The sequence below is a fragment of the Ciconia boyciana genome, chromosome 3 (genome assembly GCF_034638445.1).
Source record: "Ciconia boyciana chromosome 3, ASM3463844v1, whole genome shotgun sequence".
NCBI lineage: Eukaryota > Metazoa > Chordata > Aves > Ciconiiformes > Ciconiidae > Ciconia > Ciconia boyciana.
Window position 1 is genome coordinate 9912120 of NC_132936.1, and position 72089 is coordinate 9984208.

Genomic DNA, 72089 nt, shown 5'->3' on the forward strand with positions numbered 1-72089 from the left:
ATGAGTTCTTACTATTCCTCTACCTTCTCACAAAGGGAAGCTGTACATATTGCTAGTCTGATCCTGGAGACCTTATGAAGTGGGAGAGGTATTGCAAGTGTGGAGCTGAATGAGGCATGATGAAGCCACCCTTCTTTTGCCAGCACCAGCCTGCTATATCATATGTAATGATTTTCTTTAGATATGTTGCTCAGGTATGAAATATGAGCATCTTCTAAACCTGAGGAAAGGGTGAGGAGGCCTTTTCTGGCACAAGACCATTTGAAGAACATTTGACAATGGTGGTACAGACTGTTACTAGGATGACTTATCCATGATAAGGAAAGAGGCTGATTGCATGATGATATTTCTGGGAAGATTTACAATTTATTCACTCAATGGGTGAATAATGTGAAAACTGTCACTGGTAGTGACCTCTCAACCTCAAAGCAGGGTTTTTTCATCTAAAATTCCTCAACTGAAGAATTTCAGTACTGAGAAATTAAGACCACATGTCTTTGTACAGGTACAGTTTGAAATTAAGACACCTAAACAGAGGTATAGACACATATGCATGGCTCATACTATAGTCGATGGACAGCCAGTCAGTGGAGCCTAGTGAGTGACCCCAGTCAGTAAGCCAGTAGGTGCACGTTGAAGCTGCCTAAACGTCGGCACCTGGTGCCATATGAGATGCCCTTAAGTGTTCATAACACCATCACTGGGCTGGCAGATATGACAGAGACTTCCAGGAAGTAGGTGGAGGCCAGGTAAGATACTCCTTAGTGCCTAAAATAAATCCACACCCTATGTTTAGGATATTGAATCCCAGTCTTAACCCATATGGTCTGAGGAGACTGGACAATAATTCAGCTTACTAGACATATAGTGTATGATTCAAATGCTGGGAGCAATGTATTTAAGCACAATTTAGTTGTGTTTTGTTTCCTACTTGGCCACAAGTCACCACTCCTGAGGCCATGAATTTAAAGTAGGTCCTGTGTGTTGTATCTGCAAACCTTGGGCAGACGTTTTACAGGTACTAGTCTTCAAATGGTGTTTGTGCCCATGTGCAGGAAACTGAATTGCACCCCTAGTCACTTGTCAGCAGAATCTCGCCCTAAAAAACAATGACTGTATTGACTATGTCTCTATTGATTATGTGACAGCTTAGACACATAGCTCACCTGCGTGAGCATTCCTTTAGACCTCTGTATTTGATGTCTTCATTATGAATTGAATCCACTCCTCTGGTCTGGCTTCCTGCATATCAACTATTCCTTTTTACTATTTTTTGCAGATGAACTCCTTTTTACAGCAGTGACACAATTGCAGTATATGCACTACCTTCTCTGCAGAGAACTGCATTCACAGAAGGATCTTAGCTCTAAATCAGCAGTATATATATATATTTGTGATTTTAGCCTTAAATTCAGTCTGAGACACCAAGCACATCTCAGCTATAGCTGGTGTTCAACAGCTGATTCTACGTAACACAGTTTACATAAAAACCATGCTGCAGATGAGCCTCTACCAGCTTGTGGAGGATGGCACACACACACACGCACACAGAACAAACCCACATTCTGCTGACATTCAGGCAATTCAGTTTTGAGACCAGGTCTTCATGTAACTTTCCTTAAATTATAACATGCTGCTTAGTGAGTTAGATGCAGCTTTAGACCATTAGGGTGACCCTGTCTGGCAAGACCAGGACTTCTAGGGCATGCCTTACATCACTGTATGGTCTCAGCAGCCTTTATCTGATGGTATTTCCAAGGACCGTCCAGCAGACTTGAGAGCTGGGTTCCTTCCAGGAGAGTTTCCCTTGCAAATCCAGGGTTGGGCATGAGCAGGGAGGTAGAGTTTACATATTCCTGAGCCCCTTTAGCACTGGGTTAGCTTTACTATTATTTCATCAGTCCTTTCAGGATTCCTTTCTCTACCCTTTCTGCCTTTTTCAGTTCCATCAGCACTCAAAATAACAGGATGCTAAATGGGTGCCTTGGGTCTGAGCTGGTTTCTTTTTCTTCCTCCTCTCCTGTTTATCTCTCTAATATTGACACTAATCTAGTGGAAGGGTTTGCCTCATTTACACAAAAAAATTATCAGATTGTGAATTAGGTAGAAGAGTAGGGATATTGTTCAGAAAATTACCTTCTATTTCAGCAGCTCTGTTGACTCCCACATTTACTGTGTATTAAAATTCATGCTGTCTGGAAAGGCAATTTTCTTTTCTAGTCTTGAGACTCTTCCTGCTAATAACAAACATATTCAGATGTACACTGAAAAGCAAACCAAACATTCAACTTTCTCCAGGTTGCTTGTTTGGAAAGAGTGCCTTCCCAAAATTTGCTGAGGAGAAAAATAATTTTATTCTTCCCAAATTTGAAGCAGCTGTTCTACTTTTTTGCAGGGTTTCTGGTGTTGAAGATTTTCTTGTAGGTATATTCCTCTGAATACTTGTATTTATTCTAGGTTCAAAAAAGAAGGAAAAAGAAACAAACAAAATCCCCTAGTTGTCTGCTTAGACAAACTGAGCTGGTTTTGCACAGTACCTAGCACCATAAGAATATCCTGGTGAAAATACAAAGATTGATAAATATGAGCATCCTGTCAAGGGGCTTATGAGTGGTCCAGTCCAGAGCTGAGGGCAGGGGAAGGCTTACGGTGCAAATTCTCTTCCAATGTGATAAAGGCATAGGTGAGATTTGGGGCAGATGGTACCTCAAGGATGCAGCAAACGCCCTCTCCCCAAATCCAGTTGAGTGCATGGCATGCTGGTGCTACCTTGTCATGGTACAGAGACAGATTGCAGCCATGCCTTCACCTGTGTCTGAGTTCATATACTGCATTTTCTTGTGTTACACCACAGCAGGAGAGAAAAACTACATCACTGTAGTTTTTCCAGAGATGCAGATCTTCATACAGGAAATTCAAGAGAATAAGGGAGAAGTAGTATCCATATGTTTTAGCAAGGGATCCATAAGTTGAATCTGCAACAACAAAATCCAGTACCATGTGTGGTATCAAGTAACCCTTTGCTCAAATCTGCTTCAGTTTTAATCCTGTCTGTATGTAACTGTTGCTTACAGGCTTGGCAGAGAGAGGGGAGGAACAAAGAGCAGGACATGGAGAAATAGCAGGGTAGAAGAACTGCACAAAAGGAGAAACAGGGAAGATGTTGCTTGGTGGAATCATAATTCCCCTTTTGTTTTTTTCTTGGATTTGTACAACTAGGAACACCCTTTTACGCAGGACAGAGGTCCTGAGCTTTAAAAATGACATGGAGAGATGCTTCACCTCTACTTATTTGTCTGGCTTTGTGTGTTCCTCAAGAACAACCACAAAAGGAAACGTTGCAAAAAGCATTGTTTATGAGGATTTCTCTGGGGTTCCAAGGTGTCTGATGCTCCCCAAAATGGGGATGTATGATTAATTTTTGTTGCTAAGAAAAGTTATCCTTTTAACTTGCTTTTATCTTCTGGAAAGTCAGCTAAAGGAGAATAAAAATGGAGCTGGTGGGATAAAGCCTCAGTAGAGTAAAATCCATTATATCTAAAAGGAGACATGGAAAGATCAAAGAGGGAGCTAAATGTGTCCTGAAGTACTTCAAAAGGTGGCTCACTTAGGGAGTATTGATCATCTCAGGACAGAAGTGGAAAATTGGCCAGCTTTTACTGAAAGAATTGAAGAAGCTGTTGTAGACGTGGAAAAACAGCAAGTCTTTTTAGTCTATACGTAGGTTTATGTGCTGATAAATGTTACTGTTATTTGCAGCTATTTAAATTAGTGTATGAGTTAGACATTACTATACCACTGGTGTTTTCAATTGCAATCCATTTTACTCAGTGTTGAAGATTTTAGTTCTGCTACTGTTCCTAAATACAGAGAGTCCCTTTGTTTTCTAATAATGTAAAGTACAGTTTGCTGCATTTCATTTATGCCACAATTTGTAACCAGTTTAAAGAGAACAGCTTTCTGCTCTTGAACATGAAGGACATAACAAGGACTGTAAGAGGTAACCAGCATAACATTGTTTGTAAAACATTGCAGAGTTTTTATATATATGTATATCTAAAGATTCATACAGAAACATATACAAATAACTAAGTATATGTTGTATATTATACATTTAATATTATATATAATATATGATATAATGTAATTATATATAATGTACTGTAATAGCATTTGCCTTGAATTAAAAGAGAAGTAAAAATAAAAGAAAAAGAAAGAAAAAGAAAAAAAAAAGAAAAAGAAAAAAAAAACAAAAAGGAAAAAAGTAAATAAATATACATAAGAAGCATTTCCAGGAAAACAAAACAAAACCAAACCAAACCACTCCTTTCCACCTGAACTGAAACACAATTACAACTTGTCTCCTACTACCCTGAATGGCTCTCCTCAGTATTACTCCCCGCTTGCAATGATGGTGGATCGACAACAGCTTTCCAGGAGGCCAGCTGAAGGAAGAGCACTCAGGCTTTCTGTGTCCTCACCCCTCCTGCCAACACAGCGAGGAAAGGTGGCCCAGCCTGGAGGAGGCAGAGGGCTCAGGTACTCAGCTCTGACAGTCTGCCTGACCAGTGCTTGTCAAATTTACTTTCTGCCTGCAGAAAGTGAAGCTGACAAAAACCTTCCAGGTGAGGAGCTTGGAGACCTGTCAGCTTGATTTTTCCCAGTGGAAAAATGGAATATTTGTTCACAAAATAAATAAAAAAAATATCAATTTTGCAAGAAGGGCATGTTCTATCATAAAATCCTTCTGGCTAAACGTTTCCAACTAGCTTCACTGACAATTTGTATCTATCTGCTGTGGAGGCAGCATAAAAGGAGTGCAAAATATGCACTCTCTGATGGTATAATGAGAGTCTGTGGCTGGGAATTTAAGGCATTGTTCAAGTACCGCTAGTATTTGCCACCTTTATAATCGCCTGTGTTTATTCTGCCCCTTATTTTTAAATTTACCACACTCCAGCATGTATGAATACACCCCTCTATCTCCAACTTAAAGGTGTGACTGGCTGTGGAAACAGTATAATTTGGACAACCAAAATCAATTTAAGCAGGATCAGGAGGCCAGAAGAGGGGCCACTGCCAAGGGGATGCTGAGAAGGACCACCAAAGACCTTGCAGAAGCTAAACCTCTGCAGATGGAAACATGAAGCCCTATCACAAGAGTGTCTAAGAAAAAAGACTGATAGTCTAAGAAAAGAGTGTGCACAAGAGTTTCTATGCAAAGTGTCTGGTTAATGCATAAAATAAATAAGGTGGCCTGTTTAAGGTTCTGTGCTGTACAACTCCGAACAGATGAGCTACTGCAATCATAAGAATAGGCTGAAGGACTTCAGTGAGTGGAATATTGCTACTGACGTGAGCAGGAGCTTGAGGAGATTCTTAAAAAGATATTCTTTTCACTTTAGAAGACTGATTATTTGAAGTGATGCATTTGGATTATCTGGTTAAGAAAATGTGGGGTTTGTATGTTGAGCATTCCCAAATATTCTCTTTTTCTTTTAATACCTTTTCTTTTACATAAAATCCAGAGCAAATTCACAAATGTCAGAAAACGTACTTCTATTTTGTAGCACTGCAAGTAAAGATAAACTAAGGCCCTTTTTACTGCAAGAAAACATGGAAGAGGATTGTCTTATATGAGTACATGAAATGCTCATGATTTTTAAGGTGCATGTCCTTGATTGCAGAATTAACCCAGCAACATCAATGAAAAAAGAATGAACATAGTGCCAATACAAAAATGGTAGTGGCTTTAGGTATTTAATGTAAGCAAGCAAGAGCACAATCCTGCTCCCAGTGGAGTCAATGGATTTTTACAGGATTAGGTTCTTAATTCCAATGGACCTGCCTGGACAAGAAAGACATGATGCATTTGAGCTGTCTTGATGACATTAGTAGTCATCCCTGTGGAGATGGTGTATAAATATATATTTTTAAATATATATATATACACACGCATATACATACATATACATATGTATATACATATATATGTGTGTGTGTATACTTACACAAAGAATCCCTTTGGTGAAAAAAACTAGGAACTTTATTATTATTTCCTCAAATATTTGTGAAGATACGAATCTAACCTGAAAACTCACAGGCAGCTCCTTGGTTTAGATATTCCATGTATATAGCTTGGATGGTTTAAATGGGAAATTTTTGGTTTATAATATGTGGCTTTTTAAAAAGATTAAAGCTTTCCACAACAGTTTTATTAAGAAAATAACCAGTGGCAAGTGTTGAGCTACTTTTTAATGCTTCCCATAATAATGTCATTAAAGCAATATTTAATTAAAATCCAGTTACTGTATGATGATAAAATATTATTTTCAATACTGAATTTAGATGATTATTTTTCCAAGGTTTTTTTTAGCATGAAGGCAGTTATAGTCAGCATGCTACTCCACTGTGTTTTCAGTGAAAAAAAAATTTTTTTTTTTTCACTTCAGAAGACTGATTTTTTGAAGTGATGCATATGGATTATCTGGTTAAGAAAATGTGGGGTTTATATGTTAAACATTCACAAATATTTTCTTTTGCTTTTAATACTCTTTAAATTTTAAACTAAAATTAGGCAGCAGCAGACCTGAAGATTTGCAGTTGTGGAAAGAAACTTCTTGTATTCAGGGCAATGTGTTTAGCATCTTTCAGGTCTATAAGATGGTAATTCTGCTAGCCATCATTGTTGTTATTTATTATGTTTTATTGTATTTCACACAGCCTCATGAGCCCATTCTAACAGAGTTATGTACTGCTGGAAAACAGCCTACCTTCTGAAAGGCTTGTATTCTAAATAGGACAACAAATGAAATCAACATACAGGGAATATGAGCAGAGGAATAACATACAGAAAACTAAATTTGTAGGCTCAGTGTTACGTTGATCATGTAAGAGAGAAAAATTGAGTGCTGACCTTTATTTTCCAGAATTTTTCTGGATTTTGCATAAAATAGCAATTGTCTAAAATCTGTAAATATCCTGGGGAAGAAATAAAGTTTCTTCATGTTTGCAGGTGAATGTCCTACCAACCAAGGTACGGCACCATTCTCGCTCTCTCCTTCTCTCTCAGGACAAAGGTGTCACCTCCCGTTCTTCACTTTTCTATACAAGCACAGTCTTTAGGTTTTATTTTTCCTTTTTTCAGTCTCAGAGACAAAGGCACATTCCAATACAGGGAATATCCACACCAAAAAGGGGAGGGTGACATCTGGCAGCCAGCACATACCTAGAGGAACATTTGGTCATCTCCTTCCCCTCCGCCTGTGCAGTAAGGTGCATTGTAATTTAATTCAAATGTTGATATCTATGAATATGCTTTTCTTAAATAGCCCCGATGGAATCATACACAATAATCTTCTCTGAATAATATATTCCTACCCCACAAAGCCTGTCAGTCTTTTCTTGAGAAAGGCAGTTCAGCAGATTTACTTTTAGTTACACTTTCTACATTCCCCTTCTCATTAGGATAACAAGGAAACATGCTTTCATGATTCACAGTTTTCCAATGATCTATATGAACTATAGATCTATATTTCAGCTTTAGTTTTCTTCATCCTCAATTAGCCAGTGTGAAATCTACAAAATCACATCTCGTTTGTCAGTCTCTGTCCTGTGCCAGACTTCAACGGCTGGTTTCTGCTGCTCCAGTAGCCATTCACAGCTCTGACTGTGCTGGTGCAGCTAAAGGTGATATGACCTACAAAGGGCACGTTACATACACTCTTCTCATTATATGACTGTCAGGTCTGAAAAACTTTAGCTGCAACTTGTCTATGTATTAAATCACTGCGAGATGCCAATACGAGGTTTGGAAGCTCTGCTGAACTTCCAAGCAGGAGGTCAGCCTGTCTGTGTTCACTGCTTTTTTAAGACTTACTTAAATGCTGTTGCTTCCTCTATCCTCTTTTTTCTTCTCATTAAAAATCATTGAGGAAACAATCTCAGTAGAAAGCTACTAGTGTGATTTGGTATAGCCTGGAAAGAGTGTACCGTATAAGTAAAAAGACTGACCACCACATAAAGGTCACAGAATCACAGAATGGTTGAGGCTGGAAAAGACCTCTTGAGATCTTCCACTCCACACCCCCTCCTGCTCAAGCAGGGTCAACAAGAGCAGGTTGCCCAGCACTGTGTCCAGTCAGGTTTTCCCAACTCCAAGGATGTCTCCAAGGACGGAGACTCCACAACCTCTCTGGGCAACCTGTTCTAGTGCTCGATCACCCTCACAGTAAACAAAAAAAAGTGTTTTCTAGTGTTCTGGTGGGATTTTCTGGTTTTTAATTTGTGCCCATTATCTCTTGTTCTGTCAGTAGGTACTACTGAGAAGGGTCTGCTTCCCTCTACTTCATATCCCCCCCATCAGGTATTGACACACATTGATAAGAACCCCCCTGAGCCTTCTTTTCTCCAGGCTGAACAATCCCAGCTCTCTCAGCCTCTCCTCATATGAAAGATGCCTCAATCTCTTAATCATCTTTGTGGCCCTGTGCTGGACTTGCTCCAGTAATTCTGAGTCTTTCTTGCACTGAGGAGCTCGGAACTGGACACAGTACTCCAGCTGTGGCCTCTTCAATGCTGAGTAGAGGGGAAGAATCACCTCCCTCTACCTGATGGCAACACTCTTCCTAATGCAGCCCAGGAAGCTGTTGGCCTTTTTTTGCTGTGAGGATGCATTGCTGGCTCATGGTCAGCTTGCTGTCCACCAGGACCTCAATCTCCTTCTCTGCAGAGCTGTTTTCCAGCCAGCTGGCTTCCTGTGTACTGGTGCCTGGGGTTATTTCTCCCCAGATGCAATTAACTGCAAAAGGACTAGCAGTTAGCCAACAGTAACTTGGGAATATTCTCAGACTGAACAACTGAGATAATTCAGTTAACATTTTTCTTTGTACACAAGACCAGTAAAACTCCAGCAATTACCAATTCTAGTATTTTCAGTAACAGATCATAAAGGAGATTCTGGAAATTTCCTACTAAGGATACCATTGTAGAATTTAAATTCCAGATTATTACACAGGAAAGGTACCAAATGTCCTGCTGGAAATTAATATAACTCAAATAACAAAAGTGTTTGTTAGTGCTGCATGATGGTTAGGTGGATCATGAATGTAGGAACAGATCTTTCCTACATTTCCATGACATTGATGCACAATAACTGTTCTTTTTTAAGATCTTGATGCAGGGATTTTTCTTTCTGCTTTGCATGCTACTTAACAGTTTTGGTACTGTTATTATTTGTACTTCCGGAAAAGCAGTTGTGTAGCTGAAATGCAAGTAGGAAGAAAAAGCACATGCTTCATTCTCCTCTCACTTACACCAGTATGGTACTACTGATTTCAATTGATTTAGTCCTGAGCAATCACAGTTTAAATAAGAGGTAAAAGAAATGCATAATCTGTCTAGAGTGTGATAATCTGGGATGTGGTGCTTGATGCCCTGAATATAGGCAGAAAAAAGAGCTGCAAATTGTAAACTCATTGGAAAAGGCACTGTATCTTCCTTTAGTTTGTGTAGAGTTTCATTTGCTTCTAATGGGAGATTAGGCTATGTAAGGAATGCAGTAGTGGGCTCTAAATCACCTTTCAAAAGGTCTATTGACTGTTGTCCTTAGAGCAGTCAGTAATTTACTTCCTTTTCTTCAGGTGGCTTGGTAGTTTGGTGCTGCAGCTCTTGATTTGCTCTTCCTTGCAAGAGACAACATGAAGTATAAAGGAGTCTCTGGCAAGCACTTCACTGCTGTTCTAGTCCTCTGTGTCTTATTGTTAGCAGAAGTAGCATGACCTTACATAATGTGACACATGATAGAAGAAGTAATGTGACAAGACATATCAGACAGGCAGTGCTGCACACAAGATATATGACACATCTTGTCCGAAACAAACATTGCTCTTAGCAAAGATAGTACTTTAAAAGACACTTTACTTTTCTCTCTACCCTTCAAACTGTTGATAGGTATGAGGGTCATTACAGAGACTAAACCTCTGTCCTGAATAATACCAGAAGTCCAACAAATTGCTGAAGCTAATGTTTAAAATTAGACGATTAAAATTAGAGATAAAACCAAACATAAATATGTTAAGCTGTGTGGTCAGGAGAAGATGGTGGGATTTTTTTCCCCATTGATTGTCAGATCAATTGTACAACTAATAGCACAAGGCAACAGTTGCTGTCAATTAGAAATAACACAAGTGAGATTTCATTAATTTGGGTCACTGTGGTTGGAAAACCACTTGCAAAACCTGGAGTTCTGTGAATTAGTAAAGAAACACACTGGAAATTGCACCATATATTATTGTACTATACCGTTGTCAACCATAGTTCAAGTTTGTTCAAAATTTGTTATCATATATTTGCAAACATGCTGTAGTCTAATTCTTTTTAGAATAAGCACAATAGATAAATAAAGTACAATAAACAGATTAACTGATGTTACATGAGACCAAGATCCAGTGATTAGCTCTTGCACTACTGCACAGAAATTCCCATGTTTGAGAAGAATGCTAAAATAGAGGAATTATTTAAGATTCTTTTGTATCACTTTACATATGTGTGACCACTTTTTTCTGAAGAGTGACAAGAACTTTCTAATAAGAAATACATGAAAATTCAAAACATGCTTGCCCATAGAAAATAACATATTATTTATTCGTACTTGATGGACAGGTGAGCTGGGGCTCAAGGAGACTAAATAAATTGCAGAAGATGGCACAGGGAATTGGTGATCAAGTCCAGCATGCTTCATCTGCACTGGTCTCCACTTAGATCAGATCACAGGGATGAAACCAAGGACAGATATGTTGGGCAGGCAAGGGGGCTACTGGACTGCTGAACCCTTAATACTGCATTTTGGGCATCTGCTTCGTATGTGTTAGGACTGTAGGCAAATGAGTTGGCTGCCAAATAGGACCTGGCCTGAGGTTAGGTTAACTGAACAGGACATGGAAACTATTGGACGTGATATGAGGAACTGCTGGATGTGACAGATAACAATGAAATAAGCTGACAAAAGTTACAGATGGATCCATGAGGAATAAATGGAGTTCACATGTAGTTAAAGGGAAGTTATGTGAGAAACACCTAGACCTCACATATAATTGGAGGGGACCCTTGGGGACCTTATGGTGAGCAAAACATTGCAAGGGGAACCCTTGGAAGTATCTGAGTTAACATATCAATAATACCATATAAGGCTGTGATTATCTAGGTAAAGGTATCAGAAATACGAAATTTAGATACACCTGTGAGAAAACTGGTGAATAGGAAAAGTAATTAGCTTATCTGTGAGGAGACTAGCACAGAGATAGGGAGGTGCAAAGACAGTAAAAAAGAGGATCAAGAAATAAGAAAAGGTACAACATAGTACGCAAATTGTGTGACAGATGCTGTCTGGGGGTACCTGCAGAGCAGCCCTACACTTGATCACTGCAGCTTAAATCATGACAATAAATCAAACCTGGTTTTCTGGCAATGCCATGCAAATCAAAGATGCTTCTGCCATCAGTATGACTTGGGCGATCCTTACCAAGCTGGGTGCTTTCCCCACCTGTGAGGCAAACACCCAGATGGATAGATCCAGCGTCCTGGTGCCACTACATTATTGCCCACTCCAGGCTGACAGAAGCAGCATCTGCCCACCACCTCCTAACAGTATCACCAGCTGTATCCAGAACTGTGTCTGCATCCCACATCCATTGCAGGTACAGTTGATGCCATGTGAGATCAGCAATGAGTGCAAAGATAGCTGAAGACTGGAATTCAATACACTCTTTTTTTCCCCAAGATTCCTGTTAGTTTTCTTACAGAAGCAGCTTTGGGGGTTTTTTTTGGGTTGGTTTTTTTTTAATAGTATATATGCCCCGCAGCTGACCTTCATAGTAAAAGTTTTATTTCTTCTTCTCAGGTGAAAAGTCCTTTAGTTCATTCCTTTCTTTCAGGTTAGACTCCTTTGTGCCCCATAAACCCTTATATGCTTCCTTTTTGTTTACAGTTTTCCAAAGTATATTTGATTATAAATTTTCTTGTTTAGGCCTCTTTTAATCTACCAAAACACACCTCTGCTCATAAATCAGTCTTTTCTTCTATCATCATTTCCAGTGTGCTTCTCCATATTCCTGTTGTATGACCAGTTTTCACACTGTACAAGAACCCATAAAGTGAGGTTGGTAGTTTCTCATTGCTTCACTGAAAATGGCTTTTTATTGCTCTGGATGAGACATTGGCCTGGATTTGGGAGATATGGATATGAATTCTGGCCATAAATGAAAGCTGTGGCACTAATGTTTTTCTCAAGGGGCTCATTTCTGGCTTGTCTGCTGCTTTGAACAATATCGGGTGGATCAGCTTGCCTCCTGACCTTGTTTTCCCTCCCTTGTTTGGAGAAAAGGATATGAAGCTTTCTTTGAGGCATGTCTTGTGATTTAAGAGGTGAGAATAAGATGAGAACAATTCAGGTAGCATTATGTGTTGCTATATTTATTGCTATTTAATTTTCCCATTATGAGAGCAGACAAGCTTTGGGAAAAAATGGGGGAGGGCTCTTTATGAGTTAATATTTGACAGTTCCTTATCAAATGAGACCTCATCAGAGAGACTTTTGTTGGATGCCAGCACTGTTTAGATAATGTTTCAAAATGCAAACATTTTAGAAGAGGGATTATCCACAGAAATCATTCTAGTTGGATTAAAAGATTTACAAAGGAAGAAAATTGGACAGGAAGAAACACATGAAGCTATTATTTTCTTTTCAAATGTGTTACTATCATCAGTTTGGCAAACTCCTGTGGGTCACATCCTGAGTATAGGACTGTACTCCAAACACCTGTACTATTAGAGAGGACAGAATTTAGTCTTCTGCATGATATACCTTTTTGTGTTTTTTGTTATTTTTCTCCCTGGTTTTAAATGGTGAAAATTCACTAATTTAAGGGAAGATGCTTCTGGTTTACATCAAAAAAATGAGCAGAGAATTGGATTCTTGTCTTACAGTCCTCATATTAGCTCCCTACTTTTGCTCAAGAAAATACGTACTAAGTGAGAGTGCACAATATTTTGTTATCTCTATACCAGAAAAAAAAGATATTCTGGTATGTACAAGACTGTATTGACATTTTTATGAATAACTTGAGCCAGTTTTCCAATTCTAATATTATATGAGATGTTTATTTTTTTTGTGTGTGTGTTCTTTCTTTCCCTTCTTTAGTTTTTAAATACTCTCTTGAAGACGATTTTGCATAGTTTTGTTATGTTTGTTGCTAAAATCAACGGAGTTAAGGTAAAAAAAAAAAAAAGAAGGCAAGAATAGAGTTTTCAACTGGTATAGAAAAGTAATTAAACCTTACTGCCTTAAATCATAGCTCTAGGTCATTTCTCTAAGCTAAACTCTCAATAAACAGCAAGGAAAGAGGAGAGACCCATGTATGCTTCTCTTTTGCATACTCAAGGCATAAGCGTTGTGACTGGACAGTCCTTACCAGAACACAATATTGATTATAGTGCCTGTTTTCACACAAGTTCTGCTCCTCACTGAAGAACTCATTTCCCTGCACGTTAATTCAGATGCAATGACCTCCAGGAACACCCTAACAAGAGATATATTTCCAATGTGAATGCACAATAGCGAGGGTAGCTTTGGACTTGGCTTCGTTTGCTCTTGACATAAATGTCAAACTGAAGCACCATCTCTCTTCTTGAATCTCGGGAACCAGGGGTTATACAGCCTGACAGTTGGCAGCCTGATTCACTGTCTCAGAAGTCGTTGTGGAGTGGTGGCTTTTATTCTTCTTTCTTTTTATACTGTTTCCTTCTTGCATCTTTTTTTCTTAGCTATATGGTATTTTGTCATTTGAAAACTGAATGACACATTAATTTCAAGCACTAATGGGAAACTTTCAACTTGAAATCTAGTCAATTTAAAGGAAGTTAAATGCCGTTTCTGCAATGCATTTACCTTGAGACATCCTGCCAGTGTTATATTTTTGCATTCACATTTTCCTATCTTTAAACCGTATTTCTTTTTCTCTATTGCTGTGTGAAAGACAAAGTCACTTGAGGATGATAGTGACAGAATGACTGACTATACAAAAGGTGCCCACAGAACTGTCTCTATGCCATAAAGAGTAAGTTGAAAATTTTGCACATTTTTTCTTTTGCAAAGGAACTTCACACAACATGCAAATAGACATTTATTTTCTAAGAACACCCACTGTTCTAGAAGAGATTTGTTACAAAATTTAAATCAAACTTTGCTTTTTTAACAAAAAAAATCTGTAAAAACACAGTTGCAACAGAAAATATCTGATCAGCCTTGGTACAAAAAGTCCTTGCCAAGTATATGGATGAGAGAAAGAAAGGCAGAATTCCTAATCTCTTCCAAAGCCTGCCAGTAAAAGGTATTACTTCTTATAACAGTGGTTAAAACATTTTCAGAATGAAGTATGATTTTTATGTTAACAGTATCCCTTTAATTAATTAAGCATAACATATTACCTCTGGCTGGATAGTGCTGGCTGCAGCTGAGAGCAAATGAGTTCCTACCATCTGAGATATATTCACGCTATTTACACAGTTTTAAAGCCATGAGACCTTCTGCTTTTTGCAGTGCAGAGAATTCAGGAGCCATCACCCAAGCACTACCCTAAAGTGCGCTTCACAGATCAATACTTCTGTTTGGGGATTCATTTAACCCAAAGATCACACTGTCGTGGTTTAGCCCCAGCCGGCAACTAAGCACCACACAGCCGCTTGCTCACTCCCCCCTGGTGGGATGGGGGAGAGAATCAGAAGAGTAAAAGTGAGAAAACTCGAGGGTTGAGATAAAGACAGTTTAACAGGGAAAGCAAAAGCTGCGCACACAAGCAAAGCAAAGCAAGGAATTCATTCACTACTTCCCATGGGCAGGCAGGTGTTCAGCCATCTCCAGGAAAGCAGGGCTCCATCACGTGTAATGGTTACTTGGGAAGACAAATGCCATCACTCCAAATGTCCTCCCCTTCTTTCTTCTTCCCCAGCTTTATATACTTAGCATGACATCATGTGGTATGGAATAGCCCTTTGGTCAGTTTGGATCAACTATCCTGGCTGTGTCCCCTCCCAGCTTCTTGTGCACCTGGCAGAGCATGGGAAGCTGAAAAGTCCTTGACTAGTGCAGCAACAACTAAAACATCTCTGTATTATCAACACTGTTTTCAGCACAAATCCAAAATGTAGCCCCATACCAGCCACTATAAAGAAAATTAACTCTATCTCAGCTGAAACCAGGACAGTATCCACCCCTTATTCCATACCATTTACATCATGCTCAGGTCTCACACTATCCAATACATTCTCGTTACCCACCATCACCCTTCCCATCCTTTGATATAATACACAGATATCATTCCCTTAGTCTATGGACCACCCCTACAAAATATTTGTAAAATGTCCATAAATGTCCACAAAATGTCCATAAATGTTCACAAAATGTCCACTGAGTTCATTTAGTCCATGACTTTGGGCTTCATCTCTTATGGTTGTTACTCAGGACAAGAGAGGTGGTGTGTTTCTTGGAGTTATTGGGCACCAAAGCTAGCTCAGGTCAGGTCACTGCTGCACTTGCACTGGTTCTTGTAAGGCTTCTCCTCCATTTGTTCAGGTGGTTCCGGCTGTAGTAATTCCTATAACATGCAACTCAAATCATGGGTTACAACAATTTAAAGGTATATCCATTACACTGTCCACCCCTGGTCCTTTTGGGCCAGGTTATAGGGTTTAACATTGCAATAAACTCCTCCCCTTGCTCCTAGCCTGGCTAGCAACAAGGGGTTCCTGATATAGTAATCCCCACAACATGCAACTCAAATCACAGGATACAACAATTTAAAGGTATTTCCATTACAATCTCCACCCCTGGTCCCTTTGGACCAGACCATCAGGTTTAACATTGCAATGAAGTCCTCCCCTTGACCCTGCTCCAGCTTGGACTTATCCACAGAATGTATTACCTTCAGAAGTAAACTTGCTCCAACATGGCCTCATGCACAGCCACTGATGCTTCGAGGTGTACCTGCTGCAGCATGGACTTTATCCACAGCCACAGATGCTTCGAGGTGCACCTTCTCCAGCGTGGACTTATCCTTGGGCCACAATCCCTTCAGAGGTATACCTGCTGTGGCACAGACATAACCATGGCCACAGACGTTTCAAGATATACCTGCTCTGGCATGGGCTAATCCATGGGCACAGACGCTTTGGGGTGTCCTGCTCCCACGTGGACTCATCCGCAGGTCACAGTCCCTTTGACTTGAGTTCACACCGGAGTTCCAGCCTGTCCAGTACAGCAGCACAGAAACAGCAGCGATGTCCTGGCCATCTGCCAGCCCAGGCACACCACCATTGCTGTTATCAAAATGTTCCCAGGCACAGCACAGTAAGACGATCAGCAGTACAGCAGCACGGCAAGCAGTGAAAGCAAAAAGCAGCCACTAACAAGCCCTAGACTCTAACATACAGTAAGGCAAGCAAGCCTATGGCAAGCACAGAAGCCTGCTGACTAATAGCTAAACAGCAATAACAGCTATAAATCCTATCTGGCACATTCCAATCAAATCTGTCATTATCTCAAACCCTTCAAGCCCCACGTTGGGTGCCAAAAAGGACTGTCATGGTTTAGCCCCAGCTGGGAACTAAGCACCACACAGCTGCTTGCTCACTCCCCCCTGGTGCGATGGGGGAGAGAATAAGAAGAGTAAAAGTGAGAAAACTCGAGGGTTGAGATAAAGACAGTTTAACAGGTAAAGCAAAAGCCACACACACAAGCAAAGCAAAGCAAGGAATTCATTCACTCCTTCTCATGGGCAGGCAGGTGTTCAGCCATCTCCAGGAAAGCAGGGCTCCATCACGCGTAATGGTTACTTGGGAAGACAAACGCCATCACTCCAAATGTCCTCCCCTTCTTTCTTCTTCCTCAGCTTTATATACTTAGCATGACGTCATGTGGTATGGAATAGCCCTTTGGTCAGTTTGGATCAACTATCCTGGCTGTGTCCCCTCCCAGCTTCTTCTGCACCTGGCAGAGCACGGGAAGCTGAAAAGTCCTTGACTAGTGCAGCAACAACTAAAACATCTCTGTATTATCAACACTGTTTTCAGCACAAATCCAAAACGTAGCCCCATACCAGCCACTATAAAGAAAATTAACTCTATCTCAGCTGAAACCAGGACACAAACGCTACTCACAGACATGCAGGTTTTTCTTGTCTGTTCTAACTTGTTTTCCAACGTGGTCATAAAGTTGCCTCTTTGTAAACATGAGGGAATACTGCAGAGGTAGTCAATAGCCATTATATTTAGCATAGGTAATGGAACGAAGGTTACATGTCCCGGGACGTATACAAAGACCTATAATTTATTTTAGTTTTAGTTATTTTTAGGAGACAATGCCTATGGACTCCGAGCTGAGATTTCACTGTATTGGGCAATTTCCAGCAAGTTGAACTTGCCTCCTGAAGTTCTCTGTTCTTTTAAAACTAACCTATGCAAATTAAGAGATATCAATGTAACTCTTTAAATGTAACCTAAACTCTTTTTCTTTTCTCAGATTTTTTTGAATTCATACTGGGGTGAACTGTCCCACAATAAAGCACAGCTCTTTTCTAGGGTTTGTCTACCTATCCAGTATAGATACAGAGATGGTAGGATCATGGATCACTTGCCAGTTTAAGCCCCAAACCATCAGATGATTAAATCTATAAAGAGAAAATAAGTTACCAGAAATAAGTGTATTTGCATAAGTTAGTAGTGACATCAGTCGTAAAGCTAGTGACCTCAAGACATGCTGCAATAAATCAGTAGTTCTCGTAGTTTATCCACTTTTTTGTTTCCATTTCAGACACATCAGGAATTCTCTGTCCTACTTCATTTTCCCCCTGAGAATGAAGAGAGCATGCTGACTTTAACTACAAAGACTCAGATCATACGCAATTTGCTTGTCAACAAGGATGCCCTCCAACTAACAAGTATGCTAACATATTTGGGTGATTCATCCCTCACATGACAATAAACATTTAATGCAGAAAGATGTGAGGAATTTAGGTAGCTTTATTTTCACTAGCTTACCCATAGACCTTTTGTTGCTTTGGCTTTCTTGCTTTTTAAATATATCCAGCCACTACTTACCATATATCAGCAGCTATCTCATTACCAAAGCTTTACTTGCTCAGAGCAATGATACTGTGCTTTTGCTTTATTTTCTAGATTGCTCTGACAATGAGCATAGGCAAGAACAGCTGATTCTTGCTTTCCATATTTTTTTTCAACTGGACTGAGGAAAACATAGCAGACTGAAATCTTTGTCAGGTCAAAATTTGTGTTGATTGATGTGACATTCCTTATGAGCATCTTAAATATAGGCAGAGTGGCTTTCGGCAGAAGAAGAACCTGGAGTAGGTGGCTAAATAAAGGGCCTGACATTAAGGGAAGGCATAAATCTGTCTCACTGGATCACATCAATAGGCAATGCGCTCTGTGTCAGGAGGTGGTGAGAAAATGGAAGAAACGTTACTGAATTTAGAAAGCAACTATCTCCCTAAAGATGGGCACAATGTACACCAGAAGCTATAAAAGTTGTGGGCATTGTCAGCACTTCTAATCTGAGAAAATTATGACTTTTAGTCCACAATTGTCTTTTGTCAATTGCCTTTTGAAATATTTGCTAAAGCTAATAAGACAACTTCCCCCAGACATAGAGAAGGAAAAGTCAAAAATATAAAAAATTAAACATTTGATTGACTGATACAGAATGCTTTTCAGACAATTTCATTTTTCAAGATTTTGGATTTTCATTTGATTTTTCAAAAATCCTAATAAAGAAAAAATAGTGTTTTCTACATAGTTTTACTCTGCTGTCTTTTTTTTTTAACCCATCTCCTTTAGTTTGACCTCTTCTTATTTCTCTTAATTGCCCAACTCTTTGCATCAAAATTTGTCTTCTAACCAGTTGTGAGCAAGCCTTACTTTGGTGAAACGACTCTGTTCATTTCATATTAGATAATCCAAAATCAATGGTGAACCTGGACTTCTTAGGATTCCCAAATGTAGTGTGCAAATCTTACTGAAAAAAACAAAGATGTCCCACGATCTTCTCAGCCTGCTTACAGTGGGAATGTGAGGAAAACAGCTTATGTTTTGGGCTGGGTTACCAACTGGGTCATAGAAGTCTGGAGATCTGAACTAAGGGAAAATGCACTCTGAGCAAAATATTAGAATCTTTAACATTAATTGTATCTGCTCAGAGCACAGGTATTCTTTGGCCAGACCCAACTATATCTTGCTGCCCAGCAATTCTGTGGCTGGTTTTGCTCTTCTTAAATCTCTAACGGCCAGAGGTGTGTGGATATTACACAGCAGCCATCTTCGCTCTGCCTGAGAATGCCAACAAGTCCACCATATTTGTACAGCAGTTGCTTCTGAAAGGGGTGGGAGGGCTGTGTTTAATCAGTTGAAAGATCACTTCTGTTTGCCTAATATCCATCTGTTTTTAACTGTGCTTTGACTTTTTAAAAAATTACTGTTTTGCTCTAACTGGCCTTTCTACCAATCATGGTTTAACTGCCGTCAAATAAGCACCACACAGCCACTCTCTCACTCCCCCTCAGTGGGATGGGAGAGAGAATCGGAAGAGTAAAAGTGAGAAAACTCATGGGTTGAGATAAAGAAAGACAGTTTAATAGGTAAAGCAAAAGCCATGCATGCAAGCAAAGCAAAACAAGGAATTCATTCACTACTTCCCATGGGCAGGCAGGTGTTCAGCCATCTCCAGGAAAGCAGGGCTCCAGAATGCATAATGGTTACTTGGGAAGACAAATTCCATCTCTCCGAACATCCGCCCCTTCCTTCTTCTTCCCCCAGCTTTATATGCTAAGCATGACACCATATGGTATGGAATAGCCCTTTGGTCAGTTGGGGTCAGCCGTCCCGGCTGTGTCCTCTCCCAACTTCTTGGGCACCCCCAGCCTACTCCCTGGTGGGGTGGGGTGAGGAGCAGCAAAGGCCTTGACTGTGTGTGAGCACTGCTCAGCAGTAACTAAAACATCCCTGTATTATCAACACTGTTTCCAGCACAAATCCAAAACATAGTCCCGTACTAGCTACTATGAAGAAAATTAACTCTATCCTAGCCAAAACCAGCACAATGTCTACCTTAGCACGTCATTGGGACCTTTTTTTCTTCACCATATTGACCCACCCCATTACCATTTCATCTTTTTCTATTTTTGCTACAGGGCCTTTCACATAAATATGTTGCTGACATTCTAAATCTGAGTTCCTGTTTCTAGCAAGAGCTTTTTTTCTATTAGTCATTCCTAAAGAAAGCCAATCCACAGTGTTTTACAGCAGGAAATTATATTGTAAGAGTAGTGAGAAAGGCAAAAAGGCAGATGCCTTGTTCATTTCATTTAACATTTTACTTATTGACAGAGATAGGGATTATTCTATACTGTTTGATTTTCTGCAGCGGCCAAAGACCATCCAAATTCCCCTTTGAATGACTTTGTGGTGTTAAGTTGGACCGGCTGCAGGGTTGAGGGTTTTAAAGATGGTTTCTTATTCCCGTCTGTGTATAATGGTGGTTTTATGCCTACATCTGCTTCAGATGATAAATTTTTTTTACCATTTATTTTTATGGACTGAACATTATTAGAGACACGACCTTCTTCCTGAAAGTCTGTCTACCTTTTCCCCAACAAGGCCAAGGTTGGCCTCTGGGGCAATTCAAAGCCATCAGCAATGTTGTATTAGATTCTGTCACGTCATTCACAAGCCATTGTGTCTTCTAATTTGTGTCAGTCTCCTGCAAAACGAGGGAAAAAGCCATGTGAGGGAGATGTGCCAGAGACTGCAGGGCTGCAGAGGAGAGGGAGAGGCAATTCAAAAGTGGGAGCAACCATAAAGCTCCTACTGCTTGCATGAAAGTGGTATGTAGGTGTAGAATACCGTACTATATTACTTAATTTAAAGTGTCTCCTATGCTAAAAATGACCTGGTTGTTATTCTCCTGCAGACACAAGCCCAGCGGTACAGCTTTCAGTGCTGGTGCAGAGTCTGTGTTTGTGATGCTGTGTATGGGACTAGACAGAACAGTCAAATCAATGGAAAGGTTCATGCTGACTTCTGTCTCATACTATTTCCAAATGCAGAATTAAGAAAAACTTGCCTGCTTTACCCCATTTCCAATACTATTAATTATTTTTATGTTATTAATGCTTTTTTATGATCTGTCAATTCTGTAGCCTCTGGAACAATCTTTCATTTATACTCTAAGTTCACTGCTAGAGACTCAGGAGCACTTACAGCAATGAAGATTATGGATTAAGAAATGATATAATTTTAATATTATTTTTATTTTAATCCAAATTATGGAGTATTTCTCAGTTTCAAGTCTCCTTGAAAAAACATAATTAATGTGAAAAATGCCGGTCCAGCTTCAGTCTCCCTAGGATTTCTAATTAAAAAGCTGACTCATGGACTACACTAGTGCATTTACAGTAAGCCAAATCAAGAGTAATTCAATTGGTACTGATTTACATACTTCAAGTTTACAATGGTGTGAGACCAGATCCCTAATGTACTTTGATTTATGTAAGCCATGCCACACACTTATAGATCTCTCTTTCTAAGTCATTTTAGTGATAGGGTATTGCAACAGCATGGCTTTCCTACAAAAGCCATAAATGTTCTTAAATTGACATTGAGGAGTGTTTCTAAAATAAAGAGGGAACAATACACCATTCTGAATTCAGTGGTGTTTTAGTTAAAAGTTAGAAGTGCATCATCAGTGATTATGCTGAGGGAGATGTTGCATGTAGGTGCCTTGGCCTTTTTTAGTGCTAAGGGCTTTCCACCAGCCGCTCTGTTGCCTGTTGCCTGTAGCAGCTCGGCACCCTCTCGCCCAAGCTGCCCTGTCAGTGCTGTCCCAGAGCCTCTGCGGCAGCATTTCCCCCTTGTTCTCCTCCTGTTGTTCTCCTGCCTTTTTCCTCACATCATATTTCTCATGGCCTTGCGCCTGCATACACTGATACTGTTGTTATGGGAAGTGTTTGCCACCAGCGTGACAATCATCCCTTCTTTACCGCCTTTTCCTCCCCTTTGGTTGTAGTTTTTGAGTTACGTTAGGGACCCTAATAACACAGAAGCATAAAGCTTAGCAGCCATTCAGCATGTAGCCCCTGTTGCTAATCAAAATGTGCTTCAGCATCGTAAGCAGGAACAACCAATGGGGGGCTTGAGCAGGTCCTGATGAAAACTATACCGTTACTGTGGCAAAATATTTCTGGGACACCCACTGCACTAGATGGGAGCCCAGGGGAGGATGCTCATCTGGGGACCCCCATTGCTTCTCCTTCTCCTCTCTCACTCTCTCTCTTTCTTTCCTCTTTTGATTTTTTATTTTCTCTAGAAGTAAACTTCAGCCTTAGAGCTGATGAATGACATCAGGTATGGAGCATCCTAATAAATATTCATGAATGTGAACTTGTCTCAACCTAGTTTGTGCAACAGAGGCACTATAAAGCAAAAAACCTGAAAATAATACCCTACCCAGTAAGACCATGCCTATACTAAGCAACACAGAAGTGCCTGGGACTGTTTCCTGGCCTTGAGGCCAGCTGTCAGGAGTGATTAGTGTCCATGTAGCTTCTTCCACCTGATCAGCATGGCTGCTTCTGTTCTTTCTGCTGGGAACAGCCCTGGTGTGAGCTAACAGTGACTCAGACACCCTCTAGTCCATCAGACAGTGATTCAGCTCACCGTACAGTGAACATTGAGGACTCGCTTCAGTCGTACACACATGCACCTGGTGCCAGCTGATCTCCCTATAGAGTCTGAGACATCCTAATGGGGCAGGCAGAGATCACAGAGGGCCTCTGCAAGACACTATCCTGGGCCAGGAAGGACACCTCAAAGCTTCTCAGTTGACACTTGATAACTGTGTGTGAGCAATAGTACTGAGCACTTGTAGCTGGTCAAGAGTAATTTGTTAGGTTTTACTCAGTGTTCTTTAGATCTCCACTGACTGCACCAGAAGCTTAGGAACCTACGCTGTGACTCAGTTACCAACACAGATAGCCAGTGTCAGGCTAGTTTTGTTGTGGGGTATCCAAAAGATCTCTGGAGATGTGACAGGTATCATAAAGGAACCAGAAGAGGTTTGATCCTTCTGGAGAAGTAGGAGAGAAGACACCATCGGGCAGCTAAAATGCCACTAGACTTTTCTTTTTAGGTAACTAAACCTTCAAGTGCATGGGCAAACACCTAAATTGAAGTACCTTAATCTTGATTTGACTCCAGCATTTGGGCACTATGATGATGAGTGACTGCAAAAGCCTTTAAATATAGTGAGTGCTTTCTGGCATTCTGCGTGGTAAGATGCTACTCTGCATGAATAACACTGGTATAAATGGCCTCTATATTCAAATAAAACAAAACAGAGAAGTTATACATTGATTAACAAACTGAAGTTAGATAAAGTCTGGCTGTGATAGACTTCCATCTACTGTAATATTTCATCCTATGTACTAACTTCACACCATAAGCACATGAATAAAGGTATTACAGTCTAAATAAATAAAGCAAGAAAAGCTTTTTAAGAAATCTTTATCTTTTAATAGTTCTTGATAGTTTGTTCCATGAAGCTTTGCTGCTGAATTAAAATAATCTGCCTCATAGTAGAACTCATACCTAGGGATATTATTGCACACCTTAAAAATCTAACCATATAACTAATAGCAGATCAATAATTTCATAATTACTTTTTTTCCCAGAATGCTCTAATAGCTTAACACCAGGAGTAAACTATACACATATGTACCCTGTTTTCACCATGCTTTTTATTTACCAACAGGGACATCAGAGCATTTTTATTGTGTTCTCATATGCAAGGTTGTTGAAAGAGATTGAAAGATGAAGGAAGAGGAGATCATGAGAAATGAGAAGGATTATAAAAGACTTAGAAATAAGCTTCCATTTCATTGAAACAGGTACCTATATTGTTTGGCTTTAAGGAATTTTGAAACCCTTATCTTAAGGATCCTTGTCACTGCAAAATGAACTGATGTTACAATGATTCAATACTGTGCACGAAGTTTCTGAGCTCAAGTGCTCTGCATTCGTTGTCTGTGTCACGCAGGGCTGAGAGATAATAGGTAGCTACTGAGAGACCAGCATCCTCTTGGAGGTGTCCTAGTGAAAGTTTTCTGAACTCTCTTTTTGAGCTTTGAGCAAAGTAAAACATGAAACGGTAAAGAAGAGTGGGAAATGGAGAAGTTGGAAATATAAAGAGTTAGAAGCAATGAATGTGAAACAGAGGAAAGAGAAGCTTGAAGAATTCAGTGGTAATGAGATGAATGGAAGGTATGCAGGTTCTGAAAACCACTGTTTACCCTAGGAAATGCACAGGGTAATTTCACGCTAAGAAGACTGTTATACTGTTAATTTTTTGGAGGGTACGCCTAGCTATGCTTGGTGCACCTCCAGAGATCTGCTCAGAACTATGATACTTTACAGTTCTGCTTCAGCTCCCTATTCTCAAATCAGAGTCACATCAGTAGATTAGTTTCATTCCCATTCCCATTTCATTTCCCTTGGTACCCTCTGGTGAACTCCAGTGATTATGAGGATAAGGGATTATTTACACGCTCTAGATCCAGGCAGAGATCAGGTTTTGCAAACGTTTATTTTATGGTCTGCAAATTCATTGCCTTTTGTGACTTGCATTAACCCAAGCAGTGATTAGCAGTCATGTTATTAACCTATTATAAAACCTATTATATAGATAATATCAGCCTGGATAGTACCTAAAAGCTTCAGACTCATTTAGCATGCTTTTTTTTTTTTTTCTTTTTTTTCCTAGTAATGTATTGAAGGTGTTTACAGGATTTTAAGAATCTCAGTAGATTAATCAATCAAAAAAAGTTTGCTGATTTCACCAAAGGTTTGGTGATTGCTTACTGAAGTTAAGGGATTTCCATTTAGCATTTCTTTCTGATTTGTAAAAATGACCATTTTCTACTGAAAGTTTGATCACATGGGGAGCTACTTTTAATTAGTTAGATAGTTTAGGAAGCAGGTGAATAGGGAAATCTAGCAAGAAACAGAATGACTTCTACTTACAATACACAGTAGAAGACTCTGTCTTGGTATTAATGGATTATGGTCTTGTTTAATCATTTCTGACGGATAGGAAAATTTGCTGAGAAATTATATTATTACAAGGCACAATCCTTTGTGGGAAGTAAAATTTTGAGTCTGAATCACAGTATTTTCTCATGTCCATGACCTATTCTGGAGAACAGCAAGTAAGTTTATGAACCATCTATAACCTGTTCTTAATAACTGGTCATTTTGATGGAGTATGGGAAATATGAACAAGCAGTTCAGAACTGGTCAGAAATGGAATAAAAGATTATATCTCTCTATTTTTCTCTCTCTTTTCTCTCGAATTTCATTACTTGATTTTTTATAGCAGCTTTGTTTGCTTTAAAAAATACAGAAAGAGCTGTGGAGGAAGGACTCTTGAAAATGTCATCCATGTTTTGAAAAGGGGAAACTTTACATTTTCATTTTCAAAATCTCAGCTTTAAAAGGAACATAGTCTGCTGGGTAAGGCAGAAAATGTTAAAAGCAGACAAAAGAAATAACCTTAAACATTACCAAGTTCCAGTTTGCATTTGAACCTGTGCCTCAGGCTTTCATTTTATATTTAATACTGTTTCCTGGGTCTAATTGCTCCAAAGAAGCTGTGATGAAAGCTAAAGAAAGAGACCCTATAACAGTAAAAAATTCTGCTTGTGGCTATATCTACCAGTTAAATAAATCCCTCTCTGTGAAGTTCGTCTGTTGTGAACTCCTTAAGAAACAAGATATTTCACATCCAGAATGTTCTCAGAGGTTACTGGTGGGTACCGTCAGTGAGAGTTTACTGCTCCTGACCAACTTGTCCTTCACTCTGCTTGCATTTTCTCTCTGGGTCTCCATACACATGCACAGAGTGATCTCAGTAGATTGGAGCAAGTGGTGCAATGGAAATATTCTTGCTCCTTTCACAGGTTTCTACACCATCTCTGGAGGCAAAGTAGCCATGCACGGTCCATGAAGCAGTTCTGTTGCTGCTGCAGAACACTTAAAACACATTTTGATACCCAAATTTGATTGAGGACACCTACAGTTTCATATAGTGTGTATGGGGCAAAGAACCCTTATGTCTTCAAGGTGAAGCAGAAATCCTGATTTATATTCCTCATCCTGCAGCTACTTTTCCACTTTTGAGCAAGTTCTGACTTTGCTTATCTCTCCATAAAATTGATTATGACAGGAATTTCTTGTCATCAAGGCATGTTATGTGGCTAATTAACTTATATTTGTAATGTCTTTTTATGGCACTTGTATGAAAAGCCTTACATTGCTGTTGTAATGAGTTCACTCTCTTCCTATCAACTGCGAATGAAGCAATGGCTGTTTTAATACTGAAGCATATTTCTGCTCTTAATTATGGGTTAGATTATTATCATGCTCAGCCCAGCTTGAAGGTACTCTCTTCTTTGCAATATCCATTTCTCAAGTTTGTGCTGTTAGGTTCAGCTAATTTATTTTTGTAATTGGAAAGGAAGTAAGTTTGAGGAGGCATCACTGTGCTTCATCTTGCCCATCAGGACTGAATAGCTTGTGGTCATTTGAATGTGTTAAGTATCCCGGCGTGCAGTCAGGAAAAGCACTGTAAAATGTAAATTGCATTGCAGTGAAAAAGTAACAGCTGTTAGTAAGAGTGACGAACAAGAAGGAAAGGCAGGTGATCCTCAGCTCAAAGGCTGTGCTCAGTGCCATGGGTCTCTCGAACAGGGCACAAATCCATTTCTGACTCCTAGTGTTTACAACATCCTATTACTTTGGTATTATTTGGAAGTTAATTACAGGACTATCAGCTCTTTTGGCTCAACAATATTTCAGTGAAAAGTATTCAGGCATTATGTAACTGGTTGCAAGGGAGATTATAAAAAAGTCAGAGAAGTGTAATAATCAAGGGATTTCTTTGTTAATAAAGAACTTGATGAAAAACAAATTAGTTAACACTACACTGAGTTGAAATCTTGCTGATGGCAAATTTTGAAATTAAATTAAAAAAACAAACTCAGAAGACATTTTAAAGTTTAGCATAACACCAAAATTATGCAGAAAATTTGTAGAAATGTAGATCTCCAACTCACCTTTCTAAGCATGCAGATGACCCTCATTGGTATAGCATCTGAACACTTCTGTTATGCTGTTTGAAAAATCAGAAACCAGAAACCGTTGTGTTTAAAATGGAAAACTCAATGAATTAGTCGTATTGAAATCCACATCTATCCACAGTTGCATTAGATCTTGCTACGACTGTTTAGGAATCACATTAGGGAGAAGCTACAGCCCGTGCTTTATCTGCCTTTTGTCTACTGAGCTTGTGGCTGCATGTGCTTCTGGTATGCCAAGAAAGAGGCTGCTAATTATGCCAGATGCTCAATGTGTGGCATGCCTAGGTAGAGCAGGCCCAGTTAGGCTGGAGTTGCCAGGATCACACCTATAGCACACAATTTTCCAGTGTGAACTGAAATCTAACTAGATTCTGTCAGAGCCTTTCACAAAGCAGTAGCTGGAAACTGGTGCATCATCCTGTATCTTGCTGACTATAATGCATGACTCAGAGGGACAAACTTTTCCTCAACAGCTAGCAAGGAGCTTGTTTCCACATTGGTTTTCTCCAGCATCAAGTATTTGTTCCCTTGCCAACTAATGTATATTTCAACTGACATGGTGTTTGTGGGCTGAATAGAGAAGAGCTCAGTTTGTATTAATGTTTGCATTCCCAAATGGAACATTCACACGATAATGATAATGCAGTATAGGGAAAATTGTTTCGCATTTGCTTTCCTTTATGTACTCTGTTCATGGATTGTGTGAAGATTTACAGTGTATGCATTCAGCATGAAGTCATGCATCAGTGCCAGAGCATTTCCTTGATTCTGCCTATTATACTTTTCAAATGAATAATGTAATGCACATATATTTTGCCTCAGGAAAACAAATGCATCCTCACAAACCCCAATGAGGAAGGGAAGTGTATTTTTATCTTAATAATTCCAACCACAAGTGCTAAAACATCACTGTTTGGATCCCCAAAAGTCATGAGGGTGTCTTAAAGATCATGAGAACAGGCAAAATGATAATACCTTTCAAGTTGCCTTTCTTTATTTTTTTCTTTTTTTTTTTTTTTTACTTTGACTATTGAGAGACACTTGGGATATATTTTTAATTTTTTTTTCAACCATGGAGGCTAGAAACTTGGTTTTTGAAAGAAAAACTTTCCAATACTTATGTACACATTTCAGTCACAAAGTCAGATTTGAATAAATACTTCATTATTTATTTTGACCTTCATATTAAGATCATGATCGTGGCAAGGGGGTTGTCATATTTTTGCAGGCAAAGAAATATGGCACATAATAACCAAGTCAGGGATTTGTAATGAAAAATCTTTTCAGCAGGACATGCAATTCCCTTACAGTCTCTCGGAAATGCCAACTAGAGGTGAGTTCATTTCACCTAATCCAAGTTTGTTGTTTGGGACCTGTAATGGAAGAGATTCATATCAGCTAATTCTATCTGTCTTGTAGGTGTCTAGCCTAAATGAGCTGCTAAGGCTCCTCTTATAGTTAATGGAGAGTGACAGGAACCTCCAGACTGCAATTCATTCCACCTGTCATAGACGCCTGTCCTGGGGAAGAGCAAGTGTTTCTGCAGCCTCCACTGATTTTACAGGAAGCTTGAGACAACTCATTCCCACCTGTATTTTTCAGACAGCTGAGGTTAGGCGTGAGGGATCCCACCACAAAGTCCCTTTCCAAGCACCACTGCCCTCATGGGTGAGCTGGGTTCCCAGTCAGAACCTGAACCAAACCCTGAAGACCACATACCACCCTGGTACTTGGTAGTTAAAATGAATGCAAACTTTTGTGCTTCTATGTGTTTGACAGCTTATGAAACAATTTAGTTTGTAATACATTTGCTTAAATGAAAACCTGATTAATTCCACTGTACTGACTTATTAGAACTAATAGGTTTTGTTACATGTGTTGCAATTTAAGCATAGTTAATTATTCAGAGCCGAGTGAATATCACAAAACATTTGTCATGAATATTTGCACACATTTTAAACAAAATTGTCCTTGGCAGTGTTTGCAACAGTTAAATATTTGATTTTCATGTATATTTGGGTGAGACAATTTTCTTTTCATGAATATCAGCAGAAAAGGAATCTCACATGAAAAGTCACACAAATATTTGTTTAAGTAAATAGTTGTACCTGCAATATACTTGCCAGCATCTTTGAGAATCAGGCAAGTGAATGGTCATGCAGCTGGCGAAGCAGTTTGAAATATATTAATAATAAATTCTGAAGATGTCACTAGGAAGATGGGAATAACAGTCATTGTGTAGCACCACATTCAATTGAAAAATGCCACAATTGCCATTTGGCGATATCTCAAACACATAATAATCCAGAATCTCCACATTCAGGGAAACAGCTCTGGACCTCTTAGACTGACCTGCCACTGGGACTTCCACATTGTGCACTACACAGTACACTGGGGTCCCGCACTGCATTAGCACCAGCTATGAATCTCTCCTGTTGCCTGGAGTGAGGCTTGCAGTGTTTCCACCTGAGACGAAGGGAGTGGGGGGAAGATTGAACATGTCAGAGAGTGACAGCCTCTGGGACCAGTCTTTTATATGGCACAATGCTTGATATTCATCCTGCCAAACTTTGGATTTCCGTGGCATAGGTATTTGCACCTAACCGTGCCTATTCTCTTTAAAGTGAATAGAGAAAATAGGTTCTCATACCCAAACCTGTAGTGGACCTTAGCAAAGAATGAGTTATGTTTTGTAAGTGTCTCTATGCTAGAAGTGTTCATCTACATGATCAAATAACTCAGCTTTCCTCTTTAATCCCAGAACCTGTTCCCTTCTTCATCTAAACCAGTTAAATGTCACTTCACCTTAGCTTGTTGTCTTCCAAGATGACACACAATGTCAATCTGGGGATAGTAAGCCCCAGAGACAATTTCATATAGTAATATGAGATTGCGGTGGACCCAGCTCCCAAGTCCAATAGGACAGGCATCACAGCCCCAAATCACCTTCCAGAGTGCAGAGCACATACCGTTATCCTCCTGAAATTAAAACACCATTCCCTATGACACAGCCACTGTGTCATTTCCGTCACTTTGAACTGGAAAAAAAAATCACACAAATAATCACAATGTTCTAGGGTCAAGTGCTCTGATGTGTGGAAGCAGACTGTTTCTGCTAAAGTGGGCAGCCCTGAGCAGTGTGGACATGATACACCCTGGCATCAAAGTACAACACTCTTTAGCTGCATAAACGAGGCTGTTACTCCCCACTGTTAATAAAGGGATTGTAGGCAACTACATTATTAATATCTAAGGATAGGTGAGATGATTCCCTCCTGCCTTGGATGACATCTCTCGGTTTCTGCCTTTTCAGGAGGGAAAAGATCATTAGGAAGAAGATCAGGCCAGTGGGATGAACCAGCAGCTGTTGAGTGAGGAATGCACTGGCAGTTTCTCAGGACTAAAGAGAGCTAGTGCGTGAATCCAATGCCTGCTGCTCTTTGAGCTAGTGCCTGGACCAATAAACCTCCTGTTAAAATGAGCCTGCTGTGACTGTTTTGTTGGTATTTTTAATTTAAACAATAGCTAATTAAATATGAAAGCAATTAGTATTTCTGTTCAAACAGCTGTCATGTAATGTCTGGTGCTGCAGTTATAATTCCTTAGCAGTATTGCAAATGGTTTAGAAGGAATGGCTTTTGGGGAGGGGAAGGGGAAATAGAGCAATATTTTCTATGGGCATTGAAAACCTCTGGCAGGTGCATTTAGGTTTTGCTGCTTCAATTTACAAGCATGTGGGATGCTTAGAAACATAAATATCTTTGGATTCTGGTGGAACTTTAGGCAGCATTATAATATACAGCAGGGAGAGAAATACAGTTGCTGATGCCGTCTTCCAACCTTAACAATGGAAGATTTTCTTATGCAGGGTCTCAAAACCTCAGTGCAGAAAGAAAGTGTTATGGTCTTCCTCCACCCTTGAGGTTCTCCGTACAGCTCAGTTTGAAGACAGTAAAAAAATGAGGACAGTAAGGAACTGGTGAGGCATGAAGTCAGATGGCATTCCTCTTCTCCTCTTGGCAGCAGATTGTAGTTTACATGGGGAAAAGCTAAGGCGCTCTTAGCTTTCCTGCACTTCCTACCCTACCCTGTAAGACAATGAAGCCAGCAGGGTTCTCCAGTTTACTGGGTTTACTGAAGACACCCTGGCAGTGACAGGATCAGCAGCGGCCTGGGTGCAGGCAATGAAAGGAGCTCCTCTTGTGTACGCTGGCAGTGGGCATCTCATCTTTCACTCTTCACAGTCCCACGTATTGGCTCCCGAAGCCCGGGGGCTGCGCTGCATTTGCAGTCATGTATGCCTCACAGCAGTCTGGGAGATCTGCACACCTTCTCTGTGCCATTCTTGTGCAATGTTCCTGCAATTGATCATGCCCTTGCAGCATTTAAAAAGTCCAAAGTGGTACAACTGCTACATTTATTAATTATTAGGGTCTGTATGCTGACCTACTGGAGCTATAGACCTGCCACTCCTTTTAGCTGTAGTTCAGCCTGTACTTTTGTAATATCTGAGCTGGTAAGTATACTTGATCAGATATATTTTTCACAAACTAATAGTGAGCGATCCACAATATTTTAAGTTCTTACTGGTGTTATCATGGTTTTCTGTGTTGAACCATCTACTAACTTACTGACGTAGTTAAACAGAACTGCCATCACCACAAATTCCATTCTTATATAAGAATATGGAGAAAAAAGTATTCTTAAAGCAGACCTCTAGCTGGTGTAAATCAGCACAGTTTGCTACAAATTAAAAGCTCAATTTCATTTACTGTGGCTGAGAACTGAGCCTACTTTTGGCTTTGGCTGGCAAGAATACAAAAGAACCTCATTACTTCCAAGTTTTTTATTGTGAATAAATAATTGGCATTGATCTATGTTCAGTCACCTTGTATACATTATTAAACACTTGTTTACTAAACAACCTTTACAGTTTAAAAACAACAACCAAAAACTTCACTGAAAAATACATCAAATCTCAGTATAAAATCAACCTAAGGAGTTTAGCAGTAAGATGAGTGAAGTTCATTTAATTAAAAGATTGCTAGAGGGGAGGCATTGGCAGATCAATTTTTTAAGTTTGTGGAATTATGCACTGATATGCAAGTTTAAAGCTGCTGCCTCTGATTGCAGAATATAACAAATGGGAAACATTATATATTTATGAACCATTCAATATCTTCCCCCCTTTTTCCAACTGGCTTATTGGAAAAGAAAAAAAATAGCCATTCCAAGTTGTGACAGCCAGCGTTAAACAGACATTACCAAAATATATATAAGAAGGTGTTAACGTACATTTCAACATGAAATTCTAATTGAAACTTCCACACAGTGGGAAGCCAGGGAGTAAGTTTTACGGCCTGGGGACATGTAGGAACTGCTTTATAAGAAATTGCCTTTTTGATAATGAATATTAACTGATTATTTTTTAGGTTCATAATTTATTAAATAGGTTGCTACCATTGATTTGTACTTGGGGATTTTTCAGAACTTCCTGAAACTTTTAGTTCCTCATTAAGGGGTATATGTTAAAAAATATACATAGTGGAAATGTTAAAAAAGTTTTGTAAAAAAAAGTCCTTTTAACTAATTGGTAGTCTCAGGACCAGAGGCCTGTCAATGCATATGCTTAACCCACCTTAAGAGTTGAAAGCATGCAACACATTGAAATACAAAGGTTTTGGAAGAGTCTATAAAGTCTATAGCATCACCATAATTGTGAAAAATGCAGTATTTTGGAATTTTAAATATTTGTACAGTGATCATATAAATGGCCTTTTATGGCTTCACATAAAACTGTGTTATTTTTATTAATATTACTATTATTGTTTATTATTATTGCAGCATAACACAACACTTACTCTAGTTAAGGGTCCCTTAGCATTTCCATTACATATCCCATTTTTGGAGGGGTTTATGACTCAGTCATTAAAATTCTCTGCAGGCTAGAAATTGGCAAAGGAGCTCACAGTTTGAAGTAATCTGTTTAATGAAAAAAATGGAACAAAATCAATCTAGTTGGTTAGAAAAATGGTTGGGGAAACCCACTACTCCATTAAGTAGTTCCTGAAGTTTGTTTATTATGATTCTATTTTTAAAAAGCTGCTGTTGTTTAGAAGCAAAGCCATGCACCTATTTCATTGATCCTGATTCTCTTTTTGCCTATAGGCTAGGAAGTGATTTACATCCATTCATATTTGGTGCAAAACACTTGTTTTGAATTGATGGTGTCTTACATGAGGTTTGCATATCTGAATTTTGAACATACAGGACAACAAGAAATTGGGCCTCTTGACTTATGGCTAGCCAGTGGGTGTGTTAAAGCTTCTATTTCACAAGCTGATCAATCGTACCGTGTTGGAACGCAGGGCAGAAATCCCAGAACCAGCACCGCTACAAATCAGTACGTCTGAACATGGAGTTTCTTTGTTTGCTGCTTCTTTAGTGTAACTCTCCATTATCTTTTGTCTGACTTCTAACAACATTTATTTCTTCTTCTCATATAACTACCTTGGTGTGAATGTATGAAATATTTCATTGATGAGGTTTTCAGTTATATAGAATCACAGGGTCATTCAGGTTGGACTTCAGGGTGCCTCTAGTCCAACCTTTTGCTCAAAGTAGGGTCAGCTGTGGTGTCCAGCCAGGTTGCTCAGAGCTTTGTCCAATCAGGTCTTTAAAAATCCTCCAAGGACAGAGACTGCATAGCCTCCCTAGGCAGCCTGTTCCAAGATTGACCTCCCGTTGAAGCCGTCTCATTTTGAGGCTGAACAAGTCCAGCTCCCTCAGTCTCAGCACTCCAGAGTGCTCCAGCCCCTGACCATCTTGGCTGCCCTCCACTGAACTCACTGCAGTTTATCAATGGCTTTCTTTTATTATAGGGCCCAAAAGAGGATGCAGATTTGGGCTAATAAGTGCTGAGGAGAGGAGGACAGTCACTTCTCTCAATCTCCTGGCTGTGTCCCTGTTCATGCAGTCCAGGGTGCTGCTAGGGTGCACTGCTGGCTTGTGCAGCTCCCGGTCCATCTGGCTCCATGGGGCCGTTTCTGTGGAACAGCTCCCCAGCTTCTAGGGTTGCAAGGGGTTATTCTTTTCCAGACACTGGACTTTGTACTTCTCCTTGTTGAATTTCAACAGGTTTCTGTTGAGCTGTTCCTCCAGCCTGTCCAGGTCCCTCTTGATGGTTGCCTGACTTTCAAGCATATTGACTGTTCTCCCCAAACTTGGTGTCATCTGCATATTTGATAAGCAGATGCATATTTGATAACTACTCCTCCAGGTCATTGAAAGAGATGTTAAACGTGACTGGACCCAAGAGACACCTCATGGTATTCCACGTGTTACCAGCCACAAGATAGAGTAAGACCTATGAGCCCTTGGCCCCCATGCATCCAACTAGCTTTTTACCCATCTGGTTGTCCACCCATCCAGACTATAATTTCCTAACTTGAATAAGAATCTTGTGAGAGGCAGTATTTAAAGACTTGTTAAAGTCAAGACAAATAATACTCACTTCTCTCACTTCATCCACCAATCTGGTCACTTATTTTATCATAGAAGGTACTCGGGTTGGTCAGGCATTTTTTATCCTTGGTAAATCCATTCTAGCTGTTCCCAGTCACCTTCTTGTCCTTCATCTGCCCAGAAATGTGTTAAAAGAGCACTTGCTCAATAATTTTCCTAGGGATCAAAGTGATGCTGACTGTCTGTTCCAAATTGCCCTTTTGGCCTTTCTTGAAGGTGGGAATGTGCAACTTTTCTTTTTTATAAAAATGACTATAAATAAGAACCATTGCACCAGGCTACACCTGCAACACAGGGACTTAACTAATTTGAAATGGATTATCTTTTCTTTTTTTTTTGGGGGGGATAAAGATGATTCTAAGGAAACAAACCTTCCTTTTCTCTGTTGTGCAGGAAAGAACGAGACCACAGGATGTGACTGGGATCCCTCAGGCTACTGGAATATATATTACAAGCACTGAGTGAGTATTACTGATGGCAATGACATTCATGTTCCTAGACCGAAAGTACGTTTGTGAATTGGAAATAAATTTATGTTTGTGTATCAGAAAATCTATTTGTGTATGTGTGTGCATGGTTAAAATACTTTGCTTTCTGTCATTTAAAGACCTTATTACACCAGTAGGAGGAGAAGCTATTTATTCTGGTTTTGGAACTAAGAACATTGGATTGAAGAAAGTTTTTTGGCTCCTGGGTTACAGTCCCTTGGTGTCACAGGCAACACATCATATCATCACTTTCATAATGTGATCAAACTCTTACATTATTTTACATGTATCCAGTGGTTTTGATTTATTTTCCTTTATTTTCCCAATCCTCCTTGTGTGTAAAGACTGTTACATCACCTGGAGTATGGATATCTTTGGTCTAGCCAATAACTCTTTTCTTCTCCTGTTCCAATTTCACAGCCTCTTTCTTCAAGACAAGTGACTAAACGTCTGAACAATGTTTTAGATTAAGACTCTGTTGTGCCTCAAACACTGACATCAATGTTCCCTTTTCTCCCAGGTGTTTTACTTCCTCTATGTTTTCTAGTTGATGGCTACCCACCTTATGGAAGAAATTCTTCCTGTTAAATTGTACAAATGTACAATAAATATTTCTCATCTCTCTTAGTACAGTCTTCAAGCTCCTCTTACTAACAATGTCTTCTGACATTTTACATCATCAGCAGACTTGTGCCAAGATCAGTAATGAAGGTATTATGATCAATTTCTTAAGCATTAGTTCTGGAAAAAACCTCAAGAATAATATTCGACTCAACTTTTAAGTTATCCCTAACTTGTGAAAGTCAATAATACTTTTTCACTACCCTCTTATGTTGTTCAATTTTTTTGCATCTAATTCTTATACTAATCTACATCTTCTGCAGTTTAACCAATGATTTCCCATATGGCAACATGTCAAATGATTTACTGAAGTCCAGTTAGATTAAACCCATTGCCTTTCCTTTATCTAGAAAATCAATTAATTCATCAAAAAGAAATATCTGCTGAGGGTGATGTGATCTATCTTTGGTGAATCCATGTCACATTTTACCCTATTTCCCATTTACTTCCATATATTTAATTATTCATCCTCTTAAAATATCTTCTAACTCCTGGATAATGTGGCAGTCAAATTAATGGGCGTACAAATGTCCAGATTACTTTCTCTCCTATTCTTAAGTCTAGTAGCAGTAGCAGTAGCAGTAGCAGTAGTAGTAGTAGTTGTAGTAGTAGTATTTATAAACATCATTAATTCTTCAAAAATATTCTAACATTTCCAGAATAGCAGATTTAATAAAAGTCATTATTAGTGGTGGGATGGGATGCCTGCTGACTAATAGAAATCATAGAATCATAGAATGTCTCAAGTTGGAAGGGACCATAAGGATCATCAAGTCCAACTCCCTGCTCCTCGCAGGACTACCTGAAACTAAACCATAAGCCTAAGAGTGTCGTCCAGACACTCCTTGAACTCTGACAGGCTTGGTGCCATGACCACTTCCCTGGGGAACCTGTTCCACTATCTCCTTAAGATGAATTGATGATACCAACAAATATTCTGAAGACAAGAAAACTGATTATTATTAAGTTAAACAAGCATAATACTGAGATGTTAGATCAAGATATCACATCTTTGTGACTAAATCTGTAAATTTATAACTGTAATTGCATACAGATAATTATCTGAAAGTAGAGGATAAAATATGAAATTTGATTGCTTTTTCCCATCCAATTTTTGTTTAGATTTGGGTAAAAGACTTTATCCTACTGCAAAAATCACTCTGCATGTTAGTTTCAAGAGATATTTAGTATACTACACTGTTGCGTTTGAGCAGCCTCTTCTAGCCCTTGGAGATACAGTGCAACTCACTCTCCAGTAAACTTTCTGCTTCCTCATAAAATTAGTAAATAATCATAGGTCCTTTTGTATATGATTACATTGGTTGTAATGTTTGAATGACTGGAGGACCAACGTGATACGAGGGGTCTTCTATCTGCCAGGTCTTAATGCATGCCTTGGTTGCATCCCATCCGTGTATCCAGACAAACAGTGAGTGTAAATGATTCCTCTTGTTCCCTAATACTCATGCTTTTGTGAAAAAGAAACCCAGATGCATTGGTCAAAAAGGATATTTATGGAGCAATCATGCATAAATGGAATTTTATGGGTCATTTAGGAGAACTGAGGAAAATACGTCCTAATATTACTGGCAACTGCTCCAGACCTGCTAGGAGAGTCGATGCAAGTCCATTTGGTGTCAGAATGGTACAGTGATAGGGAGGTAAGATGAAAACACCAGAGCAGGGATGCAGTGGGAGGAGCACCCTCCATATAAACATACCTTGCTGCAGATCTGCCTTTAACAATCTGAGCTAGTTTCCTGTATCCTCACTCCTGATATGTGGAAATGGCGTAAAAGCTCTTTCTTACCTCACTGGGTGTTCTGAGGATAATTGCAGTGAAGCTTGAAAAGGCTCATATCCTGTCGCAGTACGGGCTGTACAAGCAGTTAAGACATTGGGAACATTGCACAGTGTGATAAATATTGACCTTTTAAGTAGCATTAGCAGTACAATCATTCCAGTGTGCATCCAGAATAATGTAAGTCAACACACTGGAGGGTGTTATTCCAAATACCAGAGGGCACATTTCACCATCACTGCGTTCTGCATGTTGGTGAATTCGTTTACCAAAAGTATGCAAATAACTTTTCCCCATAAAAATAACTTATCATCAAAGTGTATGCAAAATGCTGTGTTAATTTTGGCAAAGGAAAGTATTTTACTACCTAATTTAATAAGGTATCAAAATTAATAAATATGAATGTTCCTTATGAATGTAGGCCTCATGAGTTAATTTGATGGTAGGACTAGGACTCATGGTTACAAGAATCTTGGACAGAAAAAACAGGCACAGTTGACATACATACCTGCAAATGAGAGAGAGAAGACAAGGATCAAGTCATATGCAATGCTTGTGCTTGTTGTTAATCACTGACAGTAAACATACTGTATCAGCAGTACTCCTATAGCACACACTGTCAACATGCTTTACTTCCCAATCACAGCTGAAGTCCATGGTCTAATCTCCTGACCTGCTGCACACATTTTCAGCTTTCTTTAGGGACTAAAAGAAAAGTATTTAAAACCTATTTTTAATTTCTTCTTGTGCTTACTGCAAACTTAAATATAATTTGAGTTTTGAGTCACCTGCAATTGATAATAAACATAGTTGCAAGCAAAAAGGATGTTTTCCCTTGTACAACTATAGCAATATGTTAGGCTGTTTTACAGCACTTATCACCCAAGCATGATGCCTGAATTACACAGAAGAGTGAGTGTGCTCTTTCCTTCCACTCCTTCATTACTGCAACCCCCCAAAAGACTAACCCATAGAAAATAACAGTATTGGCAAAAAGCAGATAGGGAGGAGATGCAATCGGACTGCAAAACTGATCAGAGAAGGACTTATTCTGATCTAGTCTTGTAAAGCATTGCAATAGAATTTGCCAATAATCTTTACCATCGTAGAGTGGATACTTTTGGATTTTTTTTTTCTCCTGGGAAATTCACAGGCAGCCTTCATATTCTGTCTGTCAGAACTATGATGTTTACTTTAATCTAAAAACAGATATGCACCTAGCGAAATTTGGACTGATTTAATATATTCAAAGTATCCTTTAAAGACATGCTGCTCTGTATACCTCTTGTACATCAGCTGAAGGATCTGTAAGGAGTAAAGTGAGAGGAGGAAGAAACAGAAGGGGGGAGGATTGTTTTTTATCTCACCTGAAGAAATATCTCAGACATATTTCCGATGCTGGATTCCCTATGGATAACTCTACACTAATAAATTAAATGTTCTTGGGAAAATTCCTGGCCAACTGGCAGGGAGGAGCATACATCTATCTCAGCCTTTGAAAACAGGGTGGCTACATGCGAACTGCCTGTTGGAAACGGTGCCTAGAAATGTACTGTTCCCAACAACCGTTTAGTAAATTGCTAATTGGGACAAACCCAAAGCAAGCCAGAGACTGTTCTAACAATTTAACAGTTGAAGTATAGATAATATAGATTATTGTATTGAAAAGCCCAGAAATGTACTGGGCGCTATTTAGTTTCATGGTATAGACATAGCCCCCAAGTGCATGTAAGAAACTGTAACAATTTAATTAATGCTGCATGCCAACTGAAAGATCGGAGATGTATGTAATATCCAGAACACATCCTCAGTCATCCAGCAGAAGGCTGATCAACTGAATCGAGGAACTGCTGGGTCATAGGACAAATGCCTTGTATTTTCAGTATTGGTTGCCTTGACATACAGGTAGTAGTCTGTTTTTTTCAGAAGTTGAAAGGTTTCTACTTTAGTTTCTAAAAGGGTAATAATATAGCAAAGTTCCTAACTGTAGTGTCTACTAGAACTGAAACATTTAAAGTCTGGCTAAATGGAAAAGAACTTTTTATTCTACCTCTTCACATTTCTCCTCAAAAAAACCCCCAACAAAACAAAACCCAAAAAACCCAAAAAACCATGAAAATTAAGCTAAAGCTATGTTTGGCTGTAAGCTGTAAGCAGAAGTCTAAGCAGGTGTTTTTTGTCTTTATTTATTGCAACAGTGAGCAGAAAGATGACACTACTCTTTGGAAATTGCATATTTGGAAGAGAAAGTGTCTGCATGTAGCAAGTACAAAAAAAAAAGGGAAGAGAAAAAAAAAGCTAAAGCATCAGGCAAAGATAAGTGATATCACAATGCCAAGGCTCATGGAGGCCAACAAACTTTAGAAGTGACTGAAGAATATTTATCCTGACCTAAACAAAACAACCATCACCACAGAGGCAAGATGCAGCTGATAATATTACATGAAATAGTCAATTAGATGCATTGATAACATTTGCTAGCCAAAAGAACCAAACAAAAACCTTTTGGTCATGTGAATCTTATTTCCAGTGAGCGTCACAGTTGTGCTACGGTTTTGATTAGAGGCTGAAGAACCTCCACTGTACAGATGTGTGAGGAGCACAACAGTCACTGTTTGGTTCTGTTAATAATTAATGACCAAATACCTACAGTGCCACCCACAGGCACTTGATATTTCTCCTGGTTACTAAACAGGTTCCCACCTTACATTTCTAATCCAAACAGAATTGATAAGGAGTTGGGTTTTTGTTGGTTTTTTTTTCCACTGGACTAAATCACCCTATGTCAAACTTGAAACCCTGCCCAACTATTAAAAGATAAAACAAAAAGAGAAAAACAAAAAAAGGAAGAAAGAAAAGAGACAAAGTATTTTCAAGTTCTATCACTGTTTTCAAGTTTGCTGACATGCCTGCCTAAAGCTTTCTACTAAACTGGGATGAGTAGTCAACATCTGTTCTGAATTATTTATTTATTTTCGATTGCAGAAAATTGGCAGCTCCAATGTCCCTAAGAGAAGGATAATTGTAATTATCTATGATGTTGTGAAAACTGTTTCAATGGCTCAGCAGTTACTGAGGGCCTGGGTTTTTTTCTCTCCTTCCAGCATATATATTCCAGTGTGTGTATGGATGTGGAAAAACAAACTTTAGGGTTCTTTTTGTAAGTTTTGATGTAACTTTTTCCCCTCCATACCACTTTGAATAGGCTATGATCTTTTGCTAATTAGAGGTTCCAGAACATGCATTTTAAATATACCACTTATTGTTAAACCTGATGAAAGGGTTACTGGTACAAGTTCTCCATCCTTCAATATCCTCTGCTTGAAAGGGCTGTTGCACCTGTGTAGATCCCCATGGATATTCAGGGGGGCCTTCAAGCCAGCAAAGCACTAGAATGCCTAATATAATATATCTGAAAAAGGTACAGCGCTAAATATTGTACTAAATTCTAATAATCAGTTATATATAATTAACAAATGAGTAAAAATGCTGATGTCTCATTTCTGTCACTTTGTAGGAAGAAGAAAGTATCAAATCTCAAATCCAAGAAGGGAGTAATTTTCTCAGAAACCCATTTCTATTGCTATTTGAAAGAAAAACAGATAAAATTAATAGTGAATCTTTCATTGGAGCTGGTGTCTCCAGCTCATCAAATCACCAAGGAAGACTACTGGAATTCTTATTGCCTGTCTTTAAGTAAAAAGTAGACAGATTGAGAAGAGAACTGCTTGCCCTGGAACTAAAGGAAAGAAAAATGGGGAAGGTATTGCCTTATATATCAAGGAAAAAAAAGCATTAAATCTGAACACAGAAGGAAGTGAGATATGGAATTATTAAAAATCCATGGATTAAGATAAAAGGCATGCATGACTCCTGTAGAGCACCAAGTCCAGAGAATGTGTTGATGGGGAATTACTAACCACGTAACAGTGACAGCTAAATCTAAGGTCTGATGGGACTGAGGGATTTGAACTAACTTAACATCTGATGGATAAGGAAAATATCAGGAGAAAAAGGCTAGATCTGTACTAATAAACTGAACAGTGCCAGGGATCATTCTCTGACACTGAGGCCAATTGGCACAGTCTAGTCACATTCATGCTATTAAACTCCCTTAGCCTCCAGCGCAACGTGGTTGGATCGGCACTGCCATTTGGGAATGGTCTCTGACCTGTACTAACTCCTGAACCAGATCCAGAAATTATCTGGCTAGTTGGGTCTGGACAAAAGCATGGGCATTATAACAATTTACCAGCAGAGATGACTGAATTCCAGTGCTGGTTCTAGCTCTAGTTCATTGACTTATTATCTGTGCATAGCTATATTTTCCAAAAATCCTTAGATTGTATTAGGGAGAAAGTTTTATTTTAAAGTAGTAAGTGGTACAAGATACTGAAAAGATCATATTTAAAAGACCTTTCTTTTAAATATGTTTGTTATTAAAACAAATTTGTCATGATTAAGTTAACAACAGAACAGGAAAATAGGCCAAAATATGGAAAGAATAGGTCAGAATTACTTGGATAAGTTAGCTTTCCATAGCTGAAAGATACTCTCAAGTAGTTTAAAATATTAGCCAAAGCACCAAAAATTATTTCCACAAATGTATGAAGAAGGCATGATTCAGAGAACAGGAGAAAAACAAACAACAAAATACAAATATTTAGAATGAGAGAAAGGAGATTCCAAGGACTTAAAAAGCATTTGACCTCATTTTGATACCCCAAAAGATATTGAAACAAAATTGTTAATCTGTTTTTGTGCAGCTGGTAGATAATAAGGTGCTAAGAAAAGGGCAATATGGATTTGTCAGGAGTTGACAAAACATTCAAAGCCAGTCCAATTTCATTCTTGACATGTTAACTGGCCGAGTGGATATGCAAGGAACACTAGATATGTTTGATAGTCTGACTTACGTAAGTGGTTTGATGTGGATGCATGGGACATTCTTACAAGTAATTTTGGGAAATGCAGTCTTGATCAAATGCGGTTGATGCAGAACTGGTTGGGGAAAAAAATAAAATGCTCAGAGCAGAGTTATCACTAGTTTTCTGCCAAACTAGGAGGCTCTTTCAAATTGGCCTCACATATGGCAGTTCTGGGACATGTATTATTTAATATTTTCATTAAAGACATGGATGACAGAATAGTGAATATACTTACGAAAAATTGAAGGACTTCAGGCTGGGAGTGGTTATATATCACTTTAGAGGACAGAAGAGTAACTCAGAGAGATTATGGTATATTAGAGTCTGAAATCAATAAGAATAAATTTGTGAAAGGCAACTACAAAGAAGTATATTGAGGAAGGAAAAATAAAAAGATACTAAAAAAGGGGAAAACAAGACGAGTAATATAGAACATGGGAGTTATAGTTAACTATAATTGCATATGGACTAAATATACGATGTTATAAGAAGGACAATATCATTCTAAAGTATTTTAATTTCAGAGTTGTATGCAGGATTTAAAAAGGTAATTATTTAATTCTGCTTGAACTACCGAGGTCTTTGATCCAATTCAAGTTTCTAGAATTTGCACTACTCATTAACAAGCAGGCTGGTAAACTCTGTAGAGTCTAAAAGAGATCAACCAAGATAATAAAAGATCACAAAAAGATAAATTGTCAGGAAAGGATGAAAAAACAAATGTTTAGTCCAGAAAACAGAAAATTAGGAGATGTAAGCTGTATTCAAATCTATTAAACAGATACGGGCTCACACAGGCATAAAAAGGGTTTCTGAGTCTCAAAGAAATGTAATTTCATCTATTTAATTTTTTTAATATGTATGTAAATCCAAGGTTTTTTCAAGTTTGTGATGAATCAAAAGTTCTTCAGACTGTGCAGCTGCTCATTGAATTTGATGTTACTTGTCAGCTTCACTTGTCAGCTTTCAGGATCTTTGGCTTCAGGGCACACTTGCCAAAATTGTCTGCTCCAGGGCTAGGGATCCATGACTTTGAGTATCCCCAGGACAGACCCACTAGCCATGCACTCCCCAGAGCTATACCCTCCTTGGCTCCCATCATCCTTGGCCCTGGGGCAGACTGTCTGTTCTACCCCTTGGTATATACACATCCTCCAAATGCATCTCAGCAGTCTGAAGTCTTGGTAACAGGGAAATGAGTATAAAGATTGCTATTATGATTTCCAATGCTGAAATTAGGTTTATATAACAGTTAATTACTACTTCTTGTGTTCATTTACAAATAACATTTCCCCCTCCTGCAGGAAGAACAGGAAAAGAAGCAATCCCAAATGTTATAATCAGCAGCTCACAGTACCTGCTGGATAGGATGGCACCAGGTTGCCAAAGCATACCCAGGTGCAGATTTTATAAGTGGGAGGTTGGGAGGGGAAATGGGGAAGCGGTAATCTCATTTTCTCCATGAGTCCTCGTTGAGTGCAGCACGAGCGTTCGGGGTGAAGAACATAGTCACTGCCTTGTAACTTCCCTGTCCATTGGGCACTGCCCCTTTTAACGCACAGGTCAGATTGATTCTATTGTGAAAAAGGAATGGAAAGATATGTGAGGAAAACAAAGACATGATATCCTATTGCTGTAGACTGAAATATGCACGGTTTGCTAAACCAGAGGGAGAAAGGAAAGGAAACATATTCTTGAGGAACATAATTCCTCTGTTTCAAGGATTTAGGAACAAGCACTGCATATCAGCAATGTGTGATATAGGTGGAACCCTGCTCATTTAATAACTTTTTTTCCTAGCCTTGAGGTAAAGGGTTTGAAAGTCTTTGAGTATGTGAGTGTTTGTGAAGAGGCAGGATCCATGTGAAGGCATAGATTTAAATACATCTGTGGGCTGTACTCCTTTGGTCTGTGACTTGTCCTTCTGCAGCTGTGGTACATCCCTCCATGCCAGACTAGCGAGGAGGGAGTGCAGGCCATGCTGGGTAAACTTTTTGTAGCTTCAGATCCTTCATCCTCTGTTACACTGGTGGAATTTATGGCTGAATCAAGCCTCTATAGTGTGAAATGCTAATGTAACCCAAATACATGAGCTATAATCCATAGCCTGGAGGAAGGTCTCTTATCCTTATGTCTGGGAGTGTGCTACTTCTGTGCTGCCGAGTTGATTTTGCTAGTAAAATAAGGCAGCTTCTGCCTCCAGTCATAGGTGTATATTGTATGCATGCTACTCTGCTGAATTTCATATACCCTAGGGTTCCTCATGGTTTAAAAAAAATAAGGGGATCAGGACAATGCTACAAGGTGATACTTGATATAATGAAAATCTAGTAAACTTTGGTGATGTTAAAAGCAACTAGATGAGAAATTGTTTTGACTGAAATAGACATGAACAGTCTCATAGGTCTAAAAGATTAGAGGATTTATTATACTCTCAAGAAAATGATAGAAGTGGCTAGTGTTCTGGCCACCTGCTGTGTACTTAGTGAAGTGAGATCCAGTTTAGTTTTATTTCAATTTCTTAATTATGGCAGACTGTTTTAGCTTTTCAGAGTCCAACCTTTGAGAGTCATAAGGCTGTGATTTTTGTGTAAACACAGGCACAATTCTGCACAAAAGAGCAGATAAGTAAATACATAGAAGGCAACTGGCATGTTACAAAATAATTATTAAGTCAGTTTTCTCCTATATTTTTTATTTGTTGAGAGGCAGTGGTTAATCCCAGATAGTTTTTACCCTCTTAATAAGATCAGGGGGAAGGCAGAGGGGAGAGGAATAAAGAAATACATCTATAACTAATTCCATGTTGAGCGGAGCTTGTTAAACCAGGTACTCTGAAGCTAAAGAGTTTCACAGAAGAAAAGAGGAAAGAGCTTTTTCAACTTCCAGAGAGAAGGTAGCAATAAACTGGCTTGATGATCACTGTTGTTAAATTGAGCCCCTTGGGATGCCAGGTAATTTGCTAGTAACGTGAAAGACTTGGTCTTTAGCAAGCCTGTTTGAATGACTGTCTGGAGGTTCCATCTTTATAGTCCCAAATTCTCTAGCACCTTTCTTTGCAGGAGGACCTATTATGCTGCAACAGTCAGTTGATGAACTGCAGAAAGTTAGAGAAGGCAAAAGGCCATTTTCACTGCATGGGCTAGATTCAAAAGCACTAAGAGTAGCAGGCTGAAGGGAGAAGAGGTGCTTTATTGTTCATCCCTAGAGCAACAGTGGAGTCACAAAAGAGATCTTCAGAGAGAGAACGTGTATTTAGAGTGTTGGGAAGTTTTTGGAGATATAATCTGTTTCTAATACATTTTCTAATTTATCAAAAATACAGAAAGCTTCTAGAATTTCTTCATATTCTGAGAAGGAGTAGCTCAACTAGTCTGTTAACTCTCCTCCTATCAGTAAAAACTATTTTTCCCCCAATAGCTCTGCAGAGTGACTTAGTTTCAGAGTTCCTTGGTTTAACAAGTTCATACAGAGATTTTTCATTATACTTCACCACTCAGCCTTATAGATTGTAAATGCTGAAACAACTCAAGGATCTCCCTGGATTGTTGCTAGTTCCAGTTGTCACTGCTTTCCAGAAGAGGCAATTATGTTCTCCCAATAATATTAATTTCCTATTTTCAAGGTCGCTTGGTTTTCTTCTCATTAACTTGGAAATTTCAAGACTTTCCACACCAAAGCCTGTTTCTCAGAGAAGGAGAAGAAAGCACCTATACTCCCACCTAACCATGACTAACATTTTCCATTCCAGCTGTCAAGACAAGAGCAGGACAACTCTGTCTCGCATGCCATGCTTTCTGATCCTTATATTGAGTATATCTGTGCAACAGTTTTACCTTTTCATTAAGAATGATGCAATAATGGATCTTGTTTGCTCCTGAGTGACAATTGAGCACTGACTCAATCTAGCGAAGAGAACTACAATTATAAATTAGCAAAGAAAAAGTGATGATGTTTTAATGGTGCTGCTTAAAGATGATTTGATTTACTGACATAGCAATGGATGCCAATATTGAATGAATACTTACAAAATATTTCTGGGGGTATGCACTCAAGTAAAATAATTAAATTCTCCGCAGTAGCTTTTTTACTTCCTTTGTGTTTGCCTTTTGTGAATATTCTATAAAGTGAATTTAATGGCAGAATGCATGTGATAATAGTCAGTTTTAAGCAAATATTGGAGAATATTCTGAGCCTATAAATACTGAATTTGGAGATGCAAATATTAGCATTGTAGTTCTGAATATTTTCAATGAGCTTGGTGTTAGTACTCTTCCAAATATTTTTTTTCACCAAAACCTCGTAATTTCTGCTGCTCTCTGGATAAGTAAAAACTATTTCCCTCAGTCTTTGACAAAGTGGGAGTAGCATGGTTGTGGAAGACAAAAGAAATACCTTTCAACAGAAACGGATGCTGTTGCATCAAAATAACATCTAAATTCATGTTTGCGATACGTGGTCTAGGAACTGTGGCAGTTAAAACCATGCACCCTGCTGTCTGTGAGCATCCTGGGTAACCCTTTATGCAGCCACCCCCTCCCCACCCCCACCCCCCGAAAAGTCACAAAAATCTACAGAGTGATCAGAAACACTGTCGTTGCACCATTCAGGTTTACTATTAGAAAACAGTGCTAGGCGTTTTAAAGTTTATTTTTATTTTTTTACAAGAAATGCATGTGTACCTGGAATCTGTGAACTTTGAAGGATGATGCAGGGCCATGGGAATTACTATACTACAGCAAATATTTTCCAGGTAGTCCGATATTATATTTCTGACAGAAAGCCAATATCAAACACTTCAGATAAAGAGAATGAGAAATCCTCTTATGGACAATTATGTTATAACCTGGCCAGTCCAAAACTCTTTCATTTAGTGGCTGTCTCATATTCTGAAATGCTTCCAATAGTCAGAGGTGACCGTTCCAAAAGTCAGAGTTATAAAATCTTATTTTCTCTTCTGATAGTCCAGACTTTCACTAAGCTCAAGAAAGATTTGCAAATTGCATTGAAGAGAAAGTAAAACCAGAAAACTTTGTGTGGAAGGTGCAAGTCCCCTCTTCATCATTTTGCACTGGTGGGGGTGGTGTAGGAAATAGAGGAGAATAAACCCCAAATTTTCAGACAAGTAGATTTCTCAATGCAAATATTTGAAAATTTTGATTTAAACTAAAAATCTATGATTCTTTAAAAATTGTATATTTCAAGCTATTAAAAACCTTAAAGCAAGTAGTATTTTCAGTTGGTTTTTAATTAAATCCTCTCTTTAAAAGAATATTTTTCAGACTAAAAGTTTTAACTTTCCTTTATTATTAATTCACCTCCTGTTTAAAGGGTGATGGTTTCTTCAGTCTCTACATAGACATTTCCTGCTATTTTTCTCATCTAATCATTCTCACCTCAGAACCATCTCAGGAATTTGTTCACATCATGAAGTGATCTAACACAAATTTGAATCAAGAATCAAGGCTTTTTTTTTTTCCTTTTGCTGAGTTTAGGTTAAATGTTTGCACAGGGTGGGTAAGATACGTTTACAGAGCACAGATTGTCCATGGATTCTCTAGAAATAGTAGTTAGTTTTCAGTAGCTGTCTAAAACATAGCATTAAAAGAGAATAATGGAATGTGTGGTTTGCAAGGGAAAGCTTGAGTCAAGTTATCTCCTGTAATTTTCTGGTTTCTTGCTTGTAAGTTTTGGGTGGGTGGTTTGTACTTTGAAGGATCTATTATTTGCTCTTTAATAATGTTTTTGTTTCTCAGGATCTACTGCTTTATTATCTCTTTCTGGTATTTAAAGTATCCAATTACCAATACATGTCTTTCAAGTGCCCTGTATAAAGTATAACAGCAGCAAGTGTTAATTTTATGTCCCCAACAGCCTCCTATATACACAGTTTATGGAGAAAAAAAGAGAGAACATAAATGTACTCACAGTATTATATTAATTACTAGGAGAGTATGAAGCCCATATGCTTTAAAATTTGTACATATGTTCCTTGGCTATTTGCTCTCCCCAGTGCAAGTGTTTCTATTAAAGCTGAATTTGTCATTTTTTTAATTTGTTACTGACAGCTGGCAAGAGTGTTGTTCCTCCTGTCTGAAGACTGCCAACCTAGCTACTCAGGGAGAAGTAAGGACCTCTCTCAGTGCTCTTGAAGGGGTGGTGCTGAATTCCCTTTACCACATACTTAAGATATACATAAGAATATATTTTTTCATTCCCAAATTAATTAATTCCTTCCCTCTTTCTTCCTGGTATATTGTCTCTGTGCAGTAGTCAATTAATGAGATTTATTGAATAGGATCAACTTTGAAAGCTGTCCTTTCACTGTATATCCATATATTCTTTACAAAAACCTTCCTCTCTCCACCACTTTCCCCTGTAAAGGCCTGGTTACAGGGACAAGTATTACACAAAACCCTGAAGAATGATCAGCAAACTCACTTCTGCGTCTAATGATGATCCACTTAAATTTCTCTGCCCCCACTTTGAGTTGTTTCTTGGAAGTGTTATTTAAGCATCTTACATGAATTCATCTGCCACAGAGGCAAATCAGAGAATGGTGATCTGGCAGCCAGGACCTAAGGCAAACAGGGAATACTAGTAATACAGTCCTTTGAATGCACATGATTGAAAACAGGAGAACAATGTAATTTTCACTAGTGCCTCATGTAGCCAAGAATCTGCTTGCTCAGTGATTAAGACTATGATCTTTGAGCATATAGGTCTATCATGGATAGCTATCATTTAGTCATTTTGGGGACTATGACCATCCACTTGTCGTTGATTGTACCCATACCAATAAAACAGCATTGGAGCTTGTTCTGCTACCCTTAGGCCAATTACTGTATCCTAACTGTGTCCATACTCTGTTAGCCTCCAGAACTGGGGATGGGGGGAACAGACACATGCAAACTGCCTGTTAGCTACAGTTCTTGACCCACATTAACTCCTGTACAAGGCTTAGGAATTGTTGGAAGAGCGAAAGATCTCAGGCCAAAACTGTGCCAGGAACCTTTCCAATAATTTACCAGAATGGACAAGTTCATGCATTGCCTATGCCTGGATCTGATTTAATTTCCTACTGTTGGTCTACTTTATGTAAATACTTACAAATATATACCTTTACTTATAAATATATATAGACACACACATACATACATGCATATATGCATATATGCACACATATGCACATACAGTATAAGAACTGTGTAAGAATGAAGGGTCTCTAACAAACTTGTAAAACTCAGCCTCAGGCTCCGTGTCATGGTATCTTCACTGGCTATATTAAAGGCAGTGTGAATATGCTGATACACGCTGCAATCACACATCTTCTTACAGTGTAGACATACCGTAATAATGAGTGTCAGTTAAGGTCTTGGTTCAGCTCTAATCATTTTGCACTGCTCTGCAGTACAGTGAATGTATTTCATCTGCAAGTGGAGAGTGCTCCCAGCAGAGGGAAATTCTCTACTTGTATAAAGTCAGCACAGCTGATTCCCATAAATGCCTTGTCAACCCTGTGGGATGGACATACACAGGATGAATAATAGGGCAGAAAGAGTCTTTCACTGGTCTCATAAAAATGCTATAAGTTAGAAGAGCCCTCAAGCTATTCTAAATGAGGTCATACTACTACTGGCTTTCCCACCTTCCTTTCTGACTACAGGAATACAACCATGTTTAATTGTACAATTTTTGAGAATGAAGCAAAACAAAGCAACTCTTGTGTATTGACTTTGTGGTATGCTGAGCAGAAATCAAAGGTGGATCCATGGCATATATCTTCTGTGGAGAGGAAAAAGGCAGGACAGCATATTTGTTCATGCATAAAAGTAACAGAGTCACTATGGATCTCCCATTTTTGATGCAGGAAAAAAGGGAGTAAGGTAGGGGAGAAGATGCTGGGAAGGCTGAGGGTGTACTGACTCATTCAGAACAGCCCTATGTCACATATATGATTCAAGCATATTTTGTCTTGAACTTTAAATTGAGTTGTTCTATGAACAAAAAAAAATAATGAACTCAGGTCTTCTGTGCATTGCTGTCTTATAGCCGCTCATCTGTTCACCACAGAGTTTTACTACATTGCCTTTATTGCCCAGATGCCCATTAGCCCTTCAGATGTTCCTTCAGCCTGCATCTGCATCTTTAACCTCCGCTTCTTCCACCTGCACTGTCCTTTTGCTCCTGTTTCCTCTAACTCCTGGCAGTGAAGGTGATGGCATGAACAATCTTCTGAGTGGTGTACGGGCAAGCCAGCCAGCCAGGATTCACAAGATGGTTGGCTAAAAGCAGGCCAACCGACCAAATCGATGCTGAGTTCTTCCTGAAGATGTCCTGGCAGTGGGACACTAATCTGGGCCTTTCTCCTTGGCCAAGCTTCTGATTTTGCTGAATGTGTAGGAATTTTATTATCCTCCAGGGCTCAGCTCCTGTGACAAATGTTTGAAACTGGCTAATGGATTCAAAAGTTATTAGGCGGGTACAGCAGATAGTGTGGTCGTGTAAGCTTCATTTGTTTAGGAAACCAGGCTAAACACAGATTTGCATTTTGTACATTGCAGTCACAAGACAGCAAGATAGACATTATAATATAACATCAGACTAATTGTCTGTTTTGTCTAGTATCCAGTGCCAGTGCTATTTGCTTCAGATGATGTTGCAAGAAATACTGTAGTGAGCAATTAGGGATTAACCTCTCCATAACAGAAGTTTCTTAATTCCCATCAGTTAGTGATTAGCTTATGCTCTGAAGCATGAAGGTTTATATCCCTTATGAATTTTTGTTTAATCTAATATAATTGCGGATGTTCCTGTTATCCATATAGCTGCTTATCCTGTTTTGTTTTTTTTTTCCTTTTGATCCTGCTGTGTTCTTGGCCTCAGTGATATCCCATGGTAATAAATTATTATGGAAATAAAATCTCTATCCCCAGCATTGTCCTTTATTCTACAGTGTAATTACAGGTAAGTATATAGAAAAATGAGAAGTTGTGTAGATGGGAATATACACTTTGTATATAGGCATTGCTTTCTAAGCAGAGCTATGTGAACTCATTCAATGTCCAAATATCAAAATATAACATTGTTCTGTTTACTACTGTCCTGGTTTCAGCTGAGATAGAGTTAATTTTCTTTATAGTGGCTGGTATGGGGCTATGTTTTGGATTTGTGCTGAAAACAGTGTTGATAATACAGAGATGTTTTAGTTGTTGCTGCACCAGTCAAGGACTTTTCAGCTTCCCATGCTCTGCCAGGTGCAGAAGAAGCTGGGAGGGGACACAGCCAGGATAGTTGATCCAAACTGACCAAAGGGCTATTCCACACCACATGACGTCATGCTCAGTATATAAAGCTGGGGAAGAAGAAGGAAGGGGGGGACATTTGGAGGGATGGCGTTTGTCTTCCCAAGTAACCATTACGCGTGATGGAGCCCTGCTTTCCTGGAGATGGCTGAACACCTGCCTGCCCATGGGAAGTAGTGAATGAATTCCTTGCTTTGCTTTGCTTGCGTGCATGGCTTTTGCTTTCCCTATTAAGCTGCCTTTATCTCAACCCTCGAGTTTTCTTACTTTTGCTCTTCTGATTCTCTCCTCCATCCCACCAGGGGGGAGTGAGCGAGCGGCTGCGTGGTGCTTAGTTCCCGGCTGGGGCTAAACCACGACAACTACAGAGGGTAATATCAGAGGGTAACATCCTGCCTAACATCAGTATCTGAGTTCATCATCTCAGACTCTGTTTTATAGAGAAAAAGTTACTTTGGTGGGCAATATATCAGACCTATTGTAGATATAAGAAATTAAACACACCTTGAAAGTAACACTTTCCCTCTATTCACTATTATACCAATTTTTACAACTATCTTGGATATAGAGGTTTATAATATAGACATCTATTTTAAGTCAAATTAATGTTTCTCCTGATGAGTGGTAAAATTCTCACAATTCAGTGTACGGGCTTGGATACTTCCAGAGAGTCATTTTGCCTAATAAAGTCTGGCTCTGCAGGAACCTGTCTCCACTGACTACATGCAGAGTGTAACACAGATTGATTCCTAACTTCATGAAATTCATCACAGAGGTTTTTGCCTTGTCCAATCATGCCAGCTTCCACTATACTGTATTTCTCAATTTATATTTTACATATGCATGTGTGCATTCCTTGTGGTAAATCTAAAGTGAGTATTTTCCTCAATTACTCAGGCATGACTCCCCCTAGAGTCAAGATGCTCTGCCTTCAGTTCTGGGAAGAGAAGTGGCATACCCCCACCATAAATTTAATCCCCACTTTATGTGAGGAACTGAAGAAGAGAGAAAACCAGAGAAGTCAAGGTTAGGGATAGGACACCCTTACTCCTAGCATCAATAGGCAACATGGTGGAAGAATGATATGGTAGAAGACTGATCACAGTATCGATAACCAGTGCCAACTTCCTGACCATTCTTCCCTCACCTGGAAAGAGTGAAATGAGGATGACAGTGCAGCAGCATCTCTGGCTTTGAAATTCTGGTAAAAAAGACTTTGAGAGCCAAAGATTTGTGAACCCCCTGTCATCACAAGTGCATCATTTCCCTTTTACAGTCTGGTCTTTTGCTTTTTTTGTGATCTGAGACACATACTCCACTTTTATTCCTTAATTAGAAATTGTGAAAGTGTAACCTTATGCATATCTATGTGTTTGAGCAGCTTTCAAGTTCACAAGGAAAGGATGCCAGAAAGAAAGCTTTCCAAGTTTGAACAACAGTAAAAGAAAGACCCCTAAACTCATTCATTAAGGGTGGGGATTTGGTAAGAGAAACAGCAAAAAAACCTAACCCCAAAATATCAATGAAAAAAACACCAAAAAAAAAAAAGCCCAGAGAAAAAAATGTTCATATTTTTCTACATGATTAATGACCCGAGTCTGTTCACTAAGGGGTCAGACAATGGCCAGAGACAAGGAAGGAAAAAGTGAGAGATAATCTTCCTGTGCTGGGAACTGCTAAGACCAGCTCAGCTGCTCCACCTGAGAGCTCTTGGGGAGCCACAGAGGCTCACATCTGGGTCCTTAACTACCCATGGATTTCAATAGAAAATTAGAAATCCAAATGGGGATTAGATGACCTTTCTGGATCTGGGCCATACACGTTAACATGACCTCTGTGCTTAGACTCCAAAGAAACCTGAGGTCATCAGCTGTGACGCTATCAGAAGCTGTCAGCCTGCTCTCTACCAGGCTGCTCTGCTAACATCTGTCCTGTAGGATCTCAGAAGGGCAGGCTAGGGATCGGTTTGGTGGTACATTCTACGAGAACTGAAATGTAAGATGGAAATGTTGTAACCAATTATTTTTTTCTTATATTGCAGTTCAGAGAATGGAAAAATAATGTATTTCCAGTATCAAAATAGTGAAATAATTAACTTTCTCCAAAGCTTTATTTCATTTCGTGTGATAAAATTCTGTATTTGAGGTTAATAATTTATCCAAGTTATCTTTATTGTTCTGTTGCTTTCAGTTACGTAAGGATTAGAAAGTAGTTTTGTTACAGACACATAGACAGATTTGATATTGTTATAAGCCTTTCAGTTTATCTCTTTAACTTTTAGCTATTTATTCATGTTTAGTTTTACAATTGCGGTCTCATCATTTTAATTCATATATCAATACATAGGAATATATATTGTAATATCTTTTGATTGGATTGATCCTGTCTTATTTTGCTGTCACTGAGCAACAAGGAACCAGGATTATTAAGAATCTACAAGGACATTAACTGGTGAACCTGGAAGTCTGACTGGCTGTTCTTCATTAATGCTGGGTCTCACAATGCATAGTTAAGATAGGTGAGAACTGTGACCACAGCTTTGTCCATTTTAGTTGTGTCTCTCAAAATGAGAGCTAAAATGGCTGATGACTGTTAACAACAGCAAGTTTCACAAGGTGGTTTGTGTTTTTTTCCCAAACAACAAAAATGATGCTCCTGTGGATGGCTTCAGTAGGAGTGGCTCAATGATGGTAGATTTTTGTTTAAATGGATTTGCTGAAAGATTGCTTGGATTAAGTATGATTTGTTCTATTTTCAGTCAAAGAAAATAGCTGTTATTTTGCAGTAACATTTAATAAAGGCTTTCTGCAAAATAGTCAATGGTGTTAGATTATATCTCTGTTACAACATTAGTAATGGAAAACGACAACGTGAAAAATAAGGTGAAATCAAGATGTTTTTATTTAGAAGAACAATTTTGATTTCCCAGAAAATAATAAGCCCATCACTATATGTTACTTTGCATTTACTTCTGAAAATACAAAATAATATTGTCTGTGTCTGCTTAATTCGCTTTGACAATAACAAAATAAATTTGCTATTGTTTATTAGAGATTTTCAGAGAAGTCAGCTAACTTATCTTTGATTTGAATTTCAAATACAACCTTTTTAAAAAACATAACCAGAGATATTCATCTAAAATATTGATAAGAAATTTACATTTGAGAATATCTAATTGTAGTCACTGCTCTCATATTAACAGTCACTTGCCGTTTGCTTTTTGGAAATTACAATTTTTATTAGAACTAAAATCACAATGAGCTGACACTTTCAGGTATATTTCAGCATACATCAGTTTTGCATATGAAAGAGTAAATGCATAGAGGTATTTGAAAGCAAAACAAAACAAAATAGTATCTTTATTTTAGAAATACCTTTCATTGTTCACAGAAGTAAGAGCTTCCTGATCATAGAGCCTTTAGGCACTTGAATTTGAGCAATTATAGCTAACTTATAAATTATACTTAACTCAAGCAATACATCATGGTTTCATACATCTGGAAGCTTTATTGCAAAGACATATTAAAAAAAGTTCTTTTACAATCACTCAATTAAATAAAATGTTAGTGGTGGAAGAAGAGGTAGAGGAAGAATGAGAAATACAAACTATTATATTACCATATAAGGAAGATCGTATTTTTGTCCTAAATACATGGTGGGAATTTGCAGAGAAGACAGAGCCAGACTTTTTTAAGTGCATTGTGGTACAATGAGAAGCAACAGACACAATTTTCTGTAAGGAAAATTCTGCTTAGATATTAGGAAGATTTTTTTTTTCCTTTTTTTTTTTTTTCACAATGAAGGGGGTCAGAAGAGGAAAAGATTGCCCAAGGAGGTTGTGGAATATCCATCCATAGCTAAGCAATGGTCAGAGGGACCTGATTTAACTTTGAATTTGGATCTAACTTTGAAGTTGGCCCTGCTTTGAGCAGGAAGTTGGATCACATAACCCCTGACATCCCTTTCCATCTAAATTATTCTGAGTTTATGATTTCAAATAAATGTAGCCTGAAAATCAAAATAACAAATTGGAAGAGAACTAAATATTGATTGGAGTTCAAATAAGTGGTATGGGATGTGCAATTTAAATTAACACCATGAAAAAAGGGGCAGTGTTCTGTTCAGTGTTAGCCTCATGCTTGATTTATTGCAGTGTTGTGTTTTCAAGTGTACAGCTTGCAGTTATCTGAGAAAATTCCTGAAGTTTAGTAGTGCAAACCATGTATGTTTGGTAATAAGATAAGGATAAATTTACTCCAGAACTCCCCTGTCCCTCTGCAGTGCTAAAACCCATGACCTCTCAAGCTTTCCCTCTCTAGACCACAGAGATAGCTTACTAAGTTTTGTGAACAAAGGGTCCAGATTTGAAACACTTCTGCAGAGAAGAGCTTCCAAGTATAACACAAGATCTGTAGGCAGCTACAATGTGTATTGATCAGGGTAGTGAGTATGTACACTGAGTATGTAGGAAAATGGGGTTGGGAACAGGCAACATGGGCTGAACCACGATTAGCTGGTCATGTATTTTAGATTAAATATATATGCAAATATTTTGATAAATTTGAATCATACTCCTTTTATTTGTCTAATAAACCTGGAATTAATTTGTTCATGGTGAATATAAGTTGAATAAATCCACTGCTTAGTGATAAGAATATTTTTCCTTTTAAAAAGATGCAGACAGACAATGGTTGCAGATATCTTTATGAAATCCATCAGAAAAATATCTGGATATCAAAGGGAAAAAATAATGACTGGACTTGATTGATTAGAAGTAACTTTATCTATGATGCTCTTAGCTTGAACCATAAATTTAACATGAGTGGACAAAGCAAGCCAAGTAAATGAAAGAATCAGATCTATTACATTCATTTCAGCATACATCTGAAATGCTAGTGTATTTCATTCAACCTTCCAGATGTTATGATGATGCATGTCTTCAAAGCCACAATGTGAATTTCTTTTATCATGCAAACTAATCATCATTTTGACAAATGTCTTCACATAATTTCCTTCCTTCTTTGAAGTGTTGGGTTCTGGGATTTCTTAGGAGGAAAAAGAGTTCTCATTGAATGATAACAGGAGGTCCGGTTCTCATTGAATGATAACAGGAGATGGATAGCTAAATATTTATTTAATATACATTGTTGTGTATATATATCAGGGATTGTGTTGAGAAACCCATTTAATGAACTGTATATCCTGGATAACTTTTGAAGTATTTTAAGAAATATGATTACTTCTATTCATTTTGGGATACTAAGTGCAAGAGAATGGTCAAAAGACACATGTGGCTGTTTACAGAGGTAAGGCAAAAAAACCTCTTTAATAGTGTTTTCATGCCTCAGCAAAAAGGTGGTTGTATATTAGTAGCTTTCCATACCTTTGTTAAACTCCACATCTGGCAGCTGCTTGGCTTCTAGAAAAGCTCCCCGTCTCAGCATCAAGTCCAGTTGTCCTCATAACATGAATTGCACAATGTATGTAGGAAGTGCTTCTCAAAGCAATTTGGTAATGAAATAATCCCCCCTAGCAAAAAAGGTCTGGCAATATGAGTTAACAGGAATGCTATATGAAAAATATTGATTTTGCCCATTCAACTGATAAGAAAATTGCTGGATGAAGTGGTAATCAGCACTGCCACCCTGAAGTGCTCAGCTCCAGGAGGGGAACTCATCAGGCTGATGCACATTCCTATAAGGTCTCTCTAAGGGCTAGTTGGTGTCTCTGCTGAGATTAGCAACACCCACCATGCTGAACAGTAGGAAATGCATGGCATTAAGAAATGTAAAGGATAAAAGATCAAAGGATACCAGAAACCCTGCCTCTTACCTTTGGGAGGTCTGAGTTGGGTGCTTCCATAAAACTGGAAAATGAAAGTGATGTGGACAGCAGGTCAGAGCTTCCTTGTAAGGAGGATGTGGTAGCAGTGGCTTTTTCCTTTTGAACAACAGTTTAGGTTCTCATCCTGGAAGGTTTTGAATCTACATGGTGAATAAACACATTAGCCACCTGGCTGTGGCGTATTATAGGAGAATGTATTTCCATTCCTCCCATTAACTAGCCCCACTGTGCAGACAAGAATTAAAATCATGGGGTCACAGAGTGAGCAAGAAGAAGTATATCTCTGCTCTGTTGTTAATTCATTCAGCTGAGGGTGAAGAGTCCTGGGCTGTTTATACATTTAATACCGGCAAAACATTCATAAAACCTGCAAAAGATAGGACACCTCCCTCACTTCTGCCAAATTATTTTTCAGAAATGGCTGAAAAACAGATAAAAGACTTATAAGAGACTGTGCCCAGTGGATCAGAACAAGCAAATCTGTTTCTGGTTAGCTATCAAACTACAAGAAGATCAATGGAGGACTATAGTTCAGTAATTATTTTTTCTTTTTGAATCCATATTCCATTAGCTGATCAATGCATTAAGCTAAAGTAGCAGGTCTGCAAAGAACGACAGATGCATATCAAGAGTTTGTAATGTAATCTATGAAATTCATTCACACCAGGATATGATTTACAAGGAGTCTATTGATTGGGGAATAAATGTTATTTTACATTTAATAGAATATATTTCAATAATTCTGGAGCTCCAGCTCCTGGGTTTTCAAGGATCCTTTTTTATTCAATACAAAATCTGCATCTTTCCCAGTTCCTGTGATTTTATTGTATCGTGCATACTACCCAATAAACCTACCAAAGTTTCTTTAGAGCTGGGACATTGTCCATTTTGCTTGTAGTCTGAGGCAAATACAGTTACTAGCGGGGAATTTTTAATTCTTTGAAAACTGCTGTTTTGGAACAGAACCTTCACTGCTTTTAACCACCATAGAACTATAGATTAAAGGTAAAGAAGCAGATTTGCCGATTAATGCTATGTCAGGACTTGGACAAAAGCACTGTCCTTTTCACGTAGCTACTCCCGCAGGAGCACAGGACACACCACGCCTTGCTGAAATTAGAGAGCCATTTCACGAAGGTGTTGTGTTAAAAGGCAGTGACAATTTGCCTTGGAGCTGGCTAATGAATTCTCCCTTCAGTCTGACAACCCGTTTCATATGTTTCTTGTGTTTCTTTTTTTTTCTCTCTTGCAAATAAGGCAATATTCTTCTCTTTAGATAGTCCAAGGTTAACAGTATTCCTTATAGTCTCATAATATTTTGGTGATTGGTTATACACCAATCAATTTTTTCCACAGAAAAGCCTTCAATTAACCCCCCAGTGATTGGGAGGTGGAATTTCCAGATTAGTGTTGGAGAATTCCACCTCCTATCACCAGGGGTTTAATTGAAAACTTTTCTCAGAAAAATTAATTGGTGCAAAACCATCAGTAAAATAACCTAAAATGCAAGGGACACTGTTAATTTTGGTCTATTTAAAGACAAAAAAAAAAAAAAAAAAGATAAAATAGGATCATTGAACAAGAAATAAACAAAATTATTACAGCAACACCGAGATTAAAATGAAACTTGTGAAATGACCCTGCAAAGTCACAAAATGCAGGAAAACTTACCTTTAATTTAAATTACAATATGCTAAAAACAAGCAAGAGAAATTAGCTTCTTTTAGAAACTATCTCACAATCAGGTGATTTACTTCAGATTCAGAAACATAAATCACATTTTAATAATCTCTCTCCCAGTATGAAGTCTCTATACAATCTGATATGTAGATTTTTTTTTAAGTAGATGCTTTCTTTGCATAACAAGAAGCAGCAATAAATTAAATGGAGCCCAGGAAATCTTATCGTGCAGCTGGGTAATGAAAGAAAAGGTGCAATTTGAATCTACAGTTGCAAATATATATATATCTTTGCTAATAATGAGAAACATCCAGTGCGAATGGATGTATCTGTGTGCAATAAACCTGTCTGTATATGGTGTCTTTAATATTGCTCAGATACATTTTTTTTGCATTAAGCATAATAGACTTTGACCTGCAAATTATGGAAAAGATTAAGATATGCATCAGCAGAGAGATTTATGTCTAGTGTTGACAAATTATTCATTAAAGTTTTATGTAACAGGCCCAGAGAGAGTATTAAATAAGATTATTATGGCAGTTCTTATAAGTGTATTCATCTTGACTAAGAAGAGGTCGTGATAAAGTTTAGGACTGTTTACTTACAAAGCTTGTTTAATTAGGAAAAATAAATGTTCTCTATTTTGCATCTTTCACAGATTTTATCTTTATTACTTCTCTCCCAATATTGTGAAAGATCAACATCAATAAAAGTGAATCTATTACATACAATTTGACAAATAATTTGCTTAATGATTTCTAAATATAGAGAAAGATATAAAATTTCCTTCTGAAATTAACTGCACTTTTTTCCTCCTGAAAATCCTATGTTTTGAGCAGACATAGCTTTGTGTCTGGAGTGATCATTAGTAAATAAACAAGGTAATTATCTCTGAAAACAGTTAGTTTCAGTGAAAAACAACTGTGTATTTCTATTCCAAAACACAGCACTTTGTGTTATACTCTGCTATACATTATACTTTTCTGCTGTCAGGTGAAAATTCAACCAATGGCTATTTGATTACTTTGGAAACATTTGAATTGATTTTTATTACCTAATTGTGTATATCTATAAGGAAGATGTATGACCACTCTTCTTGGAAGAACTGAACAACTCCTCTCTCACTTTTGATGGAACATGTAACACAGACAGGTAGAAGAGAAAGAAAAACATTTCCAAAGGAAAAAATGCTACTGAGTTTGGGGGAAAGAAGGATAATATTATTTTTAAAAATGTTTTCTTCTCAATTAATGTGGCACCTTGCAAGGTTTCAGAGGAACAGGAGCTTCTTTAATAATCACTAAATACCTCAAAATTCTCTGCAAATAGTAATATTTACAGTAATTTAACTATTTATAGCAATTTATTTATTTAAAATGCTTAGTGTGCATGTGAACTGTAGAAAATCAAGACTTTATTTTCTTTCTCTGAACACTGGTTGGTCATCTTAAGTGAGACTTCCATCCAGTAGCAGTCCGTGGAAGTCTCCCTGTTGAGTAAAGCTCAGAACTAGCCTGTTTCCATTCGGACTACTGAAGGCAAGACTTTATAAGCATACCCAAAGGATAAACACTACTGAGTTGCACTCTCTGCTTCCTGTTTTGGCTTTAGCCCAGCAAGAGGAGCTCTTTTTTTTTTTTTTTCTTTTTTAAAATGAGGGAAATATTTATCTGACATATATTTTATTACCTGTACACATTTAGTGCAAAACCACAAATGGAATATTAAAATATCCTCTAAAAGATTCTAGTGGGAAGGATGAATCTCCTCTGCATGCCGAACTTCTGTTTTCCCAATTGCATCATGGATTTCATCCTACTTCAGAACTAGCCTGTACAAGCACTTTAGCAATTACGCATAGGTATTTTCATACAGAAACTGGTGCAGTGTGGTTTGGACTACACTGTTGTGAGTGGCCCCACAATTGATTGAATGATAAAAGAGTGGCTATAGCTCTTATCACTGTTTCTTTGGTTTCAGGTGTTTTTTGTTTTGTGATTTTTTGTTGGGATTTTTTTTCCCCTGAGCCTTTATATTGACTTTATGTGTTTTTAGACTGAATCAGTGACTGCCTTATCCTTCAGTGTGAAGTGTTGCACATGGGAAGACTAAGTGTCAGCATATGCATGAAAAAGATGGCATCTCCTTTTATTTTTCTTTCTACGGTAATGCTGAACAAAGGAGGAAATCAGAAAAAAAAAAAAAGGCTTGTGTCATGTGTCCGTAGGACAAATTTACAAACTTAGCTTCCAACTACATAGGACTATGCACTTTCTTGATGAATTCAGTTTTAGGAGGGAAAAAAAACCCTTTGTGAAAGTATTGTCTTGAATCCTTTCCTTTCCTTGCCTTGCCTTGCTTATTTACAGTTTTTAGGAAAATTGTTTATTTAAAACCTAAAAAGGGATAGAGGTAGACAATCTAATATGAAAAAAATGTCTGTCCTTTATATGATTCTAGCATCAGCCCTGGGAAACTCATGCAGTTTATAGGAGATGCAGATTCCTCCATAATCTTTCTTCATCATTCCTGCTGCTCTGCTTCAAAGCTGCATGGAAACCAAAGATTTTACAATGAGATTCCCTTACTCAAAAGTCTTTCCATAGGAAAGAAAACATTTATTCGCTTTCTCTCTGGGTAGCTGATTGTATGTTTGGATAATTAACACACTGTCCTGCTCTTCTAGTTCCATAAGAACAATACACAGGAACAATCATGCATCTTCTCATTAAAGCTGACTAATTTCCAGGAGCTACACACTTAAAACAGTGGCAAAGAAAATTCTAAACTGATCAAAATTAGATCCTGCAGCTATCTGAAATCATATGTATTGGTAAAATATCATAACTGACCTCAGTTATTTTCTCAGGCTTTATTGTGATGGAGAAGCTGAACAATCAGAGACATCCAGTAAGGAAGGGGCAAAACTCACATCCTGGTATAAATCTAAGATCCACTGAAATAAATTTATGCAATTCTATGTCAGCAGATGTGGCCTAGAAAGTCACATACAACTCACATAGTCAATACCCTAGTAGTCTTCCCATGCTAATAATAAAAAATGTTCCAGTTGTGCCAAAGACTTCTAGCACTGAGTATACTCACTTTTGCATGATGTCTGTCATACAGTCTAATGCTCACTATCAGAAATGCTATCTATTTATTGTATGTACACTCTTATTTCTGCTTTTTATTCCATCATTTCTTGCATTTTAAACTACACTTTTGGCCTTCCTTCCTCCATTTGCATATATAATCCTTCTCATATTTTTTGTTCTAAATCAATTCTTTTAATCCCTTACTGTGTAATAGCATTTGTCATCAATTGAAATGAAATCCTCAACACATTGAAGGAAAGAGAATTTGCAGGTACTGGTTTCTAGCAGCAAGTTGTAATAGAAGCAGTGGGGAATCCTATTTGCATAAAAAGATCCATATTTGATGGAAACTGATGCAACTTCCATGATGGGTATAAAATTTTCCTCTACCCTTGCGCCATGGGCACAAAGCAGATAATACTCTACAACAGTGTTACAGAATTATTTTTCATAAGCTCTTGTCTGAGATGTATAATAAAGGTAGGAATATCTTTTGATAATTAGTGAGGTTGGTTCCACGTCTCCTACTATCAGCACTATAATATTAGAAATAAAGTAAAATGCTACAATTCCTGACCACAGAAAATGCCAACATTTGGAGAGGAGAGAGACTGAAGTGCTTCATTGTGAAAAAAAAAGCACAATTGTTTCAATGCAGTTTTCATAAAATACAATAAACAAGAAATTATTTAAAATAAATAGTGTTGAACCTGACAATCCAGGTCCTCAGGTCATCCATGGGTCCTGGTATTTTTGTAGTTTCTATATGCCTTACAAGAGGGGGAATCTGAGAGGCCAGGGCATAACTGAGTAACAGATAGACGGACATATAGATAGGGTATGTGGAAGGGTCTGAAATCACTGAATTTATCAATACACGCTTCAGCACTCCTCGACCAGACTAAAAAAGGTGATCTAAAAAATTCCAATTTCTCAGCTCCATGTCAGTAAAGCACTGAGGTTTTCTGGCAGTACTCATGATGTGATTCCCGTATTCCCGCATATGGTAGAGGAAGTCAGGTTTCCCCACTGAATGCATCAGCAGAAAAGCAAGCAGTTTCATTAAGCTCTGGCTGAATTTCACTGGGTGTTTTTCAAAAGCAATATATTCCTAATAGGCATTTTGGTCTTGCTGAATCAGCTTCTTCTGGGCAGAAAAAACTCCTAAACAACTTTAATCTCTACCCAATAGATATTTCACCTTGAGGATTTGTCAAATTAATAGAGCCTACCCACTCAGAGAAAGAGGGAGGAGGCCTTTCTAATTGGTGCCTAACAGCTTACACTTAAGGGTCATTAAGAGGCAATACTAGAGATAACAGTCTTAATGGCTGCAGCCCACTCTCATGGGGAGCACTCAAGGTAGCATGAACAAAAGGCAACAAGACTGAAAGACCCAAAGACACAGCAGGACCTGGACTGGCTAAGGGGATGCAGATTGATTTAGTTCTGCCCCAGTAACTTAAGAGGAAAATTTATCTAATTTGACTTGTAGTGAAACATAAGATTAGCTGCAAATAACTACAAGATGGATGGAGAGGTAGAATATAAAAATTATGCATTATTGTTTTATAATAAGTGTTTTCTAATATATGGTACCAGGTGCTAAATAGAATTGTTTTGTTTTAGGGAAGAAGTTGGTCAAACCTACCAGCTAAAGTTTCTGAATGGAATAAAACATAGCTGCTTGAAACCCATTCTGTCCAGCCACAAAGTGAAAAGCATTTAAAAAGAAGAGCATGACCCCGTCTAAGGATTGCATTTTCCATGCTGTGACAAGAAAGGCCAAAGATGGTTCCCCCTGAACTCCCAGGCCCCACCTGCACACTGGACGCTAAAGTTCAGTTCCGGAGCTGTCTCGTGGCTGTAATGTGAAATACAACAGCTTCAGTAACTAAGGCACCTCAGCTGCTCTGGCACCATGCCCCATTGGATAGCATAGTCACGCTCAGAGAAACCTGAGTGGTGCAGAGGTTCAGCTAACCCTGTCCTGAGACAACTTGTTTCTCATAACTCTTCTCCGTAAATCCCCAAGACAGCTATAAAAAGGGGTGAGGCTGAAAGGTCAGACAATTAGCTTTCCTATTTGTGAAGAAATAGCTTTTCTAAGCTTATTAATGTAAAAATACAGGATGAGATCGTCAGTTGCTATAAATCAGTATAGCTCTGCTGGTTTCAGTGGGGCTGCGCTGTGTTATACCAGCTGAGATTATATTGTCTTTAATATTAAATAATAATAAAAAGCCTTACACTGAAACAATCTTGTTACATTTGGTGAAATACATGCTGAAATGTCAGACGCATGTTTTCCTAAGCAAATTTAATTCAACTTCTATACATCTTCCTGTTACCTTAAATGTTATTGATCTTCTATGGGATGCCTGCCTATTTCAGTTCATCTGATAGATGGTCCTCACTGAACAGATTTCAAATATTTTTGAGCTCAGAAGGGTTCAGCTAATCTGATTTCCTGTCTGATACAAGCCTGGGACTTTCATTCAGTATGCCCCATGATGAGTTTAAAATCTTGTGTCTGCTAAAGCCTGCCCACTACAAAGACATCCTGCAAAAGACTTTGGGCTTCAAAAACTGGGGGATTAACTTCCCCTGTTCCTTTCTTCTGGAATATGACCTACTCTGGTAAACACTTGTGGATTTTTTCCCTCCTTTGAATTTCTGTGGCCCCACATTCCGCTTTTTTTTGCTGTATACTCAGTTTTTCATGTTTACTATCTATTTTATGAAGTGTGTAAAGGCAGATTATTTCTTCATGGTCTTAAGTCGGCATCATCACCAACTTGAGTCTTGGTTCATTAAAAGGAAGTAAGCACCAAGATTAACTCCGTGTCTCTGTTTTCACCAGAAAGTCTCTATAAACATCTACATTTTTAGTGATAAGTGTCTGCAGAATCACCCCAATGCTTAGATGCAAAAAAATAATTATGTCATTTAAGGTTGTCAGTCTCCCTGACCTGAAAAGCCTCATCTTTACCATGGCTTCATATACTAGACCACCATGAAACATATTTCTTATACCTCAGGTTGCCAAGCAGAGAAGAAAACCTTGGAACTGTTCTCACAGGAAGAGATTACAGCAACCTATGGATCTTGTCCCTTCATTGTGCATGTATCTGGATCCCAAAGCAAGTTGTCAAAGCAGACCTCAGAACTTTCTGCTGTGTATTCCCTTCTCCAAGCCAATGATTTGGATTGCCCAAGACTGTCTTTTGAGCAGTTTCCCTGTTTTTCACATGGTGAAAGCCGGACATGGGGATTAAACTCAGCACGCAAATGCATGTCATGAGGCTGGAGAACACAGGTTGGCTCTGGTATTTTATGTTCCTTGGCTTTTCCTCATAGGGAAGAGGAAGTTCTTCATCATGAAGTTCATCCTCTTGAAGTTCAACAAGGCCAAGTGCAAGGTCCTGCACCTGGGTCACGGCAATCACCAGTATCAGCACAGACTGGGGGATGAATGGACTGAGAGCAGCCCTGAGGAGAAGGACTTGGGGATATTGGGGGATGAAAAATTAGATATGAGCCGGCAATGTGTGCTCGCAGCCCAGAAAGCCAATCATATCCTTGGCTGCATAAAAAGAAGTTTAGCTATAACTCAAGCATGTTGAGCTATGAGGTGATTTTCCTCCTCTGTTCTGCTCTAGTAAGACCCCACCTGGAGTACTGCGTCCAGCTCTGGGACCCTAAGCAAAAGGAAGACATGGACCTTTTAAAGTAGGTACAGAGGAGGGCCATGAAAATTATCAGAGCATTGGAACATGTCTCCTGTGAAGAAAAGCTGAGAGAGTTGGGGTTGTTCAGCCTGGAGAAGAGAAGGCTCGGGGGAAACTTTATTGCAGCCTGTCAACATATAAAGGTGGCTTATAAGAAAGATGGAGAGAAACTTTTTACCAGGGCCTGCAGGGGCAGGACAAGGGACAACGGTTTTAAACTGAAATAGGGTAGATTTAAATTGGACATAAGGAAGACATTTTTTATAATAAGGGTGGTGAGTCAGTGGAACAGGTTGCCCAGAGAAGTTGTGGATGCCCCATAACTGGAAATATTCAAGGTGAGATTGGATGGGGCTTTGAGCAACCTGATATAGTGAAAAATGTCCCCACCTGTGGGCACTGGGGTTGGCCTAGATGATCTTTGAAGGTTCGCTTCCAACCCAAAACATTCTATGATTCTATGATCTTTATTTGCAAAACAACATACTTGAGTTATAGCTAAACTAGTATAATGACAAAAAAAAGATCATAAAACACATTTCACAATCAATCCTGACATTTTGTAGAGTGCAGCTAATACTAGCACTGCAGCACTGAGGGGCTTTGGTTCACAGCTGGATGCACTATAAAGCTTTCATCCTTTAGGAATGTACAAATTAAAAATGATATATAACATTTACCATTGGTTACTATAGACTTAACCAGAGATGTTAATATATTAACCATACTCCCAACAGACCCATGTAATACTTCAGCCAGCATTCTGAAGCTCTGATAAGAAGAACATTTCCTAACGGCCAAGGATAATACTTAGTTTTAATTATATACTCTTTTTAAGTATGTGGCTTTATGGAGATTAATCATGTGTAGAGTATTGTGATTATGGATACATTCCATAATCAAACTTGTTTAAAAAAGAATTTCCCAATTATTGAAATAGAATTTTGTGTGAAGGTTACTTTTAAAGTTACCATGGTAATCTTGACATCAGAACAAGGAAATCTAAGTAAGGATGTTATAGTAAATCAAAGCATAAACTTAAGGAAAGCTATTTTGCTTTCACCTTCATAACAGTAAAATCAAATAATTTCTCAGAGTAACTCAGATGCCAAAGTCCTTTGTGGTATTCAGCTTCATATGTTTCAAGTCTTGGGCTTCACTTTTCACAGCATGCTTACGATTTCCAACACATAAATCATAGCAATTGAAAGTGGGTAATATACACAAGCAGTTCCTTATAACAGTTCCAGCACACAGTCTTCATTATGCTTCTTCATCTTAAATAAAAATTAACTACTCTTGGAGCTGTGCAATGATGTTGATACATTATGCATATAAAAACAGGACTAATCTTTCAAGCACATATATCTATTTTGGATAGCACTAACTATCTGCAAAAAGACAGGATGGTGACATTAATACAAAATTGGTTATTTTTTGTTGTTGTTGTTATGTGCCAGTGAAAGTAGCTGAGTGGATAATGATGTTAGAGGATGGCCTTCCAAATGTGCATGCTTTTTAGTTTTTATTTTGTAGACGATGCAGAATGTTTCTATTTTCTTATATTTCACTTGTATTTCTGTTTAAAACTAGAAGAGTCACAAAATAAATGCTTTGTTTAAAAATACTGAAAGAGTGTAACCTAAAAAATGAGAGGGGGTTTAAGGGAAAACATCCTACATTTGAATGAAAAATTATTATTATTTTTATTATTATTGTTATTATCACTGTCACCATTAGGAGGCTCAAACATTTTACAGTCCTTTAGGATGACATTATAAAAACACAAACCCAACAATCTTTGTGTTTTTCTCAGAACTCAAATCCAGATATTCTGCTTTTGGGAATGTTGACTTTATTTGTTTACTTACTTTTTTTTAAACTCACTTCAATCTTTCTTTTACCATCTCCTTCTCTACCAATTTATATTTTGTTTAGCTCACTTCCTCTTTCTCTTGTTTTGACTAGAAACCTTCATAGGGACTTTTCATAGAAATAGGCACATTCTGATATGAAGAATTATTATTTTACAAGAAGAATTATAGCAACAATTTTTTTACCATATCTACTTTGAAGTCCATCACTATTGCCGATGTAGCTTCGATCCTGAAAGTTCTCCATCTTTATAGATTTCCCAGCAGGACTGGAAAATAAACTTGTATTAAAGTCCAGAAGAGGAATTTGTCTTATTCACAGAAAAGATAACTTTTTTTCAACTAGTTGCATAGACTTTCTTAAAATAAAAGGAGACTTGCCCAAGGGAGCAGACAGATTTAATGTAAGAGGCATCTAAAGAATGCAACTACGTAAGGCAGAAGATTTTTACCCCCTCAAAATGCTGGTTTATCTCCACTGATTATAAAAAGGGTATAAAAAGCTAACTCAGATGGAGTCAGCTTTTCTGTAGCTATCTCCTGTCCCAGAAGTCAAAGTCTCTTGATAAATGACCATGCAAATTCATGTGGTTATTGTTATGTGATTCAGAGTTCCCGAATGTTACTTAAGATAGAATAACTCAAGACTGCAAGATAGATAAAAGTATACATGTGTGCATACATACTTTATAGGCTTATACATATTTACACATGTATTCACATATTCTTCACATTCACATTCATTCTGACTTCATATGTGGAATGACTTTGGAATCCTAATTATGCCCCTGTAACAATTAGCAGTGATTTTTAATGCTGCAAATAAGCATTCAAGGCTAATAATACAAGTATGTTAAATGAAATGTCAAATGACTTCCAAAAAGCTCTTAAAATTAATAAATATGTATGAGATAAATTAGTCTGGTTGTCAAGTACTCCATGAAGAGATACAAAAGATTTATTTTTTTTCAGCTGGATTCTTTTGCCACCTAAAGTCAAAAAAAATTAATGGGTTCGATCATGGCTCTGCAGCACAGACCCCAGGAAAGGGGCCCTTTGCACAAAAGGAGATTGGGATGTCACAGAGGTGGATGTCACCTACTACAGCTCTTGCAGGTTTAATACTTGCTCAGCTGTGCCACTCATGTGGCCTGTGGGCAACAGCTGAAGGAGCGGCACCAGTAAAAGATCGAGATTACCTATTATAGGTGCCTGGCATAGGTGTGACTTTACTTGGGCAGTAGATAAAACTTCTTTCTAGTTTAAGACACCTAGAAACTATATGCAGTCAGTGAAGAGTGTGAGCCACTACTGGGGCCTCATCAGGGAATTGCTTATGCTGAGTTTTTTTCACATAGGAACTCGAGTGAACTCTAGTCAGTTTCAATTCAAACCTCCGGGAAAATGGGAATAATGGTATTTAAAAACTCTTGCTTGTAGGGTGTTGAAATTCTAATTTATAAAGTGTTCTGTGATCTTTGGTTAATTGCACCATTCAGGGTGTTACAGGGCTCATTATTTTAATGAAAAATCTCACTCAGGTAAGAGAGGTGTTATTCTCTTAAAGAAGGGAAATTATGTAGGAAACAAACTACTGCATAATGAGAACATATGTTTGGGTATGGGGTTGCATAAGACTGTAAGTAACCTTCAGCAGGAAAAATATATCTGCTATAAGGTAAATCAGAGCACAGATAGTGTCCTCGAAGCTTGCAACCATATGTTCAGTTTAAAAGTTTAAATGCTGGTGACAATTTTTCTGGATTCAGCAAATCTGAGAAGTTTTATGCTACAGATCTTTGGCTAATTCATTTGAATGCATAATGTCTTTACCTTGAATACAACACAAAAGGTTTACTGAGCTTCGTCCTGTTAATCTGTTCTTTTCCCATATAGAATTACCTGAGTGATTCTATTAGAAAGTAGAGCAACATGTCACAGCCAATTTACTGTAATGGCAAAAAAGTTGGAATGGTTAGACACTATCTTTTTACTTTTATCTCTAAATTGAGATATATACATAAAACCAGAACTTCTCAGCTAGACTTTTGGCCCTGAAATGTGGCAGGACAGGTGTCAAGTAAAACAGGACTTATAGATAATTTTTTTATTGTGTGGTCAGGGTATAAGGATATGACAGAAAAATTTTGAGATACTACAAAATAATGACTTACTGCCTGTCAGCAGAGGCTGTGTTAGCTGAAAATATGAAAACTCCTAGTCCACTCTAGGGCAAAGTTAAATGTACAAAATTAAAAAACAGTACGTTTTGCTTCACCACTGGATTGGTTTAAGAGCATGCATGTAGTCAGCTATTGCCACCCATCTGACAGACTGTGACAATTTAATTGCATTTGACCATAAGTCCACATATTTATGAGCATTCATATAAAATGTGATGAGGATTAGAACTACCTTTCTGCTGTTCACAAAAGAAAAAGATTATCTTAAAGGTTTTACAGAAATCAAAGCCTCAGTACAAACAAAAAGCTGTTTTTTTCCCATTCCTACTTGGGAGCTGTATAATAAGCAGTGCCCTGCCCCTGCACTTTATACAGTGACAAAACTGAGACATTTCAGAGCTGGATTTTGAAGGAAGTCCTGAAACACCACTAGGATTCCTGCCTCAACTTGGTGGAAGAATTAGTTTGTTACCCGAGAGCAGTGTCTCCCTTTATATGTTCATAAAATAAGACATTAGATGAGTTTCGCTCTGTTGAAGTCCACATGGATTTTTTTTAATGCTCTGTAATCATCTTCATGCTGTTTGTCCTATTAAGTACATTAAAAAATTACAGCTTCTGTTCATGGACTATGTACAGATTCTATGCCACAAATCACACACAGATGTTTCTTGAAACCAGTAAACACATGAGAGTATTTTTTTTAACAGTGTCAGGATTTCATCACATTAAAAGCATTGAAAGCTATATATGTAAATTTGTTGTTCTTCAAAGGAGCTCTGAAAATTACAAACTAGGAAACATTTTTTAAAGAACAGAGTAAATCACCATTATTATTGGATTTATCAATAGCTGGAAAAATTATTTATAATCCTGAATACCACTGAATTTCATTCTGAGTAGAACTCTTCTAGAATATCCATCTAAAGTACTTATACAGACATCATCACTGTAGTATCTTTTCAAAATGTTTAATATATTTTCTTCATAGTTTTTCTTGTAGGAAATATTATAGATTCATAGAATAATTTAGGTTGGGAAGGACCTGGGGAAGTTGTCTTATCTAACCTCCTGCTTAAAATAGGGATAACTTCAGAGTTAGATCAGGTTGCTCAGGGCTCTATCCATCCAAGTTTTGAATATCTCCAAAGATGAAGATCCAACAGCCTCTCTGGGGAAACAGTGCCAGGGTTTGGCCACCTTCAAGGTAAAGAATATATTCCTTACATCTAATGAATATTTTTCTTAATGCAAATTGTGTTCCCTTTTATTCTTTCCTTGTGCATCTCTGGGAAGAGTTTCATTCCATCCTCTGTACAACCACTCTTTAGTTAGTGGTAGACAAAAATAAAATTCCCCTTAGCCTTCTCTCCTTAATGCCAAACAAAGCCATTTCTTTCAGCTCCATAGAATTGTAGAATCACAGAATGTTTTGGGTTGGAAGCGAACCTTCAAAGATCATCTAGGCCAACCCCAGTGCCTATAGGTGGGGACATTTTTCACTATATCAGGTTGCTCAAAGCCCCATCCAATCTCACCTTGAATACTTCCAATGATGGGGCATCCACAACTTCTCTGGGCAACCTGTTCCACTGACTCACCACCCTTATTATAAAAAATGTCTTCCTTATGTCCAATTTAAATCTACCCTATTTCAGTTTAAAACCGTTGTCCCTTGTCCTGCCCCTGCAGGCCCTGGTAAAAAGTTTCTCTCCATCTTTCTTATAAGCCACCTTTATATGTTGACAGGCTGCAATA